This window comes from Diadema antillarum, unplaced genomic scaffold (assembly GCF_040938485.1).
Source record: "Diadema antillarum isolate AM-2024a unplaced genomic scaffold, OU_Dant_1.0 scf00000128, whole genome shotgun sequence".
NCBI classification, from domain to species: domain Eukaryota; kingdom Metazoa; phylum Echinodermata; class Echinoidea; order Diadematoida; family Diadematidae; genus Diadema; species Diadema antillarum.
Window position 1 is genome coordinate 4,677,322 of NW_027271017.1, and position 72,089 is coordinate 4,749,410.

At 38.2% G+C, this 72,089-nt stretch overlaps 3 protein-coding genes across 3 annotated transcripts; 2 read left to right on the forward strand and 1 right to left on the reverse strand.

The window, feature by feature from the left end:
• The first annotated feature begins 8,984 nt into the window (after positions 1-8,984).
• On the forward strand, positions 8,985-43,803 carry LOC139720499 (putative defense protein 3). Its single transcript, XM_071631852.1, has 7 exons — positions 8,985-9,228; positions 31,921-32,066; positions 32,854-32,942; positions 35,856-35,950; positions 41,333-41,383; positions 42,657-42,704; positions 43,715-43,803. The coding sequence occupies exons 1-7, from the start codon at positions 8,985-8,987 to the stop codon at positions 43,801-43,803; spliced, it is 762 nt and encodes a 253-aa protein (XP_071487953.1).
• Positions 43,804-47,778: 3,975 nt separating this feature from the next.
• Positions 47,779-48,207, forward strand: LOC139720540 (histone H2B.2, sperm-like). The gene has a single exon (XM_071631893.1). The coding sequence runs from the start codon at positions 47,779-47,781 to the stop codon at positions 48,205-48,207; it is 429 nt and encodes a 142-aa protein (XP_071487994.1).
• Positions 48,208-52,445: 4,238 nt separating this feature from the next.
• Positions 52,446-65,037, reverse strand: LOC139720539 (lysosomal-associated transmembrane protein 4B-like). Its single transcript, XM_071631892.1, has 6 exons — positions 64,790-65,037; positions 62,469-62,598; positions 59,071-59,285; positions 58,254-58,361; positions 56,583-56,678; positions 52,446-55,389 (listed from the first exon to the last, which is right to left on the reverse strand). The coding sequence occupies exons 1-6, from the start codon at positions 64,880-64,882 to the stop codon at positions 55,312-55,314; spliced, it is 720 nt and encodes a 239-aa protein (XP_071487993.1). The 5' UTR covers positions 64,883-65,037; the 3' UTR covers positions 52,446-55,311.
• Positions 65,038-72,089: the final 7,052 nt, after the last annotated feature.

Sequence of the window (72,089 nt, forward strand, 5' to 3'; positions counted from 1 at the left end):
TAATTGTATTCTAATTCGTTGGGCATTCGTTGGCTCGATACGCATCTGCGCTTAAGCCTTTTAGTGAGTGGGACCCGGTTCTGAGCAACTTTAGACGAAATAAAACATTGAACGAAAATCTATAGACAAAGAAAGAAATGCCAAAGCAATTTCTTTACAAAGCCCCCCCCCCCCCCCCCATACACTTAGCAAAAAAGCATACGAAAAATAAGATATTACGAACTATCTTTGGATCATAGTACGATATGATGATCCATTATTATGCAAGTTTTCTCTTCTCAAGTCAGTCACGGGCATTCGATTCCATGAACAAGAATGAAGGGATGATAGTGAAGTTGTAGTGTCATATTCTTTGATGACTCCTATATTCATCTACTGTTCAAGAAACCCGTCTGGCAGAGATTTCGACAGGTGGTTTTCATGCAAATACTTAGTATCACACTCTCCCCGCCTGTGAGTCAGGTTAGAATCACTGGAGTAGCGATGGTCGATTCTAGAGGGCGCCAACGACAGACGTGTTGACTTCTTGCTAAATCTCCGACCCTGGATAGTTTGGGAGCTTCTGATAGAATTTATGCCGCAGTTACTTGTAGACGATATGTTTGGCATGGTTGTACACTTTGGGGAAGGTTTGTTAGGCCATTCGCCACCTGCGTGGCGGCTTATATCGTTCTGAGGTGTAAAAGAAACGTCGATATTGGAGATTACTGGAAGCTCCCATGCCTTTTTCCGCTGAACTTTAATTCCATGATTTGACATCAAGAGCTCCGATCTGTAAGACTGTTTGATTGGAGGAAAATTGAAGGCATTTGCGAGTTTGGATCTCTTGCTATCCCATGCCCCTGCCTTGCGTCTTGGCAAAGAATCAGATTTCTTACAGTTTTTCGGAGTGCGCTCCTCGACAGCCGCGCGAGTCGTATTGTCATCCGTTCCTACGGTGACGTCAGCCTGTTTGTGGACTGATGGCGTCGCCTCTGATTCCGCAATATCTTGGATGTGGCTGGCTTTTCCCCCGCCGGAGAGCGAGAAATTTCTGACATAGCACTCCAGCAGCCACGGGCAGTCGGATTCGAGCGCGGTCCTCGTCTGCGTGTCCTGGACGACAATCACCGGCTGGTCGACGATGAGGCCTCGGCGGCAAGCCGGCACGTCGACGTACTTCGGCAGGGAACACGATATGACGGGGAACTGTACGTGACCCGCGGCCTTCATTTCTTCCCGGTTATGTCTTTCGTTGATGGTTGATGTACAGTCCTGGCAAATTCCTCGACGGCCAAATTTTTCGATGTCCTTGGAATCCATACTCTATTGACCAAAAAAAAAAAAAGAAAGAAAAAAAAAGAAAAACAGTTTGGATAACAAACAATCTAATCATGCTGGTAAACACCAATGTAGCATCTACTGGTAATTATAATGTATATGCCTCATATGAATACACATGAATAGATTGTTGATTACATTGTTCTTAATTATACGTCAAGACATATTCATGCCATTTTCTTGTATAACAACCTTAACACTGTTTAATGCTACAGCTGATGCGGCGGATGTATCAAAAGTTGTGATTTCCCTTCACATGGAAAATATAAATACGCACTGGAAGATGATATTCACTTTCGAGTTCATTAAAGTGTATAATGGGGTCTCGTCTACATGCAAGTAATCTTTGAACAATCATGTCACAGATACGACGTGTAAAAGATGCGGTTAATAGATACAGGGTCATCAAGGTTTATTTTTTCTCAGTCTCTCTCCCCCTCATGCCTTTGCAAATCAACCACATTTAAAAAATAAATACACTCAGCAAAAAAGAAAGTTTTTTTTTTTAAAGTTCATATATTTCATAGAAAATTTGTGGCTAAATATTAGTGTTTTATATGGCTACCAACCTGGCAGGTCAATCAAAAGGCAAACTTTACCAATAAGCGAACACATTCGTTTTTATCTTCCAAGCACAAAAGTAAAATTGGACAAGTTGACATTCCTTCGTACATCCGTACGTGCTCTTCCATGTAACAATGACAACAAAAGACAATTGAATAAAATAAAAAATACGAATCAAGTTTCAAAAATCACCCTACGATCTCTGTAATGCCTTGTTAGCCCGCAAAGATAAAGAAAGGTGAAAAATAAATAATAGAGAAAACTACGAATCTTCTATCAAATCCAAATTCAAACGGCATATAGTGATAATGAATAACATTTATATATAGCGCTTAATACTGATGTTTCTATAAGCTCATCAATCCGGAAAAAAAGGCAATCTTATGGAAGAGGCAATCTTATGGAAAATGGCAGAAAGTTCAAATGTCATTTCAAATCAAGAACTTTGAAAATGACATTTTTTTAATTTTTGTCCTGAATTTGTCTCATAAATTCTAAAATTCCTAAATCAAAAGAATGTGGATTATTCTTTCATTATAGTCGTAGGACACTCATTCAATATTGTTAGGCCTATACTATTCTATTTTGCCAATATTGCCTTCCTCCTCGCTACAAACACGTAGCCTGTACTAAAACGAACTCATGTGAGAGTTATAAGAAATCATTAAGGTATATTCATTTCAGTATATAGGTATATCGATTATCATACTGAACTTGCCTCACAGCAATATATACATTGCGTGAAGAATATCCACAGTATACTCAAAATCAAGCGGCTTGTTTAAAAATGTGGATAACGATAATAATAATATTATGATATAACATGATTTGATATGGTGATATAATACAACATTATATAATATCATGATAATTATTATATTATATCATAATTACTATAATCATGTATAGTAATATAATAATGACGACATAATAATACAGGATAGTATTATGACACACTATCAAACCTCGAGTAGGCCGATATTAACTAGCAATAAATCTAGGAATCTATAGTTTGCACGAAACGACATGGTTTTCAAACATACCCAGCTGCCTGTGTTAGGCGTCATATTGGAGTCCGGAAACAAATGCCGTTATTTTTCCTGGAAAAGAAAGTCCCTCTCGGTGTTATCATTGCACGTGAAATGGTATAGAAGCGGAGAAGAGAAAGACAAAACTCAGAATATTGTCGGGGGTATATCGAGAGTCACGCAGCGGCAAACGTGTCGATCTTCTCATGAGAAAAGCTATACGCAACCCTCTGGGTACAACCACCTCCAAGGCAATTTATATGCATGGATGAGGAGTACAGTAACTGGATAATGGCTGACGAGAACTGGTGATTAAGGCAACAACATTGCTTTATGGTTTCACTGCAATTAAGATAACCCTGTTTTGCTCGTGACGCACGCTGCTCGGAAGTCACGTCACGCCCACAAACTCGTCTTCTCAAGAACATGCTTGTCTTTCTTTTGCATTTTCATTTCTTCTGTGATAGCTCGCAAAACTTGATTTCTATCTTTCGTAAAAGTAAAGTTAAGTATAGGAGTATATATAGTAAAGTATAGTGATTAAATAAATGAAAACAAAGGAATTTCATCCAGGAAAAAACGGTGTACCAGGATAGTATGCCGGCCATTCGCCTGACTCAGTCTATTTCACTTAGGTCTAAGAATTGTTTGTTTGGTAGATACTTTATTTTCTGCAAATCAATACATACATAGATTGAATAATCGTGAACATGGGAAACATACAGAGTATATTTGAAACAGAGTCGTTTGACTTGCATAAACAACGATATAAAAGGAAATTAATGATATTACAGTATGCATGTCTGTGCAGCTGGGATTAAAATAACAATATTATATTTAAGAAGTTATAATGCAGAGGGCCGCCATTGTAAGCATTGCTTGAAAAGATGGCCGGCCCGAGGAAAAGGTAGGTAGGTAAATTGGTAAACAATACAAATTCTGCTGCGAAGATAGCAGTGGAAAATAAACTCTGATGTGTGATGGTGGTGAATGAGCGTGCGAGTGCTTGAGAGTGCACAGGGGCAGATAGGCTGGGATTTGGAATGATAAAATTGGTTTGCTGGAAGAGGGAATGACTTACGATGTTGCTACTATCGGGAGACCAACATAAGTCAAATAAATTATTCGTGCTTAATTCGTATTTGAAGTATACTGTGATAAAATATGCTTCTTTAAGTTTGCTTTGAATGAAAACAAGGAGGCACACTGTTTCAACTCCTCAGGAAGAGTGTTCCATGTATCCGGACCGTGATGTCTAATCGACTTTTGAGCAAGTAAAAGCTTTGGATTACTTAAATGAAAATCATGAGAACGACGGGTAGGGTATGAGTGAATGTGATCATTAGTTACTAGGGCATTATGGAAAAATGGTAATAAATTTCGAATGTGTTTATACATAAATATAGCAGTTAGGTATGAATGTATATCATGGGCCTTCTGAGTTTTTAGGCGATAAAATATGGGATCAGTGTGAGCCAAAAAATTTGAATTTGTGCATATACGAAGAGCCTTTTACTGAAGAAGAAAAATTGTATTCAATTTGGTTTTGCTACAGTTGCCCCATTAGAATATACATTACATATGGAATCGCAGGTCTCAGATCGGAATCCCGATGGAATGCCATTTCTTTGCTCATTTTACTTACCTTACTCCTTTGAATTTATCTATTTTCTTCTTATTAACTCGCTCTTTGGCATGTGTCCTGCCCCCCCCCCCCCCCCGCCGTGTTATTATAGGTTAAAGGGATAGTATACAGTATTGGTGGAGATGAGAATTGGGCTTTTGACTTTTTGCAAGATACCAAGAAAACACTTTTGAAATAGTACAGAGCATACCATTTTAAGAGGAATTCAAAGTTTACTTGATGAAAATCGGGTTTGAAATTGCTGAAACATCCAAAAACAAAGTAAAACAAAGTTATCGTAATAAAGTGTGGGTCCCACACTTATTAGAATTGCTCTGTTTTGGATATCTCATCCATTTCCAAACCAATTTTCATCAAATTAACATTGAATTCCTCATGAAATTACATGCTCTTTCATATTTCGTGACAGGTTTCTCATTATTTCATCAAAAAATGTTTGAAACCTGAAATTAGGTCTCAACCAAAACTATACGATCCCTTTAAGTATTGGCTTCCATACCCTTTGGCCTTTGCCACCTTTTATTCGCCTCCAGAAAACGGGTCCTCTGCGGCAACGAAGCCCCGATTCCAGTTATTGCCGCCCTTACTGAAACACTGACAGAACTCTTTAATTACATTTTATTACTCAGCACACAAAGAGTTCTGGGTTCTGAGCCCAAATATCTCTGAAACAACTCTCATTGAGATCAGTCACGTGGCCGAACCAACTAGCAGTATCTGCTACTTCTACTTTCGCCGTTAGAGGGCGTTGATGGGGGAGCCAATACTTAGTACGAGCAGTTGAATATGCCAGTTTTCTGATGGTCTGGAAGCAGGAGTATAGGATAGCTATATGCATTATACGCTCGTTATCTCTCTCTCTCGAGAAAGAGAAAGAGAGCCCCCCCCCCCCCCCCCCAATTCTCAGGTCTGCCCATAATGTCTGAAACCATCCCTACACCCCTTTACTGGCTTTTTGCAAAGGTTTTATACCATGGATACCCCTAAATCTGGAACGCTGCTCAATGGAAGTCCAAACAGACACGCCCCCCCCCCCCCCAGCCTTTATCTCAGGCAAACTGTTACGACCGTATATCGAAGGGCCTACATTATTAAGATTTCTTAATTTTAACTGTGGGATCCCCGAAATTAGATAAAGATAGAATATTCTGATGACATTAATGTTTGATCAACATTGCTCTGTTTTTCTAGACATTATCATTGTTAGTCCTATTATTCAAAGAAGTCTCAGGTTAAAAGAAAAAAAAAAGGATCTTTTTTGGTTACTTTATTATCCTTATCTTTTTTTTTTTTTCTTTTTTTTTTTACAGTAAATAAATTATCGGGCAGGACTTTGTCGCTAAGAAAAGTAACCCTTTACCGGAGATTTAGGGAACACCCGTCTGTCCCTCCGACGACAGATTGGCCGTGTGGACAGGGTCTCCATCTAGCTCATCCTGCTGTACCTTTCGTCCTTCTATGAAGCAAAATAGTACAGAGAGAATGATGGTCTGGAAGCCAGACTTTGAGAGTGACTTGGTTTGGAGACTAACATGGTGGCGACCACTGATCTCCAGGGATGGATACAGGAATTCTGAAAAGCCCCCATTTTTCTTTTTTTTTTAATGGTTCTTTTGTTTAAAAAAAAAATAAAAAAAAATGAATAAAGGGGGGCGGGGTGCCTGAATCTGCCACTGGATCTCTATGATGTTTCTAATTTTCTGATGATTTATATTTGACGTTTGCGTCTCAATCGCATATTCAGTATACTGGTGTGAGGTAATTTGATTTGATTTGATTTGATCTGATCTGATCTGATTTGATTTGATTTGATTTGATTTGATTTGATTTGATTTGATTTGATTTGATTTGATTTGATTTGATTTGATTTGATTTGATTTGATTTGATTTGATTTGATTTGATTTGATTTGATTTGATTTGATTTGATTTGATTTGATTTGATTTGATTTGATTTGATTTGATTTGATTTGATTGATAGCTGCGTCCATACGTACAAAGCTTCATCCGACTGTGGTACTAGGGCACCGTAATCGATGGTGCTTTAAAGATCCATTGACTTTTCTTGGGTTGATTTTATACGTTTTTACCACACTTCTCCCTGAGATATTTTATATGGGGCAAATACGTAAAGTGTATGGCAACGTGGGTGTGAACACATTGCATCCAAGGAGTATCGTTATTGTGTTAACAGTATTATAATTTCTTTTCAGAATAAGTTTTAAAGAATATTTGAGTGAGCTTTTCTTGACGTGATGGAGGATAATATTAGCAAATATGTGAAATCGAACATGAACTTGAATATTGTGTGCATGTCTGCTGTATCTTGTTGAATGAAACAGGTGGGAGATTGAATGATTGGATTGAATCAAATTTAAGTATGAAAAAAAATACTAAAAAAAAAAAACCTATAAAGACAAAAAAGGGTTACCAGGACTTCTAATAGTCTGTATAATAGGCACCTCACCAACCCATGCCCTTAGCAATGTGCAAGTAGGCCTGCATCTTCGTAATGTCTTTCAGTTTCTGCACTTTTTTTTTTCTGATACCCTAACGTTCTGCCAAAATAGTACCGATATTTTACTTCGAATTCTTTTACATTGTTGTCTAGAAGGCATCATTGCCAAAAACTGTGTGTATAAATAGCGTGATTGCGAATTGAGCTCGACATCACCCCTTAAAGGGGAAGGCTAGTAACTGATCAGTGGGAATCAGTGGAAATGCTGGGAGATGATTGTTCCAATCCTTATGGGATTCATTCAAGAGTTCATTGTATATCTATTGTTGTGTGAAAATGATTTGCTTCAGAATGGTCTCATATTCAAGTAATGTGCAGTTTAATGCTTCCAGGTTAGCGTCCCTGGTCAGTGACGGAGCATTAATCTGCACATTACTTGAATATGAGACCGTTCTGAAGCAAATCATTTTCACACAACAATAGATATACAATGAACTCTTGAATGAATCCCATAAGGATTGGAACAATCATCTCCCAGCATTTCCACTGATTCCCACTGATCAGTTACTAGCCTTCCCATTTAAACCTTTATTAGCCACTGAAGATTCTGTGCATAATGGCCTATGGTTCTCTGGGAAGGTACAGCAATATTGCTCTCATTTCGACAACGTTCTAAATGATGTGAAATAGCTCACTGCATGTTTTTTTTTTTTTGTCTATCATAATAATTATGTTTGCTTGGAAGCCTATCAAGACTTTAACAAGAGAATGGTGTGTCACAGAAGTAATTCTATGGCATACTTTTGTTGACCTTTGACTTTTGTAAAATTACATATTATTATACATCATAAAAAAAATGATAACGCACAAAACTATAAAAAAAAAAAACAGAGGGGCAGTTTCGGGCATTATAGTGACTATACTGGCTTAATCAAGGTAGGCCTGTATAATCCATCAGTCTGTAAAATCCTAGACCCTATTATTGTGCATCGATGATGCAAGCAGGTCATTTTGTGTGGAAAGTGCATGCATAAATAAATGACAAAAGGACAAATATAGGCCTACTAGTAGTCTGCTTTACTTTGTCACTTCCTATCTTGATTATTGTATAGTCTCCTTCTTCGTTCTGCTCTTATCTGTCTATTTCTCGTCTTTCACATATCCCCTTATCTTTTTGTTTTCTTCTTCCTCATCTCGTTTTATATATTCATTCTCTTTTTTTCTCCTTTTCGCCTTCATCTTCATCTCAAAATTCTTCTCTTTCTTCTTCCCATCTCTTCACTTTTTGCAACAGCGCCTACAAGGTATTTCTCTCTTTTTGTTATGCTTCGGAGGAGAGCATTCACAAACTATACGTTGCTCGGACCAACTGCCTGCTCGTCAAGAATGATAAGGAAGGTTGGGAGATAATTCACCATCCATTGACATCTCGTTACAAAAGATTTCGGTTCCCCCTTTGTGAAAGTTTGTATCACAATACCGTTGTTCACTCAGGCAAATTCCCTTTCAATAGCTCCGCTCTACCCAAACAATAACAGTCCACATGTGAGTGTCCATTATAGTGTGTTGACATCGTGCATAATATAGAACCTACGCCGCTGCTGTTGACTAAGCCAGGGAGGTGCTTTCTAACTGAACACGTAATATGAAAACAGCGCGGTTGATCGCCGCTGTTTGAAGGCATTTCGGGTGTCATCCCTCATTACACGACGTGATCTAGCGCGTCGAGCTGGAATGAGACGAGTTCTTGCCTCCCATAATATGATTGTGCCGAATTAGATCATCTTATTTTTTTCTCAGCCAGCTGCTGTAATCTGCGGTGTCCTCGCTGTTCCTCAGCCTACTTGGGACTGAACGACGGGCACGCGCCAGAGTGAGAACCCTGCGCATACACTCAGAACCCCTGCGAACAAGAATTCGACGACAAGGAGACTCACCTCACGCAATACAGATAAGACAGTCTGATTCATAATGATGCTCCATCCAGGTAACCACGGCACAGTGATGTCGTCGAGGACGAGTGCCTTGTCGATGACGGTGTTGATGACAGTGGCTGCGGTCTTGGTCGTTGTCGACGCTTACTCCTCCGGCCCACCGCTCACGAGTTGTAGCAGCATGCGACCCACTGGACATGGCACGAGCACGGTGACCGGTAGCGCCCCGTACACCATCACGACCAGCAAGTCCTCCTACGTTGCTGGCGACGAGATCGAGGGTAAGCATGTAGGCCTATATCCTGCGGAAAGAGATGCACGTGACCACCATGAAACGCTCCATTAATTTTGACTTCTGCAGTCCGAATTTTACAGTTCACATAATCTCGTTATTAAAGGGATGGTCTATGAGGATTGGGCTGTTAACTTTTTGCGAGATACAGGAAACCATCTATGAAACATAGTACAGAGGATGTCCATCCGATGAAAATCGGCTTTGGAGTTGCTGATAGACATCCAAAAACAAAGTGTAACAAAGCGATCTTAATAAAAGGTATAGGTCCCACCTTTTATTCGGATCACTCTATTTTGGATATCTCGGCCATTTCAAAACCAATTTTCATTAAATAAATGCTGAATTCCTCTTGAAATAAAACTTGCTCCTTTTTATTTCAAAGGAGGTTTTTCATTATCTCACCAGAAAAATTTTAGAAACCTGGCGTTAGGTCATGACTAAAATTATACGATCCCTTTAAACTCGAACGTCAACCTTTTATCAAAATCGTCATGTCCATTTTGTATGTGCGCATCCATGATAATCATACAAAATACTGATCAGTATCACATTAAATAATATATGCATGCCACGTATGAGTGAGAGAAAGATGTAGAGAGAGGGAGAGATGGGGGGGGGGGGGGGGGGGGGGGGGGGGGAGAATGATGTTTATTGGATTGTCCCCCCTTTCCCCAGAATAGTGATTGAGTAGTCCTGCGATAAAGTGTGCTATTGCTCGAGTGGGATGGAAATCTTGTTACTGCTCTTCCTGATATAGAAATTATGTACACGAAGTTCTATACTATTAGTAACAAGTAAAAAAATACACAAATAATGTAATTCGTTGTTGTGGAATACATCTGTGTTCCATTCGTTTGAACTGCATGAGGAATCAGAGATTATATCTGATAATGACTCTAGGAGTATATGTTCATGCATGTTGCCAAGATTACATCTGATAATGACTCTAGGAGTAATGTTCATGCATGTTGCCAACATTATTCTCGTATATTCATATCAATAATTTAGAATATGAACGATGACAACTTAATCATAACTAGTTTGTCATGGTCTGACTGCGGTCATGGTGCTCGGTATATGTCATCAAAACAAAACGATTAACTTGAACGAAATCAATTTCTCTGCACTCGACACACTAGCATCCCCATGTACACTTGTATGTTGCCATGGTTACTCCCCTTACATGAAGGTTTCATGATGCTTATTTAGAGTGGTATGCTTGCAGGAGCACAGAATCAGCATCTGAAGATGCAGCATCTATCAATACCATTGTCCCTTTTTTCAGATGAATGAGAGTGCCAATCACCGATGGTTGAACAGATCCAATTTTCGAGTTCGATTAATTTTCCTATGAAAACCATGAATAGTATATACATTGAGCAGAGGAAATATTTTGATCACTAATTGGCCGCGATGAGAGTAAAATTAAATGTGCAAGCTTTTGATATCAGTACTTTACTTTACAGGAACCATGCTGACGATCGGAATAAATGACATTTCAGATAGCACTAACCTAATGATAAATTGTCATTTTACTATGAGAACCATCATCATTCTTTATTTCTCTCTTATGCAATAAAAGGGGCCAGCACAATCCATTCAATTTCACGCCCGTGATTTGTATTTACCTCATGATAAGCGTAGGAGAGGGGTATATCAGTGTCTACAGTTAGTATCACTTTATGTTTGTTCTGAGTATTAGTAGCGGTACTGCCATCATAGTTGTAGTACAAGTCGCAGTGTTTACAATGTAGCATTACAACTACATCTCCCATGATTATTATTATCTGGTACATTATTATCTGTGATGTAGTTCTTCTCTTCGCTATTGAAAAAAATCTGCATTTCACTGCGGAGACAAAAGATCAATGTTGATAATGTTTTCTTGATATGGCTACCGATGTGTTGGCTCAGTGAGTAGAGCGGCTGCCCTCACAATCGGGAGGTCGTGGGTTCAAACCCCGGCCGCGTCATACCAAAAGACGATAAAAGATGGGAGTTGCTGCTACCTTGTTTGCCGTTCAACAGTTGAAAAGGTTAGAGCAACGTCGATCTGGCGCTGCTCAGTGGCTGCCGGGCCCACGATCATGATTGGGCAAAATGAATTTCCATTCTTGGACAATAAAATTTGGAGTTTATATCCAAAACAATTATTCAAAAATATAATCGTCTTCCATTCAGTAGGATATACCTGCGAAGTTCGTCAATGATTATCTTGTCAGTTACACACGAAACTTCACTAACTTTTTGCCCTTTGCATCCATCTAAGTGCCTTATGAGGCACAACGTAATATATTACCCTGAAGTTTAGTGTATTCACCTTGTCTGCTGCCATGAAAATGACGGGACGTTCATGACTAGTGTTTGACAAACAGTTCATTGTGTCAGGCGAAGGAAACAGACGAATAGAATTCCTCGTTCCGCAACTGTTCCTTCTCTTCCGTTTTCTGAACTGTCATCTGTTGAAATGCTCACCGTGGAGTCTGTGCCTGTGGGCTCTGCATGGGGGCGCCCCCCACGCGCCCCATCGGATATGCTGAAATTACACCAATTATTGTTGGGTCAGATGTCGAGTTTAAAGACCCCACTCCCTTCTTATATCTAGACATACAAAAGACGGTTAAGTAAATATAGTTCCCATATACACTACCATACATTTCATCTCAGGAGGGGGTCGCCTTTATAAAATTAAGGGGGGGGGGGGCACGCCCCTCCCCCTCGCCCCCCTCCATTTTTCGTTTTGTTTATTTTGTTTTAACACACACAAAAAAAAAATGATAAAGGGGGCGCGCCCCGTGCGACCCCCCCCCCCCCCCCCCAATCCGCCACTGATCTCATATCTGTGTGCTGCAATGATGATAACATACTCAGGGTTAACGCCATCCCATCTCGCTGATAGGCTCTTTTTTTCATTAGGGCCTATCATACCCTTCAAAGGTTTATACTTTTCTCAATAAGATCACTTCCGCTTTATTTTTATTTTTTGTTTTTGTCTTTCTTGACATTCTTTGCAAGTGAAAATAGTGCATGGTAGACCAGAAGAGACTCAACTTCACCCTTTATAGTCATTGTAATTTGTCATTTCTTTGTTTATATTTTGTTTGTTTGTTTGTTTGTTTGTTGGGTTCAGTCGCGAATAAAAGCCCGCATGATTTCAGCTTAGCTGATTTCCATCAAGACCGTGAACTTTAGTTTATAGAAAAGCGGCGGTATTCACAAAGGAAGTTACAATAGATAAAAGGTAATCCGAACGCAAACAAGTTAAGAGTAATATTGAAATGTATTTAAAATATAAGACAAGAACTGCACATAGATAGGTATACGGTATTTATACAAAAGTTAGAAAATATAAGTGAACAATGTTTCACAATGCAAATAAATTCAATAAAGTGGTGACGAACAATAATTGGGATACAGGGCATAGAACAAAATGAATGTAGACTATAGCTTGTCTATTTGAATTGTTTATTAAAAAAAAGAAATGACTTTCAAATGTACGTTTTTGAAATATGTATAAAACACTTTCTTAATTTCTGTTGTGAAGTATCCAATGCCCATGCAGTATTGTCCTATCATGTAAGTCTTATATGAAGTACGATATCAATATACATATCGAGATTGCGTTTATAGTGTGTTATTTTGTTGATAGCTTGGATAAGCTATTTTCGTAGTCTTTCATTGTTCATTGAAAAAAGAAAACTGCGGATCTGATACATACTGACATACAACTCTTTCTCAAGCATGTAAACACGTTCATACGCAAAGTGTACTATAGCAGGGCCGGCGGAGCGTTTTGAAAAGTGTGGGGGGCCCACTTCCGGGTTTCATGGGCTAACAAACAAACAAACAAACAAAAAATGGTCCTCAGCTCTTTCCCCTTCCATTTCCGCGTTTCTTAAGCTGACAAAAAAAAAAGTCCTCAGCTCCTCTCTCCCCATCCATATTCCGGGTTTTTTCAGCTGACAAGCAAAAAAAAAAAAAAAAAGGTCCTCAGTGAAAAAAACATAACCTTACCGCGCTCACACTTCAAGATCTCTATCTATTTCTATTTAGTGCCACTTACGTACTGTACTTCCGGGTTAAAAAAAGTGTGGGGGCCCAAAGTGATGACACCTTATGTATTCCTTTGTATGGTGCACAAAAACTGTGGGGGCCCGAGCCCCCACGGCCCCCACGGTTCCGCCGGCCATGTGTAGGTATACGACAGACAACGTTACCTTCGTTGCCAAAGTAACGCGATCGCTCATAGAGATGCACTATTTGGAACGAGCGTTATCCTCAGAAAAGAGATAATAATTATGTGCACGGTTGAAACCATACGCGATCATTCTAAGCTTCTCTTCTTACGGTCTTCTTCAGATCTTCCTCCCCGCCCCTTTCCGCCCTTTCCCAGAGAGAGAATCCGTTTGCATTTTCAAATTCACGTCATAGACAGATTATCGTCGTATTCTGCAAATTTCTCTTGAGGATACCGACATTATTTTCACTTGGATAAGTAGTTATAACAGACTTTCAAAGTTTACGTACATGTATATCACCCTTAGGCTATGTTATACCATTCCATCAGGGGTATATGAGCACAGATATTGCGTATTATAGTTGGTGAGATAGAAAAAGCCAGGATGTCACAGCTTATTTAAAAATGTTATCCTGATGATGTAATACTTGCAAATTAAACCCTCATGTATACAAAAACTAGATAATTTTCAAAAGGAATGCAACCTTTTAGACCCCATGAAAAAATAATGACAAAACCATGCAGTTTACCCAACACATATAAGGGCCTATCAGCCTAAATACCTCATTTGTTTCTTTTCAGTAAGTATGTGCATTGATTCAGATACCATTATGCTGATGACAATAAACATTCAGGATAATGTTCATAGCTATAGATATGTTCATATCTGGATATAGAACTCAAAATGTCTTGATTTTTGTACCTTTTAGCGCTCACTCTCAAACTATAATAGGTTTTGTTGTTGTTGTTTTGCTCTGTTTTATTTTTTGTCTAATAGCTCTGGCATGCTTCATTGATGCCCCCAACTATACACTTGTGTAATCTCATCAAAATTAATGGTTTCCGCCCTCGTATAAGCAAAGCTTTACGGTGCCACTTTTGTGTGTCTGATGAGGAAGAAAAAGGAGGAGGACTCAATCTCAAAGTCTTCCTTTACATTTTATCGGGTCAAACCGCATTGTACATATTGCAAGGCAGTATCTTTCCCTAGATATATCTTATAGCTTGCTTACATAATATGAATGAAATCCGTGCGTTGTGCAGTGTGAACATTGCCCCGCCGCAAGTTAATGATTGTCTCGAAAGTCAGTGACACATTCCATTTAACCTTGCTACCGGAAGTTATTGTCCCTGCACGTCTCCGGTTCCGGCAACACACAATGTTGTTAATCCTTTTCGTCTTTCCCCCTTTGAATGGTTGCTTAATAATGCTCCCTCTCGAGACTTCTTCAAGGCTCTTTCAAAAACAATTCTTTGTGTTTGTATGTTTGGGTTTTTTTTTCACGTCTGTGTATATTGTCTTCTTATATCACTATGAATCAGGTCAAGGAAAGAGGTGCAATTTCTGGTCACAACCTACACTCTTAAAACATCCGAGTCAGAACTGACACGGAACTGGGTCCGTTGGAGTCACACACCATTCAGAGTCAAAAATGACTTGGAATATGGTCATGAAGACCCCGAATGGGCTCACCCTGACCCGATTCACGACTCTGAATGGGTCATATCTGACCCCATTCCTTGTCATTTCTGACCCGAAACGGTGTGTGACCCCAACGGACCCAGTTCCGGGTCAGTTCTGACTCGGATGTTGCTATACAGACGTATTACTTCCTTTCTTTTTTCCCCTCTTTATCAATACTTGAGTTGAGCTGTATCTATCAACAACATTTTTACAAATTGTTTGCATGTGAATGTTTTAAAACGAAATAACATTATTAAAGATATATGACAACATGAAATGTTATGATAGGTTACGATGATTTGCAAGGTACTTACAGTTATATGCATGCATATTAAACATACTTATATTTATCCTACATAAGATTAGCAAAGAATGTTGTAGTTTGATTTTTTTTTATTATGACATGTTGATAATTGAAAAGACAAAAACATGAATAAGTATAGACATATCTATGCATGGACCAAGGTTCTGAAAACAGGAGAAATTCAATGGTGGCTAAGGGGAAAAACTAAAAGTTAGCATAAGCGCTATGAAATATAGTCGAGAATGGTTCGCCCTTCATAACCTTCATTTCATATGCTCATTGCGAGGTCTACCCTTCTAAAGTTATGTGTAACTACATGTATATTCTTTATAAGTAAATTGTACTAAACGTCGTATGACGCTCTTTATATCAATGTTCGTCATCAGCGTTTTAAACACAATTATCATTATCCCATCTACAATATCTCTATAGTTTTAGCAGCTGTATCATTATTATTGTTATAGTCACAATTATAATGATAATAATAATGATGATAATAAAAGTAATAATGATAATAATAATAATAATAATAATGATAATGTCAAAATGTTAATTATGTTTCTAAATATCATTCTGAGAATATTTATTGTAATGATACTATAAATCATGATTGTAAGTACTAATTACCATTATTATTGAATGTTACTAATTAGTATATTGGCCTATATGGTATTGTGGGCCGTTTGAAAAACAAATTATATACGAATAGTAATTTGCTTGTTTCTTTTGGAGTTTGGGGAGTCCTGCTGATGTTTGAGTTCATAAATCTGATCCCCAAATCACGAGATTGGTTACAAAATCATTTGTTACGAGGTGAACACACTTACTAAATAAACATAATTATTATGTATATGATGATAATAATAATAAAGATAATGTTGATTATAATGATAACAATAGGTATAGTAGTAGTAGTAATAATAATAATAATAGTAATGATAATAATGATATTATTATTATTATTATTATCAATATTATTATCATCATTATTATTATTATCATTATTATCATCATTATTTTCATCGTAATGATGACGGAGAGAACCAGTACGGGGGCAGACATACCAGCACTGCTCACTGCAATATTATTCAATTTCCCCTCGAGCTGCGTGTGTCTTATTAGTCCAAGTGAGAACGTCGCTGTGAGGAATTGGAGCGCCTGTTGCCTACGCTGTATTCTCTGTTGTCAACCGCAGTGCTGCTGCTGTCGTACCTTATAAAACGTCACAGTTACTGGAGTGTTGATGCAGAATATCGGCATTTTCTTTGTTGAAATCGTTCTGACGATAATTACGAGATACGCAGATTATTGCAAACAATGTTAAAGGACAGTAATAGTTTTGATTGAGATATAACTTCAGGTTTCTATACATTCTTGGTGGGATAATGAGAAACCAAGAAGATGTAACTCCATGGGAATTCAACGTTTACTTTATGAAAATGATTGGTTTTGAAATGGCTGAGATATCGATCTAGCACAGAGTGATCCTAATAAAAGGTGGGACCCACCTGTTATTACGATTACTTTGTTTTGACTTTCTTTTTGGATGTGTCAGCCATTGCAAAAACCGATTTTCCTCAAATAAACTTTAAATTCCTCTAAGATTGTTATCCTCTTTACTATTCTATACGTAATTGATATCTCACAAAAAAGTTGAAAGCCCAATCTTCATCTTCACCAGTACTATGCCATTCCTTGGACGTTGATTTTTTTCTCAAATACAATGAACTTAACACCGTGCGTTTGCATTCATAATACGTATGGATTTTCTATTCAGCTGAAGTAAATTGGGACTCCCATTTCCATTGTTAGACTATGAAGAGCAGTATAACCCGTCAGTCCCGTATAGTAAGTCGAGCGGCAACGATATCTCAACCTATGAATGTTTGAATAAATCTAAACAATCGCACTCTGTGATAATATTGCGTCACTTGTTTGTGTGTATGCAATTCTTCTAATCCGTCTTTATCGCAGGATTGCCACAGGGTATATTGTAACGGATATCTGCCCTTGAGAAACTTGATTGTCAGTGATTTGCGAGGAGAAATTGACATTATGTCTCAATTCGCAACAATCCAGTTATTTTGACATGTAAGCTTAAGCTTTAGCTTTATAGATCTTTCACAGAGTATACAAATTTTAACCATTACGTGGGGCAAAAGCAAAGACGAAGTAACCGAAAACGGCGAAACAGTCAGAGTATGACAGCATCATGATATACTACAGTGTTCTCCCGTTATAACGAAGTCTTTGGGACCCGCAGTTTTCTTTCGCTTTATCGATATTTCGTTATAACCGAACAACATAAACAATGAAAATACATAGAGTGGATAATATTGCTTCCTTAATTCTTGCTTCGTTGTAACCAAAATTTCGTTTATAACCTATTGTGCATTATAACGGGAGTACACTGTACAGTTTCTTCGTTTTCCATTTCTATTTCGTTTACCTACATTGATAATTATTTGTCTACGCACATTGTGTGTTTACATTATTACATATCCTCGTGCGTACATTGCTTTATCATACTTTTATATAAAACATCTGTACAATGTCATACACATGCATGCATAACTATTATTTGTGAGTGCAATGCTCGTGCATGTGTGTGATAAAGCTCTGTGGTGAAACTTCAGACAGATAATCGTGCGTTGCGTGTGTTGTAGCTCCTTGTCCACACATTGCGTTAAAAAAATGGTCTTAAAAAAAGACAAAACAAGATTAGTGTTAGAAGTGAACCGTCGCCAGGTCGTTGAAATGAGGCAGTGAGCTGCAAGAAAGAGATCCAGCTCCCTGGATGAGGTATACACAACTATCTCCTATACCTTATATGGAGATAAAAGACGGGCCGCTCTTCTTGAGAGGAATAGCGCTTGCATGCACGAGCCATATAGGGACTTCCGTGGATAGAGAATGGAAACATTATGGGATTGCAAACATTAATGTCAAAAAAAAAATCAACAAACAATACAATACAATGTAACGTGTTGTCTTTTCTACCTGTGCACGATAGCTACCACTGACGCCCATGCAAAATAGTCAAAGCGAAATAGACCAACGTAAACATGGTAATGGTGTCAAGTTCAAGTTCAAGTTCAAATTTATTCGGGTTTTTTTTTTTTCCACAATGTACAAACATAAAATTAATCTCACTTTCTTGAGTGACAGAAACAATGCATGCAAATGTACAGAGAAAACAGCAGTCATAGAAAAAAACAGTAGCGAACAGGTATATCGATGTTGTCAATATATGCACTGTGTGAAAAAAAAAAACGGAGGGACCCACTAAAAAGACAAAGCTTATGTGGGCCCCTCTTGTATTATAAAAGCCCGATGCAAAAATTGGATTAAAGACAACAATAAGTGGGTACAAAAACTTTGTCACAAAAAAGTTTGGCAGCCCACTTAGAGACAGACAGACAAACAGTTATACAAGAAACAACTACAAACAGAGCAATGAGCATAAAACAGGACTGAGAGGTTGAGGTTGCTCGTTTCGTATTCGCTCACGCCTCTTGACTTGACATCGGCCTTGTTATGCTTGTAACGTGACACAGATCTCTGTACACTCTAAAAAATGCGGGGTTAAAAGTGACCCCGAACGGGGTTGAAAATGACCCCGCATACTTGGTCAACTATGCACTAACCCCGTGCGGGGTCACTTTAACCCCGCATTGCGGGGTCACCCAAAATGACCCGGCAGCGGGGTTAAAATCTAACCCCGGCGGGGTTAGAATTCAACCCCGTCGCGGGGTCATTTCTGGATGACCCCGCATGATTGCGGGGTCATTTAAAAAATAACCCCGCATGACTTGCGGGGTCATTAATCCGACCTTTTATGGGAAGCCAAAAATGACGAATTATTTTCACAAATGTCAAATTTTCACATCAAATTTGATAAACAGATTTACATGAAGCTTATTTGTTTTTTCTACCCAGAGCAAAATGTAAAGTACATATCAACATGATACGGCATTCCATGATCATTGAAAAGAAAGAAAAGAAAACGAAAGCGTACATTTAGAGTCTAGCAAGCAGTCTTGAAGAATCATCGATCACTGGCGTAATTTGTATGCTTTGTAGTGATCAATACCAAAATATAAGAATCAGCTCTGCAATGATTCCCTCCTGCTTATGCAGATTTTGGAGAAAGTGGGCGTGTGTCAAAAGATGTTATGATTCTAGATATGACTTGTAATTGTAGATAATGATTATGAATAGATAAGTACATCAGTTTTCCTGGGATTAGAATAACGATTTTAACTTAGTGTAAAATGTAAAAATAATTTCAGTTTTATACAACTAACACAAAAGCACACAAATCACTGCAAAGTATTCGTTTCTCTCCCAATTTATTTAGCACTACAATTCTATCAGAAGAAATTCAACATTTGATCGTGATCATTTCATTTTATTCTTTGTTACAAGCATGCGTTTGTTTACAGTTGGATTTAAAAAATAAAGCTAACCAATTTACAATTGGACGAAAATCAAAGCAAACCGTTCAATAATAGGGTTCTATAGTGCCCGGGGCCAGAGTTGTCTATTTCTATAGCGAGAGACCGCCGATGTGTGATAAAACTAGAGAGTTAGTCTGAAAGTCTGCTAGTCCTTAGACTTTGATTCGAGAATGATAGAGCCAGGACGTCCAATACTAAGTAACTGAAACTCACTTACGTGATTAGGAGAGTTAAGCTGCGTCTGCGATAGGTTTAAAAAGTACATAGATGAGAAGATGATCCGTTCGATATAGCCTACATTTATAGAAATTTTGATTTATTCCATATTCCAAGTTGGTGGCGTTGATCAGAAGGATGATGGCCTGGAAAGGTGCCACGATGTCAGTGAATTCGTTCCAGCTTGGCTCAGTGAAGAGCTCGATCGGCGGCTAGACTAGATTTACATGTTCCTGATTTCCCTGGGCCTACCTGTTTACGACGACGATGATGACAAGATGTGTCCAGCCCTACCTCGACGATGACCTACATGTAATTTAAATTTCAGGCGCAAAGACAAACATCTCAGCAAAGTTCGATCTCGCGACGAAGAAACACCTACAAGAGCACGATGATTAAAATACACCTTCTGTTGCAACAAATCTAGAAGTAGAACTCTCTTTACTTTAGTTGAAGCTGACGATGTCGATGTCGATAAACAGTAACCGTGCTTGAAGTGGAAAACCGGCGGCGGCTCCAACTATACAGTAGCTTCCGTATCTGTACACTTTCGTCTGAAATGAGAACAGTGTATGGTTTACGTAGGTGTAGGATTCAAAATCAGAATAGGAGCCCAATAGTTCCGTAAAAACAAAGTTGAGTTATCTGCACGTTGTAGTAGAGCGGTTAAACCCTCAAAATCATGAGAATTGTGCAAAATTTGACTAAAGTATGAAACGTTCACCAGTGTTAGTACATACCATAAGATTCATTTTAAGATCAGGAGGTAAGTCTGATTTGACCTCTGATGACCTCCAGAGGTCAATGAACTTTAAATATCAGAATATTGATGTTTGGAGGCATTTGTGAATGATAGGCTTAGATCTTGGTTACGCTGCACTAAATATGCATTTGTACTACAAATCTTCTGATTCCACAGGGTATTGACAGGTTTCTACCTTTGACCTCTGATGACCTTTAGAGGTCAATGACCTCAAAATACCATAATATTGATCTGTGATGTTATTAGTTAATGATAAACATGGTTAAGATGTGCAAAACAAGCATATCTGTTTTGCAATGAAACTGTCTTCATATTCCAAAGAGCAAAGACAGGTTTCTAACTCTGACCTCTGGTGACCTTTTAGAGGTCAATGACCTCAAAATATCATAATATTGATCTGTAGTGTCATTAGTTAATGATAAACATGGTTAAGATGTACAAAACAAGCATACCTGTTTAACAAGAAATTGTCTTTACATTCCAAAGAGCACAGATAGGGCTCTACCTTTGACCTCTGGTGATCTTTAGAGGATGTACAAAACAAACACAATTGTAGCCCAGATGGCTACTAGCACATGTTTATAATAAAGAATAAAATAGAATAGAATAGAATAGGATAGAGAGTAAAAGAAAACAGAACACTGCGGTCGTTTTCCTAGACACCCTGTGAGGTCAATATATGCTCAGTCTTTTCTCCTTCTTGGAGTTTACGAAACCGTTTATCTTCCTTCCAGCTATTTCCTTTCTTTTTTTTTTCTTTTCTTTTTTTGGTCAAAACCACCTCTTCCAAGAAAATTCTATGGTCATAGGAATTTATGAGTTTGATGTTGGCTACTTTCCGCGCTAGTGGTCAGCACTCTCCATCCCAAAGCCCCGCGCCAAATTACGGGGAATGACGTGATGACATGTTTTTGCCCTCTGATCCCCAAACATAAATGACCCTCTGAGCTGGAAGGTGGCCCTCCTGCCAGAATTTATCCCTCTATTTTAGCATTTATTGTTTAGTGGAGTGGGTCAAACAGGAACTCCATAGACAAATTCAGGGGTAATGACCCAGAACAACGATGACGTTGGTTGCCATAGCCTAAGGACACTAATATTCATTTGGTTTATCATTTTGATATCCAAGAAACAATAAAGTCTTTACCAGTGGTTACAGAGAACAAGTGAATGAAGAAACTAAAAGAGAGTGGGCGAGTTAATCAGAATTAGAGATGAATCATAGAAAATTGAGTTTTCACAGAAACGAATAGGAGGAGCAAATTGAACATTTGACCAGTTAGGAATTAATTTCTAGTGAACGCCACACCCCATTATAAGATTGAGCCAATGAAATGCTTTAGGGAAAGGAAGTTTGTTAGTAAATTAGTTATAAAAAAACATGTCTCAGCCGAGAAATAAGTTAGAGTGGCAAGCACAGTGGGAGCGGCTTCACACTAAGTCTATGTAGTGAAGCAAAGGCAGCAGAGTATTTTGGAATTTTGAGGAACTTTGAGAATAGTTGGAGACTACAGAGATAAAGTCAGGAGTTCCCCTTTCTTGGTACATCATGCCCCCCCCCCCCCCCCCCCCTCCAAGTCAACCAACTAATCTTTAACGACGCTGAATGCACCATAGACCTACGCTGTGAATGTGATGAGGATCTGACTGTCATGACTGAACCGGCGAGCAGCAGGACATTAGGAAAAACTATGAGTCACGATAAGACAAAACTTTGGTTTACGCCAATTTGGAGTGCAATTACAAACTCCAAACAGTCAACTGGTGTCATCGGAGATGTTGAAGCGCCCTGTCAGACTGATACAAAGTGGAGAGTGATGGTGACGAAGAGAATACTGACAGCGTGACGGCAGACCGCTCAACGGACGGCCCAGTCACACTGAAGAGATCGACAATGACATGCAGACGAGGACCTCATTCGTCGACCGAGAGTAATCATTTAAGAGGAATGACTTTAATTTACGTTTGAAGACATTTCAAGAGATGTAGTAGTCTGATATGTTAAGGGGCAAATCATTCTACTGTTTGCAGGCCCCTATAAATCACTCTGTCGAGTAAATTATATATGAACCAAATGGCTTCTATTGAACATGTATTGTGTTGAAAAGTTCATGGTAATTCTTTTCCAGGCAAAATGTGTACATGAAAATTCCGATGTTAAAAGCATGTGATGGGAAATGTAAACAGTATGTGCGAATGCTTCTGTGTTTCCTGCTAAACTTGTTTGTTAGTGGGGAAAAGAAAAGAAAAGAGAAGAGAAGTCTCGCTCTACCACGTCTACATACCACAACGCCTACGGATATCTTTGTTTCACATTGTTTGTGGGGAAAAGAAAAGAAAAAAGAAGTCAAGCTTCATGAGAGATGTTCAGATCCCGCTAGACACCACAACGCCTACGGATGTCTAGGCTGAAGGTGGGTTTGAATGTCTTATAGGGCCGATAGAGCACCAACAGTAAGTGCAGATTAATTGGCACGCTATCTTTTGAAGAGAAACAATACTTTGTTTCACACAAGATGAAAAAGCAGAAAAACAACTGATAATCATCCGCTCATGTAAAATCAAGCAGAAGTTTTTCAAAACATTTCAAGAGGCATCTTGGTGAGTTACAGTCTGTTAAACATGCCAATATACTGTGAAAAACAAATTGAAGGCCACCTGCAATAGGCCACCTGCAATACAGCCTCGCATTTTCCGACATCACAAAAACTTTGATCAACACGTTCCATATATACTCGTGATGGAGAGGGAAAATAATAAACAACAACATTGCAAGATTAATGCATTTCTTCCAAGACAACAGACAGGAACTGATTCCACGTAAAATAATAAACATGTATTTTGATTTTTTCCATGCATTTTTCCCATATCATTACACACAATCATTACACACGTATACTTGATATGGTGTTCAGCTCACTGTGTGCAGACTGAGCACGACCCGATAATTCAGAACCTCTGCCTGAGAAAGGATTGTAGCCTATCCCGCGAGTCAAAAAGAAGCTTTCTTATCATCTCGTGCACCCTGTACTCTATGTGCAATGCACTCATCATAGAGACAAGCTTGCCTTCACCCAAACTGTTTAGATATTGTCATTGGAAGATTCTGATGATCGCATACAGTGGCTGTGCACCTATAAGAACGCTGGTCTGACCTCAGGATGTCTATCCAGTTTAGTCGTGGAGGAGATTTGTGTGCCGATCTGTGCAATGTACGTAGGCTCAATCGCGTGCTTCACTGAAGACGCAGATGCTGCCCTGTCTTGAAAGAGATCGAGGGTATAGATCTAGACCAATTTCAGCAGGTTACACTAAATCATCACTTGCTGGCAGAGAGTCTTAACCGGATCATGCAGGTGATATTACCCGCTGCCAGCGTACCCTGATTCACACATTGGATGCAAACCGGATGGCGGCCATTAGTGGAAACAACCAATATTTGGGCATGGGGGCACAACTCTTGGCCAGGCCCAAGTGTTAAGGAGTATCGAGCATAAAGAAGACAATTAGAGTAAATAGTAGTTCCACTCCTATTTGGAATTGAGGTTCCTAAACAGGTCATTGAAAAAATGCCCAAAATTGCCTGACGTAATGACCCAAACTTAATTGGATGACAATAGCAAGTTGCAAGACACAGGGTTGCTTCATGTGGAATGCATGTTATGCCTCACAGTATGTCGCTTTCCAGATGGTCCATGACGTCACTGTATGCTTCAGGACCATGAGTCATTCACCGGAACCATACAGCCCACGAGCTTGACACTGACCAACACAGGCCCGCCAGCTCGAAACTAGGTAGCATTGCCCATGAGCTTGACACTTAGGCAAACCAGGCCCATAAGAGTCCGACACATGGGGGGAGGGGGAGGTCCACAAAGACCTCAACTGAATGGATTAAGCTTTCTGATGTAATACATATATTAATCTCGTGGGCCTTGTTTTCCTCGAGTGTCGAGCTCGCGGACCGCACAGCTTGTGGGCCTATTATATTTGATGTCGAGCTCATTGACCTTGTTCATCTAGTGTTTAGGTCACGGGATGTATGACTCGTGGGCTGCGTAACTCATGGGCTGTACGACTCGGGTTGTTTGACTCGTGACGTACATCTGATCTGATGAGGTGGGCCTGTTGTTTTCTGGTTAGCATCTGTCACCCTTTCATCCAGTTCAAGGGACTTTGCCATATGCCTGTTCACAAACTATTAAGCATCAACCCAAAATATGGTACTCCCCTCCCCACCTTCCATGTTTAAGCGTACAAATTTTGTCCAGTGCAAATTGGATAATGTTGCACATAATTTCATGCAAGCTAGTCTGCATAACTAACCCAAACATAAATATTATATCTGAGGTCACTGCCATCACTGAAGACACGTAAGCTTCATTTCTGAAGTAATTGACCGCTCACATTCCTGAGACTTGTTACTATGAACCAATGCTTTGTGGAATGTGGATACATACTTTGATTATAACGTCAAGGCGTGATTTGTACATGATTAAACATTTAGGATTAAACCATTGAAGCCAAACATCAATATTTGCAATCCTACACAAATTTTTAGTGATATTCTAAAAGTCTGACCTCACATTGTCCTTAGAGGTCAAAGTTGGATATACACAGGGTAATGACCAATGTTCTGTGGAATGAGAAGACACTTCTTGTAGTATAAATGCTAATAGCATAATGCATGATTGCACACCAGGTATACAGTTAACCACTGAATATACATCAAATATCAATATTTTGATATTTTGAGGTCATTGACCTGTCACAGTCCTCAGAGGTCAAAGGCAGAGACGTGTAAATAATTTCCCTTGATCTGAGGAATAGGAAAACGATTCAGTTGTAACACAAATGAATTTTTAGGACATCGTTATGTTTATCATCAACAAATTGCACCAAATATCAAAATTCTGATAATTTGAGGTCATTGACCTCTGGAGATCATTAGAGGTCAAAGGTAGAAACCTGTCAAGGATCTATGGAACATGAAGACAATTCCACTGTAACAAAAATGAGTTTTTAGTACATCATTACCATATTTAACATTAATCAATGATGCAAAATATCAATTTTTATCAAATTTTGAGGTCATTGACCTCTGGAGGTCATCAGAGGTCAAAGGTAGAAACCTGTCAGGGTTCTATGGAACATGAATACAATTCCACTGTAACAAAAATGAGTTTTTAGTACATCATTACCATATTTAACATTAATCAATGACGCAAAATATCAATTTTTATCAAATTTTGAGGTCATTGACCTTTGGAGGTCATCAGAGGTCAATTCAGACTTACCTCCCGATCTTAAAATGAATCTTATAACATGTACTAACACTGGTGAAAGTTTCATGCTTTAGTCAAATTTTGCACAATTTTTCGGCTTATCTGTTCTACTATTGTAAATAGATCTGTGTCATGATTTTCTAGTATCTAGAAAGATGTAACGTTAATGTTAGAACTCTCATTCTTTTTTTAAGCACCCATTCTCATTCACGGATTCCAGCACTGGAACTACTAGTAGGCCTAGGCACTAATAGAATTAGAAATGCGCATTCCACAGCGCAATGCGAATGTAGGCCCCTAGGCCCTGCCTGGCTATAAAACGGAGGGAATTTTTGCTACGTTGTGTATAGATAGTTTCTAGGCCCACCTAGTTAGAGAGTTTCTAATTTTTATTTCTTTTCGTAGGCCTAACATGTTAGATTTATTCTACATCTGAACTTTTGCAGTGTTGGTCTGACTGGCTGGGACCAAAAATGAATACAAACAAAATATAGAAAGCACCACTGTCTGCTTATTTGCCGGGGCATAGGCCTACCGGTAATTTGTTATTGTTAAGGTACCGTATCGTCCGTAGTGAAACAATGAAATAAAATCTTAGGAGACAAAATACATTTGTAACAATAAACATCCGAACTTTCACATGAGTTATTATTTATTAAGACTAAAATTTGAGATCTGCATTCCGTTTTTTCTAGTGGGCTAGATCACGAAACTGTTTATCTAACTTTAACATGTTCGGCCTAACGTTAGACAGCTTGATCCTACGTAGTATAGGCCTAACTACATTAGGACCTACTTGCATATTACAAGTCATTTATGTAGGCTACATTGAACAAATAACAAAGGTCATTGTTCTATCTCAAATTCAGGGTTCTCTAACAATAACATGTTAGAGTCAGTCACATTAGGGGGGTAATACCCCCAGTATTCGGTCATTTATTAAAGGGTGTGTCTTAACAGTTCTGATTGAGGTTAACTATACAAAGCCCAGTCGCTGTAGGTAGCGACTGCACAGCGTACAGTACTTACAGCGTCTGGTCGGGCTAGATTGAGGCGAGGATTTAGCTTTTAACGTTTTGCGAGATATTTACAGAGACCACTCTATGTATGACTAGCGCTTCTATGAGATGTCAAAGAGCATGCAATTGTAAGGAGTAGGCCCCTATCAAAAGTTTATTTGAAGATAATCGGTTTTGAAATGGCCGAGATTTCCAAAAACAAGGAGAAACAAAGAGATTAAAAAAAGGCGTGGCCTTCGTTTTTCTTGTCATCACTTTTTTTGGATATCTCAGCCGTTTGAAAACCAATTTTCATCAAATAAACGTTGAATCCTTCTTAAAATTACGTGCTGTTTCATATTTCATAAGCGGTTTCTCATTATCTCACTTTATGAATATGAATCTTATAAACGTGAATCCCCACCTCGACCAGTAACATAGCCATAGGGCCACTGTATTGGCAACAACAAGGTCCTACAATCCTTAAACCTTAAGCTTTTCTGCAATATTTTATGAACTAAAATAATACATACATACATCATATCTACAGCAACGTATGTGAAATATATCAAATTTCTTTAATCTCAATTTTCATATTGTTAATATCTCAATCCCAAAAGATATCATTTTGAAAATCCCCCAGAATACGGTCACCGCGATCAGAATTCGGTCACGAGATATGCTTGAGTAGGGTCTAGAATAGGCCCTACCATTGTATTAATGATATTACGGTTTCATACTCTTATAGAGTCTTAATAGCCTGGAATTACCAACGTTGCAAAAATGATAATGTAATATAGACAGGGGGTCTATGCATTATACGCCAGTTAATGTGAATGAATGACATAGAAAGAGATATAAGAGGAAAATAGTACCGATAATTGCTTTTCTAAACACATAGTAGTCATTAAAAAACCGAAAGATTCGCTCCAGGCTTACCTTTCGCTTTGCACTTCTTATCACACATCGGTAATCATGTAGAAATGCACACCTACCGTTCGCTTCGCCGTTTGTCAATCAAATTTTGTGCAGCTATTGGAGATGCTAAATTGAACCATATCAGAGAGCTTTCATGGAATTAGAAAGCCGAAAAGGTAAGAAAAATGAGAAATCGGAGTTGAAAAGTACGTTGGTCGCGAACATAGTCTCCGACGTATAGTAGTGCACCGATTTCTCAGAGAACGATGTCAACTATTATAATCGATTCTGGTAGTCTCTAATTAGCCGCTTACTACAATATCGAACTTGACTCGTGCGATACGTGTAGCTCCTACTTTCTTTTTCATATTTTTTTCTTATTGTTAGCTCACCTGAGTTGAAGGCTCAAGTGAGCTATTGTGATAGTTCTTTGTTTTCATTGCCACTATCATGATTATCACTTACTATTCAAATTATTGATACAGATTATTCATACCAGGATTTAGACATCGATCCTTTCTTTAAAAATTGAGGCAAGTATTGATTTTATCATGACAAAGTTGATAATAATAATTTGAGTAGTGTTGAAAGGAATAGAATGAGGTTGAAGGAAAAGTGGAAGAAAAAGGTTAGGCTATTTAGGAGGGAGAGAGAAAGAGAGAGAAAAGAAGATGAGCAGGAAGTTAAATTCAAAGGGGATTTGTTTCTAGTAATCTACGTAATTTATAGGCCTAATTTAATAAATTTAAGAGAATAGTATTACAAAAAGTGTATGTTTACATTGTGGACTTCTCATAAAGTGCTCATTTTACCTAAAAAGAAACAGAATATTGAAATTAAAATGGTAATATGTTTTTAATTGATAAGTTCATCTTAGGGATAGTAGAAAGTAATTGTTTTCATGATAGTATTTATTTTTCCATTTCATTTTTTTAATTATGTACACAAAAACTGCAACCCCAGTATTTGCTTTTGTTTTGTAGTAAAAATCCATTTTATTGTGCAATATTCATGATGGATAATTCCCATTTTTTCATATATCTTTTACTGTTTTGTACACATATTACCTGTCCATCAAAAACTGCAACCCCAGTATTTGCTTTTGTTTTGTAGTAAAAATCTATTTTATTGTGCAATATTCATGATGGATAATTCCCATTTTTTCATATATCTTTTACTGTTTTGTACACATATTACCTGTCCATCATTTAGTCAGCAAAAAAATGTTGACAGATATACATTCACATGCAGGAGAAAATTAACTAAAACGATAAAAAACAGACGCATCAAGATCACTTTCTTTCTTCCACATTCTACTGTCGAGCCGACGTAATTATTGTGGTTAAACACAGACTACAACGATCGATTATCATCGTTATATCGCTCTTCCACATAATCGATCATCCATCATGCTACACTGACACAGCCGTCGATCGGCGTACTTTTGAGTCAAAATTAGCTACTTTTCTTCTGTAATTGACTATGAAATTTCATGAAACCGTCAGATAAGGTCCATCTTGACATTTCTGATAGCCACAAGAAGTTTTCATTGACAAATTAAGGAAGGAAATGGTAGGTGTGCATGGTGTGCATTTGTACATGATTACCTTAAATGGCCCGCCCAAAGCTGTCCGTGCCCGGCGGCGTGTTTTTTTTAGACGGCACAGATTGGGGAAACTAAAAATCTATCGGGGACCCTATCCCTAAACCTAACCCTAATCCTAATCCTAACCCTAACCATCAAACCCTAACCCTAACCCTAACCCTAACCCTAACCCCAACCCTAACCCTAACCCTAACCCTAACCATAACCAAAAACCCTAACCCAACGTTTTTCCCATAGGTTTAACACGCGCCATGCCCCAATCTGTGCCGTCTTAAAAAAAAAAAAAAACGCTGCCCGGCGCCCCATCTACCCGGCCGGTGTAGCGGCAGATAGCGTTCCGCGGCGTTTTTTGTTCTAAAACAGTAGCCGGTGTAGCGGCAGATAGCGTTCCGCGGCGTTTTTTGTTCTAAAACAGTATCCGCCGGCAGATCGTGTCCTAACACTGGCGGATACTGTTCTGAAGCGCAGGTATCGTTAATATCGTTGCTTCTCACTGTGGTTTCTTCTTTTCGCTGCTTCTGCCAATGCGCCCCTGCTTGTTCGCTGCTTCCATTTCGAGTTTCACGTACAATACCTCTATATTTGCTGCTTCCGCCCCTCGCTGCTGCTGTTTCGCTGCCTCCACTTACACTCCAGACCGGTATTCCGTGGTTACAGCAGCTAGCTCTGGTTCGCACGTATCTTTTTTTTTCGTAGCCATGCGAGAAATTATCTTATAAATATTCATCACGCAAGCAGGAAAAGCCTCGATTTTCGTCGAATACGTCTAGTTCTGCGCCGTATCCCTGTGTGTGTGTGTGTGTGTGTGTACGCGTGTACAAATCATTTGGCACTGTAGCTGTCTGCACCAACCGCGTGCAGCACACATACATTAGGGAGCTTTAGATTTTAGACGCGCGGACGTTCAAAGGAAAAAAAACATGATCTGAGCTTGCGCAGTAGCGCGCGTAAAGTCAATCTATTTTTAGCTTGCGTCGCCTGAGTTGTTTACTACGCGTACTGGGCCCTGTTTCATAAAGCTGTTCGTAAAGTTACGAACAGCTTACAAGCGACTGGTGATCAGTTCTGACGTGCTATACACTATTGTACTTATCAGAATTTCCATAATTCAGCACAAGAACTGATCACCAGTCGCTCGTAAGTTGTTCGTAACTTTACGAGCAGCTTTATGAAACACCCCCCAGGGCTATTTTCACGTCCGCACAGTTTGCGACGTAGAGAGCTTCTTCATGCACTGATCATATGGGGGCGTGATTTTATTTTTTATACGTTGCGTCCCAGCGTAATCTAAAGCTACTTTTCCACACGACGCAGGGAGAGGAGAACGTCCAGCGCAAGCGTCGGCTCAAACGTCCGCGCGTCAAAATCTAAAGCTCCCTATTATGTATCACCGCGCGCTGCATATAGAATTCCATGACTAACGCGAAATTAAATAGTCCCAAGAAAAATCATAATTTTGACATATTGCTTCTCTGAATTACTGAATGAAACAATCGCTTTATTTTGTACTTTTTATTATCTTGTTACTTTCTAATTGCAATTAGATTCGCAAGCATTGTGACCCTGTTTATTAATATCCGAATATTCGACCAGAGAATATCCGTCTTTTCTGGTCACCAGTGAATCGATCGAAAATTTATCAGACGAAACAACCCCGAAAGGGGTCAAATTATTTTGACCCCGCAAAATCCAACCCCGCAATTTTTAGAGTGTACGAATAACAAGCTCAATTTGTCTCGCAATCGCTGTCAGAAATTGAGACTTTCGCTATTAGAATCAAGCACGATATTTAAAAAAAAAAACACTCTACCGTGTACTTTGTAACGAAGTAAACAAAACACTTGTATATGTATTATATAATACATTATAGATACATAAATGTATATTTATGTTTAAAATTATGTATATCATATGCATGTGATGTGATTATGTGTTTCAGAATACTAAACCATCAACCATTCGTTCCATTATACACAATTCATATCGTATAGGAACCCTACATTTTCTTTCTTTTTTAAAGAAACCCAATCATTGCTATATACTGTCAGTGCTTGTAATGCAGATGTTGAATATGCTGTTGAATATGATATGAGTGAAAACTGTCTTATTACACACACACACACACACACACACACACACACACACACACACACATACACACACACATTATACACACAACATATGAAACATAATAATAACCGCAGACTTTTTGTTTGCCCTTATAATAGTGTAATCATAGTACATAATAATGTAGGTGTAAGTTTGTGTGTGCTCGAAAATGTTTCAGGAGAAACCATGCATCTATAATGATCATAAAAAAGTGCCATAATAAATGGCTCTGCACAACGGAAAGACGTTGAAATCAAAGACTGATATACAGCTACATAAGTGTTATTTTTCTTGTACTTGTCTTTCCATCACCACAGTCACCATCTCTGGAGGGAACTTCATCGGATTCTTCTTGCAAGCACGCCGGAGGGACAGCGGCGCCGACAGCTCCACAGCGGTGGGCTCATTTAGCTCAATAGACACCACCAGAACCAAAGTGATCGCCTGTGGTGGAAACGCGTTGGTGAGACATGTGTTTTATAAATTCGTTCATTTAAAAAACACCTATTAAATTTGTTGTATTGTTTCCGGTGTGTGTTTGTGTGTATTTGTGTACGCGCGCGCGCGCGTGTGTGTGTGTGTGTGTGTGTGTGTGTGTGATGTGTGATTTGTGTGTATGTTTTCCTGTAGATTTCTTCTCTGCTTTAATCTTATCCTGGCCTAATGAGATTCGAAAGGTTGATTTCCTTTTATGATATTTCGAATCTTTGAATTATTATACAGAACATTATTTACGAAAATATGTAAGCAGCAACCCCACCCCCCCCCCCAAAAAAAAAGAGAAATATAGATTCGGTGCGAGAGTGCCTTGGACTCTCCCCATACTGATGGACGCTTTTAGGAAGAAATCGAAAAATAGTTCAGCTTGTAAACTTGCGTCTTCAAGTTTTGGAAACATGTATTTTAAGGAAGAGAACTCTACGTATAATCTTAGGATTAAGAAGTGAGATTTAGGATCACGAAACAAAAAGTGATGCTGACTGTATAATCCTTTCACAGTATTTGTACAATTTACAAATTTCCGTAGATATTCAAACAGTAATAATTACCAATGTTTGAAGATCTGTACTGAAATGACGGGATTATTGAAGACGACAAAATCAAGAAGCAAACTATGATGAGAAGAATATAACATACATTATCATCTGATATTAGTCACGACTGATCACTCTGGTGTAAAGTTATAATACTGTTACAAAATGATATTCGGTCGTTTATCTTGGATGATTTTTTTTTCTTCGATTTGACAGAGCGCGTGGTCACACAGGAGCAACGCCTTAAAATCCAGCGTTACAGCAACCTGGACAACTCCTGACGATGAGGGCACCATTGCTTTCAGGTACGATAGTTAACTGTTGGGGGCCTTATACTGTTCTTGTTGCCTATATTTTTTATCTTCTTTTATATGCCTCCACGACGAAGTGTCGCCAGACTAACTGAGACATACATTTTCGGCTTGTCCGTCTTTCGTTCCGTCCGTCATCGATTTCGTGGACAGCGTAACCTAAGAACCGGTTTCAGGTATCCAAAAATGAAACTTGGCATATTGTATGTGTGTGAACGAAGTTGTGGCTATCAAATTTGGGTGCACCCAATCAGGGTCAAAGGTCAAGGTCAAATTCTGAAATTAGCATTATTATTACCAAGTTATTTTCATGAAACTCAGTTGCTTTCTACTTTTACCTGACATGTATTTCCATGTAAAGATTCTCTAGGGGAGGGTTTTGGGCCATGAGGTCAAGTAAAAATGCTTTAAGTGTCAAGCTACTTTCTCAATATCTCGGAAATGGCTCCAATAATCTTTCTATTATTAGGTATGCACTGCCTGACAATGATTCTCTTGATAATTTTGATGTCATGGGTTCAAAGTTCAAGTGATGATGTTAAAGGGTGTGTACAGTTCTGGTCAAGATGAGGATTTAGCTTTTAACGTTTTGCGAGATATTCAGAAAGCACTCTATTTTTGAGATGTCAAAGAGCATGCAATTCTAAGGGGTATCAAAAGTTTATTTGATGAAAATCGGTTTTGAAATGGCTGAGATATAAAAAAAAGGTGAAACAAAAAGATCCTAATAAAAGGCGTGACCTGTAGTCTTTTATTATTATCACTTTTTTTTTTGGGATATCTCAGTCATTTGAAAACCAATTTTCATTAAATAAACATTGAATCCTAATTCTTAGAATTACATGCTCTTTCATATTTCATAAGAAGTTTCTCATTATCTCACTCAGAAATGTTCAAAACATGAATCCCCACCTAAACCAGTACTGTACAGTCCCTTTAAAGTGTCACTATTTTCCCATACTGTAGTTTGGAAATAGCTCAAAGTATTGTTGTGAATATTGGATGTATGCCAGTTAGAGATAATTTGAAGAAAGTTGTGGCAATGGGGTCAAAGGGCACGCGTCAAAAGTCAAGTAAAAAATGCTGAAATTCCCGAATATTTGCTCTCTGAAACAATACGATTCAACCATCCATATGAAAATTGGATCAAGGATTGCACTTACACTCAGCACATTCGGGGATGTGCTATCAAACTTTCAAATATGTCATTTCAATTTCTCTCCAGTCATGAAACTGTCGCCTTACAGTGTCAAGAGGCCCGGGATGTATTCTGCTGCAAAGCCTTATTGGGAAAATAATGCGATATCATGGCGGAAGTTTACACCGGTCTTCATACCGACGTTTCCAGCAATCATTGTACATTTTGGTTTCTGTGTTTCATCTTCATGCTTTTGTTATGTAGATTTTGCACGGACCATTTTAAACAATAAAATAGTTCAACATCCATCAAGCAGTTGAGAATGAAACAAATTCAAAATAACACTGTCACGTATATATAGGCAAAATAAAATAAAAGCAGCATGGATTAAAATAAACAGCTGGTATAGTTTTAGTAATTTCAGCCGGAGACTTCTAACAGATAATGAGGTTGAGAAATGAAACAAACGGCTGTTATATACAGTAGGCCTACTTCATCTGTCAGTCTGTGTTTAAGATCATAAGCGTAATGAATGCGTTGTACACTAATGCATTATTTTGTAAATGTATCATAGTTTGTTTTATTATAAAACCATTGTCCAAATTGTTACATGATTATGTCCTTCTTTCATGTTTTTTTTTTTTGTCCCCGCCGAACGAGTTCGAGCAGGGGACTATGAAACGGGCTCCGTACGTGTGTGTGTCCGTCTGTCCGTCTGTCCGTCCGTCCGTCTGTCTGTGCGTCCGTGTGTGATCAAAATGTTCAATTTGCTACTTCTCTGTCATTTATGAGCCAATTTTGATTCTGTTTGCTTTATATGATAGCACTACATGGGAGCTTTGAAACTTCTACACAGAATTTCAGTTGTGACCTTTGACCTTGACCTTTGACCTATATTGTACATTTTGCTTCAAAATGCTACTCCTTCGCCATTTCTAACCCGATTTCGATTCCGTTTGCTTTATGTGATGGCACTAGATGAGGGCTTCAAAACTTCTACACAGAATTTTGACCTTTGACTTCTTTGACCTTTGACCTTGATTTTTGACCTATATTGTACATTGGCTACAAAATGCTACTCCTTCGCCATTTCTAACCCGATTTCGATTCCGTTTGCTTTATGTGATGGCACTAGGTGAGGGCTTCAAAACTTCTACACAGAATTTTGACCTTTGACTTTTTTGACCTTTGACCTTAATTTTTTACCTATATTGTACATTTTGCTACAAAATGCTACTCCTTCGCCATTTCTAACCCGATTTCGATTCCGTTTGCTTTATGTGATGGCACTAGGTGAGGGCTTCAAAACTTCTACACAGAATTTTGACTTTTGACTTCTTTGACCTTTGACCTTGATTTTTGACTGCATTGTACATTTTGCTACAAAATGCTACTCCTTCGCCATTTCTAACCCGATTTCACTTCCGTTTGCTTTATGTGATGGCACTAGGTGAGGGCTTCAAAACCTTTACGCAGAATTTTGACCCTTGACTTCTTTGACCTTTGACCTTGATTTTTGACCTTATATTGTACATTGGCTACAAAATGCTACTCCTTCGCCATTTCTAACCCGATTTTGATTCCGTTTTCTTTATGTGATGGCTCTAGGTGAGGGCTTCAAAACTTCTACACAGAATTTTGACCTTTGACTTCTTTGACCTTTGACCTTGATTATTTACCGATATTGTACATTTTGCTACTAAATGCTACTTCCGGCGGGGACATATTTTACGCACCGCGTAATTTCTACTTTTCCTTGTTTTCTTTAGAGCTACGATAGTACAAGGGCCAAGTAGCGACAAATACTGGACAGATCTCTATTCCGATGAGATTTCATCCGGCTCCGCGGGTGGTAACACAACAGGTAATATATGTATCGTATTAATGGGACATAGGCTGGATTTGAGCATTAAAGGGAACGACTAAAGAGCAATGTGGATTGAGTGAAAGCAGCAACATTAGTAGAACATTTCAGTGAAAGTTTGAGGAAAATCGGACAATCGATGCAGAAGTTATGAATTTTTAAGTTTTGATGTTGGAACCGCTAGATGAGGAGACTACTAGAGGTTATGACGTATGAGTGGACAACAACATAAAGAAAATATAAAAACAAATTCCACAAAAATTCATTTTTCATGAAAATTACAAATTCCATCAACTTGAATGGTAGCAATTATCCCCATTGCTTTTTAAAAGCGGTTAGTCAAGTGCTCTTTCATAATGCTAGAAAAGTGAATTTTTGTTGAATTTTCTTTATATTTTCTTTTTGTTGTTGTCCGCTCATACGTTATAACCTCTAGTAGTCTCCTCATCCAGCTGTTCCAGCACCAAAATGTCAAAAAATCATAACTTTTGCATCGATCGTCCGATTTTCCTCAAACTTTCACCGGCGTGTTCTACTGATGTTGCTGCTTTCACTCAATCCACATTGCTGTTTGGGTTTACGTACCCTTTAAGAGTTTGTTATCATGGCTTTTCTGTACCGTTGAAAAGGATCATCCTGATACTCATAACTCGTTGAAGTAAGGTGCAAGTTACCTGCTGTCATGGTCATCAAGTTTTCTCTATTAATTTGCTGCCCGACGATAGCTCCGACATTATCGAGATAACTGTATGCAGCAGTACAATCATTGTTAAACACAATAAGAGAAAGCATTCGCAAAGGAGAATCATAGACGAAATATTCGTGATTATGGACAGACAAATTTCTTGTGCACATTGCACTGTGGAGAGTGTAATGTGAATGATTAGAGCAGTTTATTGTTTCATTGATGTATTGTATGACACCAGCTCCATACAGAGTTATTCGCCACATTATGTCAATTGTCGTGGTCTTGCTGGTGAAATTGTCCATTCCCAAATTCTGGTTTTATTGAATTCTGTGATGATTTTGGCATTTGTAGAAAAACCTATTTCCATCATGATATAATATGCCTTGAGAGTTGATGATTTCAATTTGACAAATAGAAAACCAGCGAAAGAAGAAAAAGGGGAAAACAAAACCTGACAAAAATCAGTGCCCTGCAAAGCTGTCCAAAGAATGATTTTGATGACACACATGCATGTTCATATTCATTTTCTCCCACATCACCGCTATGTAACCTTCTTTTCACCTTCTTTATAATCATTTCTCTCTCTTTCTTTCTCTCTCTTTATCTCTTTCTCTTCCGTATCTCATTTTCCCCTTTCTATCCTCTCTTCTCTTTCCTTCATGGTAGAGTATATTCTTCATGCGCTCGCTTTATACTCAAACAGTTCCCATGGTCTCATGTGTGTTATTAACATCCATCAGAGTATAGTGATTTTATCCCAAGATGAACTTTTGAACTAACTGCCGAGTCTTCGCCTGTAGCACTTACTTGCAAAAAGGAAGAAAGATAACTTTATTAATGCCTGTCTCAAGTAGCTACTAAATTGCTACTTCTCTTAATAGCCGGTCACGGATGATAGTGCAAACAAAAAACTGCCATATATCGGTGTGGATTAACTATACCTGAACAACGCAGACGGCAGAAGCAAGCCCTATAATATAGGCCTAAAAAGATATTATTCTACCCAAGGCTTCACTGTACTGTCTTTATGGTCAATAAACTTTGAGTGCACCATGGTTGTCGATCGCTTATGTGTTGCCTTTTAATGCGACATGATTTGGAAATAATTACTGACTTAATCGTTTCCATGGCAACAGTACAGTCCATAAGTGGTTGCACTATCACACTTGCTGTTGCGTTTTATAGAGACACACCAGGTTGTGGGAAATTTATATATTATATAATATATTATATATCCCTATGAAAATTCTCAAAATTATTTCATTGGAAATGTTATCAATCAAGGAAATGTTATCAAAGATACGTTACATCAGAAACCTTCTCCGTGATGATTACGTAAAAGACTATTGTGAAGTGATGATAATACAGACTGTATACATTTATGAAAACAGATATAATCTTAATCAAATTGAATGTATAAAGACCGAGGAACTTCATAATCATAATCATCATCATCATCATCATCACCATCATCAATATAATAATAATTATGATAATGTATAATAACAACAATGGTAATAATAATAATAATAATAATGATAATAATAATAATAATAATTATGATAATTTATAATAACAACAATGGTAATAACAATGATAATAATAATAATAATAATAATAATAATAATAATGATAATGATAATAATAATAACATAAACAATATCAAAACAATTAGCCCTTTCAGAATACCTCTTCGATTATACATAATTTGAATGATATAGTCTATAGTAGGGCACTGGTGGAGGATATAACTACTGATGCCAAAAACAATAATAATAATAACAACAACAACAACAACAACGACAGCTTGATTCTCAGAAGTTTCAAAAGAATGGAACCAAAAGGTTTAATGAGAAAGGCATAATGTTCTCTCTGTCCTTCTTGAAATTATACAAGCGTATACTGTACATTTCTTTTTAACAAAACTTGACGGGAATCTCCGCCAGGGTATTGGGGTTTGTTTCACTGAGTATATCACGAGTCAGTCGTATCCATATCCCCCCAAAAGAAAAGAAAAGAAAACAAAAACAAACAAACAGCCATAAAGTAGTCTAGATGTGAGTGCATGAATGGCGGATCACGAGGAGGATGGCTATCGTATCTATATCATTGTTACAGACAATGAAAAGAAAGAAATTGTCGCTCTTTGTCATCATATGTAAGCAGCTAGGGGTTATTGCTGTTGTTATTACTCTTTTTTCTTGCTATAACTATTGTTTTTTTTTTTTTTACCATACCATAATCTGATGTTCCGCGATCATCGATAGACATAATAGACACGCAGTTACCTTCCGACGCTCTGTACCTATATACACACACCAAAGTCACAGTTGGACCTCGATTATCTGGCCATGTCGGGGACCGGCGCTCATCCGGATAAGCGAATTGGCCGGATATTGGAGACACAATGTTAATGTACAATGTATATGTAGCTGCCGTCCAAGCTGCCGTCCCAGTGCACTGGCAGCTGCTAGGCAGGTATATAGCGTACCCGCAATGGTGGTGTAATCCATGCTAGCCTGCGCAAAATTGTAGTCCCTTCTTCACAAAAATAAAGTATATCTTTATCCGAGAAAATCATATACATGTTTTACCTCATTGAGAACCTATCATACACATCTTATGAAATTAGTGAAGTAGATCCATGAAAAGATGTTAAAGTCAGTGTTTTTTTCTCAATTTTTGGATGAAAAAAAAAATGTTCTTCACTGCGTGAACGCGTCCGGATAATAGAGATTTCTGGATAAAAGGAGGCCGGATAATCGAGGTCGAACTGTACATCATTCTGTCAATATCTGCATGTCCATCTACATACCATCGGATGATGTCATCTGTAGTATCTTTGCGTCTAACTGGATATAATCGAATAATGATAAGGACTTCCCCTTTTCTTATATGATCCACTGGCAGATATGATTCAGACTCAGACAGCAACACCACCGTCGACCACAGATAGTGGTGGGTACTCTGTCATTCTTGGCTTTGCTCAGTCGAAATCGCGACACACGTGCCAAAAATTTAAAGAAACAAACAATTAGCAGTTATACTGTGTAGTATTTTCTGGCGACATGCCATCATGATAATATTAACCCTATTAAGCCCAAGCTATTTTGACCCCTGGCAGGCCCAAGGTTGGGAGAGGGGGGGGGGGGGGGGGGCACATTGTGCCCCCCTCCCCCATATAACTTTTTCTTAATTATTTGATATATCATCGTCATATTTGGCACATGGGTAGATTAACTCATACTCTACATGACCGTACAATTGAATTTTCTCAAGCGCTATTTACCAAAATATAAAGAAATACATAGGAAATGTGCTTAAAACATGATTTTCTGTATAATTTCTTTGTCCCCATTATATATGTCTTATTATAGATCAATCATTTTCATATTTGCCACAAATGATAAGCAAGTGGAATCTTTTTATTTGTTATGATTGAAATTTCTCAAGGTCACCACATGGGGGCGCTATTCATATCAACATAAAGAAATACATAATGAGACCTGAGATGAAATGTTTGGGATTGGTACGCGTATAGTTATGACAATTTCATATTTGCATAATAGTGGAACTTTGAGATTGCAAATTGATAATATGATAAACTAATGATATTAGAGGCATAACTTGGGTGAAGGAATCAATATAACACGAAATAGAAGGGCAATCTTGAGAAAATATTATTGTTTTCAGTTATCTCTATTATATCTATTGTTTTATGCTTTTGTCACATAAAAACAAAGGAAATAATAAGAAAAACTTTCCAGGACCATAATTACTTATAATTTTGCTCCTTCAGCAAATTTCAGCCAAGAAATACCCATTTCATACACTGTAATGCTGTTAAATGAAACGGGAACAGAAAAAAGATGCAAAATCTGACTGACATGTTTGTCAGTTTGTGGTTGCCATGGCAACCAGCAACATCAAATATAACTAAATTATATATCAAAATGTTTGCAATAAGATTCTAGGAAAAGTCACCAAATTTGTTGAAATTGGATTAAGGGCGAAGGAGTGGTAAAGGAAAAATAGGGGGCACAATGTGCCCCCCCCCCCCTCTTATGGCCTATAGGGTTAATACCACGTCCGTACATTATAGTATTGACTGTTTTCCTATGTCAACAACACCAACAACACCAACAACACCAACAAAACAAAGAAATAAACAAAATCGTTGAGTGGTCTATAAGATATAGTGTATGACAGAGTATGGCAACGATGCCTTCGGGTAACGGTTAGTGTCTATATGTAAATAATGAAACGAGACAAAATTATTGTCATTCTTTGTGTCAGTCTAAATAGGGCAACAGAGGACATGGAGGAGGAGGATGGTTAGTGTCTATCTACACAGACAATGAGAAGTGACCAATTGTCATTCCTTGTAGCCCTAGATTCAGGGATTGCTGTTGTTCTTGCTATATTTCTTGCTGTCACAATTGTTTTTGTTTTGTTTTGTTTTGATCATACCATGAACTGATTATCTGCAATCCCTGATAGACACATTTTCACAAATTCATCTTTTGATGCTTTCATACCACCAAAGTTCCATGTTTCTATCAATACATATAATTTTTTGTCGGTCCATCCAATCTTCTACATGTTTCCTATAACTGGACGGCTATCCATCATAGCATAGTTTTGTTTTCAACGAATAGTTACGAAGACTCTCTCTTTTCCTATGATCCATGCAGTGACAGATATGACACAGACTCAGACAGCGAAACCGTCGACCACAGAGAGTGGTGGGTACTCTGTCATCGTACAACTCGGCTTCACTCAGACGAAATCGTGACACGCTTTGCCAAAAAAAGAAATAAACAAACAAACAATAGACAATGATACTGCGTAGCATTTTCTGGTGACATATCGTAAGAATGACCACGTCCATTGATATCATATGTATCGGCTGTCTTTCACGTCAAATGCAGGGGTTTAAAAAGAGAAACAGAGAGTGGTCTAGAGGCTATATCTTTGGAGGATGGGTATAGTTTCGGGTGCACGTCACGATCACGAGTTAGATACCTATACGAATCATACGATCATACAGCCCTTGAGCTATGGACAAAACTAACTAGGTAAACAAGGCCCGCGTGTCCCACACTATATACTCAAAACAGAGTCATGAGTCCGATACTATTGCAGGCAAACAAGTTCCACGAGTTTGACACACATCGAGTCATCACCACAGAAATTACAAATTATGATATAACTATATGGATCAAGCTTAGGGGAGATATTTTATTTCACCGTATGCTCAGAATTGGCTTTATCAAGGAAAGACACAAGACTTTAAGAAAACAATATGTGTCCCCTTATAGCGTTTTGAAAAATATCATATCCCATATAATCACATGCAAGCTTTACTGCTGACATTATACTTATCTACACAATGTCTCCCTAAAGCTGGATCCAGAGTTATATAAACACAAATTAACTGTTTGTGAAGGGAACTGCGAAACCGTCGACCACAGGCAGTGGTATAGGTACTGTGTGATCCAACTCGGGCTTCAGCGAAGAAATGGTGACTCACTTTGGGAAAAAAAAAAATGAACACCCCATCCCCCCTCCCCCCCCCCCCCAAAAAAAAAAAAAAATCATACACATTATTTTTCTGCCAACATAGCGTCAGAATTACCACGTCCAAGAACCACGTGGTAGTCATATTGGCTCCTCTTGTTTCAAGTGTATCCTAGAGACTGGTATAGTTGCAGATTTTTTTTTCCTTCTTAATCTAATGTTCCCGCCATCAACAAAACAGAGACTGCTTCGTGTACGACTGCAATCTATAATCTAGAACGCTATATAACACCCTTAACATCTCTCAAAGCTGACGTATTGTCTATTAGTTTTCTGTTTATATCTATAAGCATCTGTTTATCTGTCCATCTACTCTACTTCGCGTACATTTTTTTTTTTTTTGGGGGGGGGGTCTATATCTGTCTACTATTGGAATTTGTATTCTGAGAATAAACATGATCAATCATGAATATTCCCTTTTGCTCTTTCCAATGACAGGTGTAATGCAGACCCAGACAGAGAGACCGGCGACCACAGATGCTGGTGGTAAGTATAGGCCTACGTGCTCCAACTCGACTTCATGCAGGGGAAATTGTTGAACGATGTCTGCAGAATCATTCGAGTTGCGAATGTTCGCCTTGTACAGATACGCGTCCGTTGATGATAGAACGTACAAAGTTCTTTCGTTTCTTGTGTTGATTTTGATAGACGTTGTATTGGGTCATTTCGAAGGTTTTCCCTTCCTTTTCTTTTCACCATGATTCTTGTCATCATGCTGTAGTGTTTCGTATTTAAGGTATAAAGAGAAGACAATTATTGTCTTTAATGTAAATCCCCTTTTCGGTTGCAGAATTTCAAAAGCCACGTAAATTTCACTAATGATTGCTCGTTCTTAAATTGGCATTACATTTCAGAAGACAAATCTCTTGCTTTCATTTTTGTCCATGGGCAAATTATATAGAAATGATTTCTGAGTTTGTGCAAATGTGAATTCACCAAGATCAATCTAATGTTTCTTTGATTTAGGAGGTGCCAACTTAATGATAATGAAATGAAGATTTCTTTACAGCGAGATTTTGATAGGCTGATAACGTAATGATTATAATCGACTCGGCATTCATACTCTAAACTATATATACAGGTTTTTAACCGCTGTTCAAACAATCAGTATAACAAGCATTGCTAGAAAAATTGTACAAAATGCCAAATTAGAATGTAGTAACGTTTCTGTCTAAGTCTAACGTTTTTATCTTTATGAATAATTATGTATATTTTTCAATTGTTATAAAATTTGCTATCAAAAACATTAACCGGCACTGAAGGCCCATCACAAGAATTGAGCGCTTGTGGTCCCATCAATCACAAAGCTATTACTATCCCCTTCAGGATATAGTATTCAAATATATGTATAATAATATTCCATTGTCATTAGAAATAAAGCACACTACTAAGTAAACGTTCCTAGATAATTCTGCTCTGGTTCACATGCACTTTAGAGTAATTAAATTCCCAAATTCAATCGAATTTTTTTTTCTCCCACCTTGTTCCAATTGCAGACGCCATCAACTCTTCGGCAACGTTAATTGTGACGTCACTCTGTGGTGCAATACTTTTGAGAATGCTTATGAATAATTTCTTCTGGTGACCACATGCATAGCAGCGCTATAGAAAAAAAAAGTTGCAATTGAAGAGTTTGTTCGCAAAAACCGATAAGTCCATTTTTGAAGATTTTGAAGTACGGTCTCTGTCGTAAAGTACAAAATAATACCTTTTAAATAATATATTGGTCACTACATATAATGGTACATATTTGAAGTTATGGTCAAAAGAAGCAAAAAAAAACTTATTATTCTCCTTATTTTTCTTGACCTTTAATCGCAAATATCTCCATTTGGCAAATATGGAATTATCGGTTTTTGCGAACAAACTCTTCAATTTGTATCAGGATACGCATCACTGTACGCAGGAGTTAAAATTATTGATGAACATGCTAACAGTACCGTTTTTCGTCTCTTTACAATGTAGTGTAGAGACAAAATCGCATAAACAGATGATAATTTATATTGGAAATATGATTATAATACAGAAACATTTTATAAAGTTTTTCGTGGCCAAGAGTGGCCTCTTCTATCATGTTTTGTAACATAATAATCATTTCGCTATACCAATGCATATTAAATCTTTGATTACTTAATTTTGTAATTAGAAACCTTACCATTGTGGCAAAACAATAAGAAGAATATAGAGTATACTGATACACGCAAAATGATTGTCTCCTCCAAATGAAACAAACAAAGTACCCATGAGATAAAAAAAAAAACACTCCAAAGCACAAATATTCTCAAAAATGTTCTGCTGTGGAACTAAAAGAAAAATAGAAAATGAAAAATAAAGAATAAATAGATTGTTAAATAAGTACAATATAAGTAGATATTCAATTTCTTTATAAGCCTTTCATGATAGTAATTCCAATTCAAGAGCAGCATTTCACAGCTTTCTTTCCACACACTATCAGAAACTCTAGGAGCATGATATACAATCATGCGGGCCAAATAGCAAACTACAAAATGTTGATAAACAGTGCCTGTGAATAGCAATGACGGATGATTGTCTTTCATACGGCAAACTGGGGTGTGAGGGGAAGTTGGCAACCGCCTGTAGCAATAATAACAAAGAAAATGCAATACTGTATCTTTCATTAGAAGCGAGTTACGATTTTACAATGTTTGGCATGAATAAAGCAAAGAATGATGTTATAAAGTGGCATTGTTTTGTCCGGTTGTTTAGAATAAACAGGCGACGCATGTGGCCCATTGCTCTTCATAATACGGTGTCATGATCTCAGTCTGACTGTATTGAGCTCATTTTGTTGCTGAACCCGGTGAAGTCGACCCGCCTCACATCCAACTGGACCTCATGGAAGACCAGCTAAATCTGCGCAGCTGAATATGGGCTCCCCTTTATCATCTTCTCAGATGGAAAAAAAAAGAAGAATATGTACCATTGATCTAATGGAGGCCCTTTTGCTATTCATGGAAATACGGAGGGTTTTTAAAAGGGGATAAATCTTGCCAAAGAGCTTGAAGGTATAATCCAATGTATTTGCAAAATGCTGTCACAAAGCAAAGCTTTGTACCGTCATTCTATGAAATGTAATCCCAATTTTATCATTTTTAACAAAACAATTATGACATCACAAAGTAATTCTGACATCGCGAACTGCGCCGTACCGTGTCTCGCGGTGAACAATTGTGACGCCACAAAGCAATTTTGACATTGCGCACTGCTTTGTATCGTCGCTCTGTGAAATGTAACGGTAGAGTTTCTTACAAAACAATTGTGACGTCACAAAGCAGTTTTGACATCGTGCGCTGGGTCCCTTCACAACATCACACGACTTCTCGCCTCCCATTTTCCCATTTCCCCTTCTTTTGTTTAAATTTTTGATCCAAAATATAAAACAAATATATTTTGCCTAATTTCGATTTTCTTGATAAACTAATAGGTCCTAGGCCTCGGTGCCTCCAAAAGAACTACTTATATTCAGTACGTGAGGGGCTGCGCCCCTCAGTGAATAGTTCTTTTGGAATCACCTCTGCAAAGTTTTAACCAGAAACTATCAGAACAAAGTGTATTGTGTACTAGTATTGTACAGGGGAAAACCCGTTATAACGAGATCGTCGTTTCCGGGTGATTTTTCTCGTTATATCCGGATTTTCGTTATATATCCGAACACTTGTGGAAAGTACACTTTATATAAACATGCTCTATTAAAATCGGGTTACATGCATCGCATAATATGACGACTTCATTTTGAAGAACAGAAAAACAGGAAATGCGATTGGAAAATGAGAGAGCGTTCTCGCGATAAAGGAGTACAATTACCTTTTTTTTCCCCTCGATGCTTGTTATCAAATGTTTCAGATTTGACAAATGTTAGGTCAGCTATAATCATGTAGATGGGCCTGTTTGTTTGTTTGTTTGTTTGTTTGTTTTTGTTATCCGCATGCTAGTCATTCTGCACATCTAAGAAGAGAGAGATGAAGAAAAAAAATATTCAACTGCAATGTATTGGTAGGGTCATCGCGCTATCAACGCTGCGTTTAGCGTAACTCGCGTGGATGAAAACTGTGACTAACAAAGTCCGAATTTAGCTTTCATTCTATGACAAATTATTGATATAAATCACGTATGTCATGGTGAATGTTTACATCACAATTTATACTCTCATTTTTTATTTCCTTCAAGGATACCGTGCCCAACATCCTATTTTTCTGTCGCTATCATTGTAGGCCTAAAGTGCGGTGCGCGAAACGCGTGATGACTTTTACCGCCAGAGCGCCATGTGCTTCCAGCTTGTTGCGAAGCACCAGGGGGTGTTTCATCAACGTTTGTCTTGTCAGCGCTGACAATTTCAGCAAAATCCTTGGTTGTGATTGGCTGAGATGCTCTGGTCACTGACTGTTACTATGGTGATTCAAGTTGTCAGCGCTGACAAACGTTGATGAAACACCCCCAGGTTGAATGCGTGCTAGCACGCATTCAACCTCGCATCTGTTTTTCTGTTCTTCAAAATGAAGTCGTCATATTATTCGATGCATGTAACCCGATTTTAATAGAGCTAATCCTTCAGTTCAACAGTTACCGGGTACTGGTGATTCAAGTTGTCAGCGCTGACAAACGTTGATGAAACACCCCCACGCATTCAACCTGGGGGTGTTTCATCAACGTTTGTCAGCGCTGACAACTTGAATCACCAGTACCCGGTAACTGTTGAACTGAAGGATTAGCTAGGGTTAAGTTAATTCAAATTTTAGCTTACGACCTCATCATATTTTATTATTTTGACATCTAATTCAATTTCTTTCATAATCAAAGTTGCGTAAATGGGGTATAATTTAACTGAGCGAGACAGATTGGTCTGGGGACCGTTTCATGAAACTTTTTGTCAGTGATTTACACTGACAACTGTTAAAAGCTACTGAAATCCTTGCGTCTGATTGGCTGATAGCAAATTCGTCGGTGAAAACCTCCGACGAACTCGTTGATGAAACACCCTCCTGATCGACTGGTGTCCCAGAGTTTACAATACGTGTATTGAAGTGCAACGTTTTACAAGTACACGGCACACTGCCAGTCATTATACTGTAATAGCTGTTATTTTCGCAAGGGTTTAATTTTCGCAAATTTCGCGAACCACAGTTGAATAGCGAATTTAACAACACGCGAAAATGTCGTCATGCGCCAGGGGTGAATTCACGAAAACAACTTCCTCTCGAAAATGTGACCTTTTCATTCGCGTAAATATCTGCACGCGAAAATAACAGCTTACTATCCTCGTGGATGAAATGGTGTGTACGATTCAAATTTGCATAATGTTGCCGCCAACAGTTGTGTGCCTGAACATTTGCATATGTCTCTTCTTGGTTAACGGCGCTGATTGGCTCAAAGTAGAGATCATGTCTCTGATTGGATAATGCGATAAATACCTTCGTGCAATCGGATACCTCATTTGCATACGCTCTGTAATAAATATGAGTCGTCGCGACATGTGTGTTCACAATTCTTGCTGATCAACTGCCAGAACTAGCTGCACGTACATCAACGTACAACGATCACGATGCCCAAGAGTCCGTCAAAAGGAAGTCCGAGGAAAGGTAGCCCTCGCAAGGCTAGCCCGGTGAAGAGGGGTGGAAAGGGAGCAAAGCGAGCAGGAAAGGGTGGTGGTCGCCGCCAGCGGGGCCGTGTTGCCAAGCGACACCGTCGACGTCGCGAGAGCTACGGAATCTACGTCTACAAGGTGCTGAAGCAAGTGCACCCTGACACGGGAATTTCCAGCCGCGCCATGTCTATCATGAACAGCTTTGTCAACGATGTCTTCGAACGCATTGCGTCAGAAGCCTCCCGCCTGTCCCACGCTAACCGGAGGAAGACCATCAGTAGCCGTGAGATCCAGACAGCTGTGCGCCTTCTCCTCCCTGGAGAGCTGGCCAAGCACGCTGTGTCTGAGGGAACCAAAGCGGTGACGAAATACACCACGTCCCGTTAACCTGAAGCTCTCATTCTCACTCTCACTCTAAGTCTCAGTTTTCACATCCTCTGAGACGAGAGACGAGAGACGAGAGGCACTGCCAAACACAATCAACGGCTCTTTTCAGAGCCACCACATGCACAAGAAAGAACTCTGCATGAGATATTTCTCTCAAGTTTTTCTGATGAATTCTGATAGTAACATCCGAGTTGAGGTCCCAACAGAAACTGCTTTAACGTTAATAGACAATCTAAGTTAGATCTAGACAGGTCTAGACACCTAGCGTTAGAACTCTATTTCTTTTTTTCTTTTTTTTAAAAGTCGATCTTTCTAGTATAGAAGTAGGCCTAACGTTAGTTCTAAACGTTAACAACAAGTTCTTAGAGAGGTCTACTCTAAGTTAGCGGATAGATACCTAGGCGCCTGTCCTAACGTTTCACGTTAGATAGAAGTCTAACGTTAATTTGGCCTAGAACCTCTATTCACGTTAACTAATGTAATACAACCTGTGGTGGTTTTATTATACTATGTAGTGTATCGTTTTTAGTCATAATGGATAGCCCTGCTCTAAGCTAGTAGTACGTAGTACCTTCGTAGTGTTCTACAAAAACTAGACAAAATGCAGTCCCCTCCATTTCCAACAACTTCGATTCGGTGTTTGTCATCATTATTTTTATTGTAGAGATATTTGTTTGAATAGCAAAACAAAGCTAATTTTTATTAAAATTCACAGTATTTTTCTCAATGTTTTCACTTCCTATTCATTGTAGAAACTAGCAACAGTTAATGGTTAATTTATAAATAAAAGTTAGCGTTAGATCTCATAGTCTAAACGTTAACGTGTACGTGTTAGGATTCTAGAGTTTTAGAGCAAGCTAGCTTCTGTTACGTTTAGTTCTAACAAGATTTCCTGCCATATCATTTAGACCCTACTGTACTTGCAAGTTTAATTGATTGATTGATTGATTGATTTTCCGTGTAAAAACAACAACGGCTGGATGGCCCATATATCATTCAGCGATATCAACATGGCATCGCTGGTCTTCCATGGGGTCCAGAACATGGAAGGTACATTGTATATACAATGTGAAATTATGAAATACATACTCTTTTTTAACAATGTAGATATTTGAAATACATTTGTCTCCTGGATCCGTATTGTTTATGTTAGAGTCTAACGTTAACCCCTAGCGTTAACTGTTTAAAATCGTTAGATATCTCAAGTCCTAACGTTACGTTCTGATCTACATAGGCTAGATGGTCTAGACCGAGACGCGACGTCTGGTCAGACCTATAAACGTTTAGTTCTACCGTTTAAACGTTATAGTGGTTAGATTCTAATATTTTGTAGTATGCTTACCCTACTAGCATTTCATCTAAAAATAGTTCTCTAGAAACCCTTGTTACTTCTAGACCCTAGTCTATACTCAGTACTATTAGATTACACGTAAAGGCCTAAATCTAAAGTATTATGTGAAAAAAATGACAGAAAAAGACAAATTGAGAAAGTTAGGGTGCACACCGCCACACGAACACTCGAACAGTCACACATCTGACGCTAGAACATAGAATTTAAGGCCTAGAATTCCAGATTGTCTAACTCTATTTGTTGTTTTTTTTTTAAATTCACGTAACTTTAACTGAGATCAAAGATTCTACGTTTAACGCAGGTAACGTAAGATCTAACGCTAACTTGTTATAGAATCTTTGGTTAGATCTTGATCTTAAGTACGGTAACAGTTATACGGTTTGCAAAGAGTAGGCCTACAGGGCTGCTGGCTTCTAGATAGATACTAGTAGATTACTCTGTCTTCTATTTTTATGTCTTTCTTTCTTTCTTTTCTTTTTTTTTTGGGGGGGGGGGTGGGGGGGGGGGGGCATTTTTGCACCGCGCTAAAAGGAAACTTTTTTGTTTTCCCCCAAAGTGGAGTGAACGGACTTCTTCGGACTCGGGGAAGTGGGCCAAAGCGTAAGCGCTCGCGCTAGCTAAAGAGGAGACTTTCGCATAATAGTGTACATAGGAATAGGGCTACATACCAGGGTCTAACCATTTGCCCTCACCCCCCCTCCACACACACACACACACACACACACACACACATATACACATCTGCACACAAACCTTTTTTTCTTTTTTTTAAACCCCGGAAGTGGTGCCAGAAAAATGTAGTTGATTTTTCTGTTTTTACTTTTTTTTTTCGTTAGCTGATGAAACCCGGAAATGGAAAGGCCTAATACTCCTCGCAATTTGAAGTTGTGACCCTGCATCACATAACGAACAAAAAGTCGCCAGATATGGATTTTTTTTGTTGAGGGCAGATTCTTAAAGAGAAGACTCTAAGCTTTAAAATGATGTATAACTCAATTCAAATGGACCCCCTAACCCATCTAAATACGGGTAAGCAAGCACACACTCTGGAAAAGTGGGAACTGAGAAAAGAGGCTCCGAAGTACACATCTATCAAGCGCTTTTAAATCCTTACAAGCCGTGCTAGCTGTGAGGTGAAAGGGACAAAACACAGGGTGTAAACCACCGGAGCAACAGCAATGAAGGGATTATCAGATTAAGCTAAAATTGAGTATGTTCTATTGACACATTATGTTCATGATTAATGCCAACTTTCAAAGCAGTAGCTTTATCCTATCACAAGTTATTAGACTTGAAAGTGAAGAGTGTGCAAAGGTTTTTACGAAATGAAAAGGGGCCTCTAAGACATACCTGATCATTCTACTCCCCCCCCCCCCCCAAAAAAAAAAGGGTTGTAAAAAAACTGCTGAAAACACACTTTCCCATTTCATGTTATGATCCCAAACTTAAGAATAATGTAGAAGGATAGCTCTTTCAGAAAATCTGAAAACCTCAGGATTGACTTGGTTGACCCATTTCACCTTTTTTGAGTCCTCACATAAAATCAAGGGGTGCGACTTTTTGTTCGTTTTGTGATGCACGGTCACAATTACACAATCTCTAGAGACAGTGAGGCAATGATGCGCCAAATATCACTGACCAAAATTATTGACCTTTGATTTTCAAATCAAAATTTGATTTGTAAAAATTTAACTGGAACAGCATATTAAGATACAGTAGTTTAACCATGGTTGGTCAAGTTTGTATATGGTACTCTACTGTATCGTCATTTTCAACTTTCGCATGAAGAGTGCAGTAGCGGCCTACATGATAAGTCTCAGCACCTTCTATTGCTGGGAAATGAAATTGTATGTACATATAATATGCATAGGGACCTACTGTGCACATCAGGTGCACTTATAGCACGTACTAGTAAAACATACCAGAGCAAAATCTCGGCTGAAATTCATCCAATCAGATATTTCATCACACATCACAAGTTCAAATTAAAGGGTAAAAAACACACAGTAACACATGATGTTCTTAAGTTGGTTAGATTGCTATTAAAGCCTTTATTTGCAGGTGCTAAGTCAATCTCCATTTGCCAAAATCCCAGAGGACAGCTCATGATTTTACATTGTATTTCCAATAAAACTTAAAAGCTCCCTCAGTGACTAAAACTGATAAAACTTGATACTAAAGCTGTACTGAGAGAGCACACAGGGCGAGTCATTATGCAGGGGTCTCTAACATAACTTGTGCCTTGGTCAACAACAGTGGATGGTGGCTGGGGGGGGGGGGGGGAGCTACAGCTAAAAAACAAACAAACAAAAACGAAATTTTAGGTCACATACATATACATACATGATACTGACTGATGAAGATGATGGGGAAAGATCTTATTAGAGATTTATCTAGCCTTTTAATGGACTGCAAGCTATATCAAGACACACACAAAAAAAAGGTCATCAATGACATACAGTTATCTTCTCTCGTAAACCTTTGCTACAGTATCATCCATTATACAACTGTATTTGAGATTTCAATATCTAACATTTTAAGATCGCTTATAGGCTGGCTAGGCAGGATTGTCTATTTTTTTTTTAAATTCCTTACAATATACATCCCACATACAAATGACATTTTCATTGCTAAATATTACCATCTTTTCATTTATTTAATATTTATTCATTCATTCATTCAGTTATTTATTCATTCATTTATTTATCTAACTATTCATCTATCTATGTATTTTGATTTTGCTTTTTGCATGGAAAAAGGTAAGTTTCATATTCGTGTCCTCATCAAATGATCATGATCGAAGGGCTGGCTTCCCCTGACAACTGTTAATACACTGTAGGATTACCCTACCCCCATCACCCACCCCCCCCCCCACCCCCAACTGGGGATATGTTAGATACACGTAGTAAAACAAAGGGTTTGTACTCCATACTATTAAAGGGAACTGATGGCAGAAGCTAAGTACACTTTAGGCATCTCATACTTTTCTACATATCAAGTGCATACAAGTGTGCACACATGGTGGCCAAAGCGAGAGGTTTCTATAAACATTGTGTATGTACTTGCTGGCCATGGTCGCGTTTGAACTTTTGTCTGGAGACTGTGCATTGATCATAACACCCCACACGCTTCATCACAGCAAAGTGCGATATATCACTCTTGGATAAGCAAGGTGTGGCAACAAATGCAGCCCAGTATCATAAAGAGAAAGATGAAAAAACAACAACAACCTACAAACCATCACATAGCACGATGTGCTACACAAAGAAATGCTGACTGTACAGTGTGACATCAGTTTACCATTAGGGATGCAACTGGCATACATATGTAGTTTTTTGTGTAAAATTTTTGAATTACTTGAACAGTTTGATTGAAGACAATTATTGAATTCTCTAAAAGTGGATTACTTGGGAACATTCTTCGAAGAATTTCTGAGAGCCCTTTGAACATGTTTGTATGGTTTCACTGTAATGTTAACAACTAGAAATATCAATAAATTTACAGTACCTTTAACTACTCATGTTTTGCAATAGTGGTTCAACTTTGTTGACTTCACAGAAAAAAAAAGAGAATCAGTTTACTCTAAACTACAATATCAATAGAAATACATGCATCTCCTTCAAAATATTTGATTAGATTTCAAAAGCTTCCTCTATATGATTGCATTTGACCATCATTTCTTTTTCTTTAATTCCCTCTATACATCATGTTCAATATATCATACTATAGCTCAGTTGACATAAACAATATAAATTCCTTTTAATGTTGTAACAATGAAAAAGGATGTAACATACTTGAAATGTACCTAAAATTGTACACATGCAGTGTATTTCTTTTGGCTGTATAGAGTGCCCTACTATGCACACAAAGTAAAGAAAATGTTCAAAGCTTCAAGAAACTAGTTTGCAATGATCACAACAAAACTCCTCATAGCTCTCCTATTGACTGGAAGTATGAAATGATATGTACAGTAATTGAATTGCTGCGATGTAGAGGGCACAAGCATGTCTGCTCCTTATATACATGTATCTTAGAAAGAGGATATAACCCATGAGACTGCCCTGGTAAAGAAGCAGTATTATCACTATCATTATCTTTCAAAATCAAACAGCGCACAGCCAATTCATGAACACTAACTTTTGAAATCCTCTGGATGAAAAGGGGAAAATCAGACTGGCATAACAGCATTTCATTTTAGCAAATGTCATTACTATGAGCATTATTCTCATTGCTTGAACTTTTCATATTAATTTACCACTCATATCTCCTTATTTTGACATGAAAATGCACACACCACAAAAGTCACTCATTCAGAGGCAAGTATCACAGACCTCAGATCATTTCACTTGACTTTGCTAAGATTTGTATGCAAGAAAATCTTGTATGACTTCACATAGCATACATCTAACATATTGACATGGAAAATAAAGGGAAGGGAGAGAAAGGATGAAAGACAGTGAAAACATGGAGAAGAAGGAGATGCTCAGATTGATCATTTTAAAGCAAGCATCATGTCTGATGAAACCTGAAAAATATGTTAACCTGTTGTGAGAAATTGAGCTACCTAAACACAAAACCAACCTCCGACTTCTGACAGTGAGGGATTTCACTGAAACAGTTATCACCCCCCGTAATGCATCGCCTTTGGAGCACATCTAATGAAAACTGGATTAATGCTATTTTCAGTGCATGCGTAAAGGAACAGTTCTGCACAGATAGACAGAGAAATGGTAAAGAGCAAAAATTAACTAAATTAATCGATTAATTAAAAAAAATTATAATAAAATAAAATGAAATAAAAAAAATACATAATAAAGTTAATATGAAAGAATACAAGAAAAGACCTTCCCCAGTATTGCACTTCCAGTCAAAATAATAGTTATGTGGCTGCAGATTTAAGCACTCCTTACTATTTGGGAGCGTATAGCAATGCTGCAATTAAAATTTAGAATGAATACAGGTGAAATAATATACTACATGTACATATGTTAAGCTACCACCTTCATGGAATAAGCTGCAAGCCAATGTACAAGTGTATATGTAATCATGGTAGAAGACGTGAGTAATGAAGGTAAATGTTGTGGTTTATATCATAGCAACATATGGAAAAAGGTTGCTAAAAGTAATCAAACTAATCTATACTCACACACTACTAATTCAAGTCATTTAGATTCTCCTCACTTGTAACCTATATTAAATTGACAAGGATACAATGTATTTCATCTAAAATGATAAATAACACCAGCAATAACCAATTAAAATTATCTCTAAGAGCGTGATTGCTCTTCTTTTGCACACATGATAAAAAAACCCCAAAACATTTAAGTCTTTGAATGTTTTGATCCCATCAATTACATGAATGGAATTACAGCCAACCAGCAAACACAGTATGTAGGTAAATATTAGATGTATGTCTTGCACATGATATGAAATGCAAGGAAAGGATAAGTGTAGACAATCATTTAAATGACATACTGTATTCACTTTTTCAAATTACGATTTCTCTGTTATTTTGTAGTTATATCTGTGACAAGAGCTATTTCACATGCAATGATAAATGCATTTTCTATTACACCCAAATCTTTAGATTTAAATCTCCATCCTGATCGTAATTCAAAGTGTTTCTGCCTGTTATTAATATGCTCCTGATAGACAAAGAACCTTGGGCTGCTTAGAATTAACAAAAACTATGATACATTTTTGTTGATCTTATCACAGTTGCTGTGTAAGCTGTAGCAACCAGTTGCAGTTGTTCACTCCATGTATGCTGGTGGTGGAGGAGGTTTGTCAATCTTGACTTTGATGGCTTCATCGTAGGATGGTAACAGTGCCTGTAAAATTGACAACATGAAACATCAAAATTGCAATGAATACACTTCAATATATTAAAGTACTTTTCTCTATTAAAAGGAGTTCAGGTTTATTTTGAGTTCTCTGAAAGCTCTGAAAGTTTGCCAGCTGAGATGACCTCTATCCTTCATAACATCTTAATATTGGATTTACATCGGAATGTTGAGAATTAATAAGAGTAATCATTGAAAATGTTTTGCTATAACCTTTGATTTTTCACCCTCTATCTTTTCTAGCAACTCATTGTTTACTAGTTTCTATACTTCCTTCCTGATCATATCAAAACTGGACATTCCTAGCTAAAGCTGTGGCACAAAAGGACATCTTTACCATCCAGTAATGCGGTATTTGACCTGCGGCCTACTACCAATTTCATGTTAATGCAAATAATCATCATAAATATATTTCTTAATGTGCACCAACTTTCGGCACCATCAGTTATTCTTGGCTGAATTGCTGGAAGTAACATTGTTTTGGCATACTGAGTGCAGTAATCTTTGACTACTCTGATATTGACTTTTCACAATGCATGTACATAATTTGTATTTTCCACCCTTTCCACCAAATCATACTACTGGACATTCCTTGATTAAGATACAGCCAAAGTTGAATGAACTTTGACAACTCATTTTGAGGGATCAATATCAGCACTGCATTCCCAACTGTATAGAATACCTGAGCCAGGTGTCAAGGAAATGCACCAAACATACTGTATGCAGAGATTTACCAGATCTGGGACAGACAGCCATACAGCGGTTAACCCTAAGACTCCAGATGATGCATAAAACTGTAGATTTCACTCATACTGTAAAAGAGGATATATTCGTAACTTAATTTTTGAGTTCAGCCAGGTCAGAAGAGTTTCGAATGTTTATAATTCCGCAGAATCAAGACATCGACTACTGAAACATATGGCAAGCAAAAATATTTGCAAGGTTCTATTTCAGCGCTAGTTTCTGGTTATGCGAAATGCGCACAAATTTCAACTCCGCAGAAATTTCCACTTTTACAGTATCCTACACTGGATTGTCCTCTAGGCTCATGCAAATTTTGATCTCTCCCTCGCATTCTCTTTGCCGTGAAACATAAATCAGCCTCCTCAGAGGCTTGGGGAGTTATGTCTTTCTGACTTTCAATCGTCCTCAATCAAAACGAGGGTGTCCTCAAATCTTACCTCTGTGTCTCCTTGGCCACTGGAATTGGTTATTTCCCGGAGCTCCAGATTTGCGATGTGCTTGTAGCAAGCCCAGATGCACGCAATGCAGTAGAACTGGAAAGGAAATTGTGCATTGACAACTCTCTGTTATAACTCGGACACTGAGGTCATACCACTAAACTGGAATCATGTGCGGCACTGTACACCGGGAAGGGTCTCTAAGACCCCGTTTACAGTGCGAGGCCGTGCCCAGCCCCGCTTCAGTGTAAACGCGCAAAAGGCCAAATGCGAGGCCAAAATTGGCCTCGCATTTGGCCTCGCTCTGGAGGTGGTCTCGGCCGCGGCCCGGCCTTTTCTTGGTGTAAACGCACACTGGGCCAAATGCGCGGCCAATTGCGCGGCCAATTTTAGTCTGGCTTCCAAACCCTCTGCCTGTATCTTTCGCTATTCAGGATATTAACCCCCTCAACGTCGAAAACTAGTATAGTTTAAGGTGGTTTTGTCCTGCAAAGGATTCTTTCCTTCGGCAAAGGCCTTTGCCCGAACGGCGACTTCGTCGCCACGGAATTCATTTGGCAAAGGGTCTAAAAACCAGACAACAAGCAGAGCGCCACTACGACAAAATATTGAAAGGTTTGAATCAAAAGCGCGGCCGAGCCCAGCAGTGTAAATGGACAAAATTGCGAGGCTCGGCCGCGCAATTGAGGCCGGGCTTGGCCGCGGCCGAGCCGCGGCCGAGCCCGGCCCCGCACTGTAAACGGGGTCTTAGCTGAAGTGCAATATTCTAGCATAGTTGTCAAATGAAGTTTACTTCCATATTTGTTAAATGCATTTCCTAGGTCCATCTTGTGGAGACCTTTACAATAAACTTGGTCATCATTGCATTTTAATACAAGAAACAATGATCACTCTTGAATATGACTTGTCACTGCGACTGCACCTATCTTAAAGGGACATTCCAGACGATTTTCATAATTTCACATCATGTAGTACATAAATCGACAAGTCCATGTATAGATTTGTGGAATTTATTATGTTTCTTGAGCTGAGAAACAATACTTTGTAAAAACATTAAACAAATTACACTGAACAAGGATGATGACATAGGAGGGTCACATATTTTAGAAATGTAGCAGTGTAATTCCATTACAATACCGTTTGCTTGCGAGTTCACCTGTGTATAATCTATGCATGCCTTCTTCTTTTGTTCTGCTTCCTTGAGCCCCAACTCATGCATTCTTATGGTGACTCTGCCATGTCATCATCCTTGTTCATTGCAATTTGTTCTAAATTTGAAAAATATTCTTATTCTTCATCCCAATTATCACAATATTCTAAAGCTCTGTCCTCAGCATAATTAATTCACAGTTGTTCAAATCTAAAAATCTGAAAATCATCTGGAGGTCTCCTTTAATCTATTGACCAAAGTCATAAGCTTTCTTTTTTTTGTACACCGACACACCATTTATCTCTGCATTTGGTTAGAAAGAACAAAACAAAACAAAACAAAACAAAAAATCATGTCCGATCATTTATGAAGTTGAGCACTTCAAGTTGTAGATTACTCTCAAGCTCCAATTGAGTGAACATACAGAGTTGTATCATGGGAAGTTTACTGGACTCCACTGAGGATAATAAGCTCTTCCCTCCACTGGTATGTTAATGGTATTGTGTACTTCAAAAGGTTACCTTGAAGAGCATGATGCCCAGGAAGAGAGCCAGTGCCACAAACGTAAACCACGGTGATTCGATGTCAAACCTGTTTACTGGCAAGAGTTCCTTCCAGTGCATGAACTCCTGCAAGCATTAGAGATGGACAGCGAAAGTTAGCTACGTGTACGTATGTGCAGATACTACATATGTACATTTAAATACACTACGTATTAGGGCAAGATGTTGGGCCTCATTGTCACACATCTACAAGTGTACATTACCCCTAAAGCAGTACTTGTACTTTGAGGCAAGTACCATATTTCTCACTTACATGCACTTTTAATAAAAGGCCCAAGAGGAAGTCTCACACAGTTCAGCCCACTTTGTGCCAGCCCTTAGACTCTTCAAGAGGTTGACAAAAGTCACCAATTTACTCCTACAACAAGCTATTCAAGCATGTACACACAGTGCTTGTACCAAAATCAGTGCATTGTTGATTCAGAGTATGCAACATTTTATTCTTTATGTTTTTTAGTGACCCAATTTTCACTGCTCTGTTTATGTCTTTAACCCTATACAATTGTAGCTTGGGTTATTTTAAATGGGGGGGGGGGGGGGGGGGGGTGGGGCTTAAAGTGGCTTTAAATTCTGTTCAAATTGGGTGCAATTTGTGTGTTCTTCAATCTTTGCTTCATATTGGGCACAAAGTTTGTGAAAATTGTCACGTCATGAAATCTATTACATGTATACAGTGCTTGGGTCACATGTATAGATATTTATATCAATATTTGAAATTGGAATGTAAAACATACAATTCAATATCATTTTATTCAGATTATATTGTGCATTGTACCTGGTTGTAGGGGAACTTGGGACTGTCTTCATAGTCAAAGTCAGGGTAGTAAGACATGACACCAATGCAGGTGAGGAATGTGATGAAAAAGTCAAAGAGCTGCAGACAGAAGAAGGGGAGGAGGTAACCGGAGCGATACTGGATGATGCCTTTTATCATCATGGTGGTGATGAGGAGAAAGCAGAAGATGATGACCAATCCCACACAGTAGTCCGCTGCAGTCAAGCAAAAATACAATGCAAGGAAAGAATGTATAGATGTACATTGTACAATATGCATAAACCTACATCCAACACGTTTCAATGACATTTTGCACTGCAGTGCCAGTGTACCAGTCTTTTTTTTTTTTTTTTTTGGGGGGGGGGGGGGATATTTACACAATAGAGGACAGATGGTGGAAAACAACACCTCCTGCAAAATGAAGACATTAAACAACACTGACTGTAAAATGCACATCTACACACACAGACACACATGTATGCATAATATTCCCTCTCTTTTACCTTTACACACATTGTGCAATGTACGTACATCATATATACAATGTATGTGCAGTGTACATACTTCAGTACAGTACTGTACAGGCTGTACAAACATATGTCGCAATTGACAATACCCCCTACAGTGCATATATATTAACACAAATGAGAGCATGCATACACAGGTACACAATGTACGTTGTACATACTGTACACTGTACAGTATGTGCACCTGCGTATCATGCCTCCTCCTCCACCCCCCCCCCCCCCCCCCCCCTTTACAAGTGTACTACGTGTAGACATACAGTGTACATGTACAAAAAATGTACAGGAACAGATGGTGCAACAGTTGTGGTGATCAGATAAACAAGCTATTCATAATTGTGACAAGCAGGCAGTTTATGCAGGCTGCATACAGTACAAAGTGCATGCTCAGAACTGTTCATCCATGCTTCCCTAACACTAAGGCAGGGTGGAAATGCACTTGCAGCCATTCAGTGTACCCACGGAAACCAAACATAAACTATAGTAAGTAAATAAAATTAAAAAAGGTATGCTCCATGTAAGTTCATCATCTCTGAAGCATGATATCTTGACAGATTCTTGTGTCATGCAGGTACCGTAGCTGTACACAATTTACACTTGCAAGGCCATGATGACACAATACACACAACATTCATATTGACTTGACTTGTAAAATATCATCTGCTTATGTACAATGTACAGGCACTACAAAATGTACATTTTATGTACCTAAACACACACACTGTACAATTATATTGTACATACAGGATCCTGTAACAGTTTAATTGTTTCATGTGTGATAGTCTTGTATCAACACAGGTGTACAACTCTTGTGTTGACATTGCAAAATCAGCCAAAAACAGTTCAAAGGGGGTGGGATTGGAAAAACAATAGCCTGCAACAGTTGTATTGTAGTCGTACATTGTACATTGTACTATTATGTATCTACTCCCTGCAGTAAAATATTAAGTGCTTGTGTGTTCAAATGTACTCTTTGTATGTAAAATCTGTATAGGGGACCAGGTCACCATGGTGTATACACTGCACATTCCTTCTTTTATTTGTTGGGAAATGGGCTGTGACATATGTACACTCGTACACGTACAATGCAAGCATTTCTCTCTCAATGGCAAAACCTCACCGTATGTGTATTCATAGTTTTGAAAATTTCCACATAGAATGTAAAGCATGAATAATTACCATTTTGTACGGCATTAGAGAAAATTGCCACGGGGAGAAACAAAACATGTATGCAGACTATCTACAAATGTACAGTATGTAAAACTACCAGGTATGTAATGCACATTGCTGTAAGATAAAATGTACAATACTGTAACTATACAATGTGTTAAGGAAATTATGCAGAATTATGCTTTAAAACTGCGAACTTGTGTTCAACTTCCTTGACTCATTACACTAAATCTCTTGTTGTATACAAATGAGTCAGATGACGCAAAGAATGATTGTTTTATTGCTGAAATCCTCTCATGCTGTTTAAGAACCCAAGGTACCGCAGTGTATGGCGCAATCTCATGTTAGAAAGATGTGTAGTACTAGTATACAGTGCAATGCGATCATCAGGGTGGTCCACAAGGGGATTTCTGCATGTCGCTGCAACATGCTCAAATTCTTGTGCAACATCTTCAACTCTTGTGCAACAGGCTCAAAAAAAAAAAAATTGTATTCAAACATGTGGAAAACATATGCAAAACAGAAAACATCAAACTACCTGGTACGTTTGTGTGCAAAACATGAGAGAGAACATTGAATGTAAGCAGCACAAAGAGAGATACTGTATTAAGCTGCGAAATATTCTCACTACACTACGTGATTGTGATTTGCCTCCACACACATACAAATTTGGCAATATATGCTAAGATTCCGAGCTTGCAACATTCTCAAATTTCAAGTTGTGGACCACCCTGGATCATGGCAACCAAAATTTAGCACCCTGGGATAATGATCACAATTTTAATTCAGCCCTGGTGGAAATGGAGTTTTAATGTATAATACATTTTGTGAATTAGAATGATACTGCCAATAATTCAATCCCAACAATAGTTTTGATGAACGTGTTTTGAAAAAATGTTATGGGAACAATTTTGAACAGCAATGCAGAATGAAATCATTTTAATTCATGAGCCTGCCCTACCATTACTTACATTATAATGTATATTTTGTAACATCTTTTGTGGCTTGGTAATGAATAGTGAGTACAGTGTAGCTGTGTGTGACACTGAGATCAGTGGTGTAGTTCTGTGATGAGCACCGCTGATGTGACGATGCTGCTGCACTGCCGAGATCATTGTAGTAACAAACATTTTTCCATAAAGCACTAAAAAGTGCTTTCACCCAATATTGGTGCCTCCCCAGGGTGCAGCGCTAGAATTTATTTTTTTTTTTATTTTTATATTTTTTAAGAAAATGGCAGATTTCTATTTGGTACAAGTGTATAACAGTACACTGAACAGACAGGGTATCAAGAACCATTTCATACATTGTACAATGTACAACATTGTACAATGTACGTTGTTCTACTGTAAAAGTGGTTTCTTTCGCGTACAGAAACTTTCGCGGTTTCCATCGGTGCCGACTTTTTCGCGTGTGTTTAAATTCGCGGTCGGTAATGATAGCGTTGTAACAAGCGACGAGTTCAAAACATTTTCGCGTGATGTTAAATTCGCGGTTCAACCTCAAAGCGCGAAAAGCGCGAAAATAAAACCACCGCGAAAGAAACCACTTTTACAGCAGTACATTGTACACATTGTATGTACTTATCCAAAATATTGAATTTATAATATATCAAATTCATCATATAACAGCTTCTCTATAAACCAATGCAAAAAAAGAAAGAAAAAAAAAAGACACTACAAAGTACAGTTTGTGATCACTTACAGGCATCATGCTGATAGTTGAGAGGAGCCTCTGGTGGGTCGTCAAAGTCAATAGCGCTACCGGTGAGATTTGGGTCGCCACCACGCATGATCATGGATGCAATAAGGACCATGGCACACAGTTGACCCAACTGCAAGGGAACATTTGCACGTACTTATATGCATTACAAGAGGACGAGAATATTTCACAAGTACAATCTCAGTATTTATACTGTTATAAATGCACTTCAATGGTTACACAGTACAACACAGCATTCAGAGTTACTATGACAGCAGCTTGAATAACGTAGTGCGAGAGAATGGACATGACAATACCTTTATTATACAAATGTATACATGTATGTACAAGTACTTGTAAAAGTGTACCACTCAGCATTTGATGCGATATTTTAACCACGGCTATGTGACTATGGGTGTCAATATCAGACAAAAATACATTATCAATTTACATCGCTAATTCAAAACACACACCCTTTTTAAAGCAAATATGTCACAAAAGCATTACAATGATTAAAATACAGGTTGTACATTTGTATGTCTTTAATGTGTGTTGTGTACATAATGTATTGTAGTATGCACTTTTGTATGACTGCCAATAGCAATGCTTGCTACAAATTATGGCAATGCCTGGCAATGGCAGTGCAATGAGTGTTTGAACTAAAAGCTAAATTCCAAAAGGAAAGGTTGCTATCACATAAACAGTTTTGACTTTTGAAATATATGTTGCTAGAATTCAATAAATATAGAAAGGCAGCTACATGTCCTGTACTCCATCTCTATGGATTGAGTGAATGCAGCAACATCTGTACATTGTGTAGAGCACATTGACGATCAGTAGAAACGTGAAGAAAATTGGATGAGTTCAAACGTTATGAATTTTTGAAGTTTCATTGCCACCATTGCTGGATCTATAAGGAGACAGCCACAGCTTGTGATGTCACAGGAGTACTATAAGAGTACATTTTAAGAACGAAAAAGAAAATTTAACATATTTTCACTTGTACTGTATGTACATTAACAAAAAGAGCACTTGACTTGCCTGTTTCAGAAGGCAGGGAGAATAATTTTACCCTTAACATACATGCACGTGTTGCCAGTAAAAAGTGTGGGGAATGTGTTTTTGTTTTTTGGTTTTCAAAAGAAAAAATGAAATTTTGTAGAATTCTCTGTTTTCCTTATATTGTTCTACACATGCATGTACACATCACAAACTGTTAGTTTTCAGACTCTTCTCATCCAGCTGTGACTGCACAGAAACTGAAAAGATAGCTATTCATACAGGTCAGTATACAATTGTATATTTTAAACTCTTTTTTTTTTAATACAATGTAAAGGTAGTCTGATTTTCCTCAAACTTTCACTGATGTCAGTGATGTGTTTTATTGATATTTCTGCATTCATCCAATTTACACATGTTCTAATTAAAGTCAAAGATCATGAACATGTCCTTTAATAATTACCTTGTACCGGGTTACCACACAGTAGGCTAAAACGGATTAAAAATGTCACTTTGTCATCAAGAATTCTGTGCATAGTACAGGTAATTAATGTACAATTGTATGTTCTATTTCTACATTGTAATTTGTACGATGTGACTACAACAATACCAACGAGTCAACAATCTGAGCCTGTGGATGTGCTGTGGTGGCTGTGTTGTAGTATTTTCAGCCATAGTTAAATGAAATTTACAGATATGTAGTGTATTGTAGGTATTAAAAACAAAGGAATATTTTCTAGCTAAAAAAGTTAAGATATGGCCATGGGGTAGAATCTACAACGTTAGGGGTACACGATGTATATAGAATTCTATAAATTAATCAAAAAGCGGTCGACTTGTAGAGCCAGTCCAACCCCACTGACAAGTTTACTCATTACTGTAAACAAGGCAACATTTTTTTGACACGATACATCCATAGCCTGGCCCTGCTGGTGCCTAGGCCTCCATCATGTCGATGTCGTCATGTCTATCATCATGCATCACCATGTGGCATTGCATCACTGATCATGATGATGTACAGTAGCGTAGGCTACATGTGCATGTATACAGTACAATGTACAAACTGGTACAATTGTAGCTGAAAGAGCTCTGTCCCTGTGACTGTAATGTAAATTTAGTTTTGAGTGATTATCGTCGATATTCTTCAACCTACACGTATACACTCAGTGTGCTATAAGTAGCGAGATTATGCATGCCTCGAGTACAGGAGAAGAGTAGAATTAAATAGACACGCAAAGCATAACGATTCGATTAATATCCTACTACTAGTATATGGCACATAAGATTGTCAGCTTTCTTTCGAAATTCAATCAATACTAACTTACCAAGTGCCATATTGCAATCAACATGGATCCCTTCCTAACATCCAAACAAAAACAACAGGCAGGGGCACTCGGCACGTCCCAGTGGGTCCTCATTTTCGTTGTTAATCTTCTTCTTTACCGCGCTAGAATTTATATTTGCCCTCCTTATAAAATGTTGAGGGTAACTTTATGACAGACCGCAGGATCTGACTAAAATAATGTCGAATTTCCCTATGTTTTTTCACACCAGTTTCGCACTTCCTCGTCTGCCGGCCTGTTGCCTAACACACTTTATGCATTGAAACCAGCTACGTCGTACGTATTTACATGATGTGCGCATACTCAGTCTCACATTATTGTGCATGCGCTATGCATGCTACGCATAGCTAATGTATAGCATGCATACAGCGCAGTGCCGTGGTGACAGTGAGTCTTCCTCATAGGATATATACTAAGAACAAAGTATACATCTCAGTCTTCCTCCTCGCACGTCCAGTATATTTCTTGCGCACGTCAAACGCGCGCGCCCGCACTACAGTTAGGATTCTGCCATTTTCCCCAGTGAATGACACCATTGTAGAGTCCGCCCTCCAGTGGTGGGGAGGAGAAAAATCTCTTTGGATTCTGCATGTAAGCATGACATCGTATAGTCGTGTTCTAATCATTTTCTGACACAGTTTTACACTTATCTTATTTTCTTGTCAAAATATGTAAACCATTCATGTTGGAATCATAAGAAATATTTACACCTAGTTCCCCACTACGCGTACGTAAACATACGTACACGCCATGGACATACATTGTAATGGCGGAACGATTTTTCTGTTGTTATTAACTGTATAACATCGACGGGAATAAAAACTAGGTGTAAATATTTCTTATGATTCCTACATGGTTTAGATATTTTGACAAGAAAATAAAATAAGTGTAAAATTGTATCTGAAAATGATTAGAACACGTATGATTTCAACTACAGTGTACTGCAATGTATACTGTACTGTACGGGAAGGGGCGGGGAACGCGGGGGTCAATAACTTTATTACAAAAATGTTGTAGTGTTGACATACCGGTGACTTGATCGTGCAGAAAGGGATCGCATAGTTTGGGTTGAGACTTAACTTCAGGTTTTTATCATTTTTTGGTGAGATAGTGAGAAACCTCTTATAAAATATGAAAGAGCATGTAATTCCATGAGGATTTCAACGTTTATTTGATGAAAATTGATTTTGAAATGGCTGAAATATCGAAAACAGAGCCATCCTAATAAAGTGTGGGACCCACATTTTTATTACGATCGTTTTGTTTTACTTTGTTTTTGGATGTTTTAGCTTTTCCAAACCCGACTTCCATCGAATAAACTTTGAATTCCTCGTAAGATGGTATGCTCTGTACTATTTCATAAGTGTTTTCTTGGTATCTCGCAAAAAAGTTAAAGCCCAATTTTCATCTCCACCACTAAGTATAGGCCTATACCATCCCTTTATCAATGTACACATACTTGTGTATATGTATTCGACAACACCGAATTTTTTACACAGTGATGTACATTGTCCACTATATAAACATTTTTTTTTCTTTTAAAGAGAGATGTAAATGTTGCCTTGGCATCCATTGCATGCGAAAGTGATATTTTCCGCAAAGGAGCGCGGGGAGATTAAATACAGTCAAACCATGAGGGAGGTTCTCTTCCCACCTCCCTGGTCAAACCTGTCTCAACGATCACCTGTCTATAGCGGTCACCTGCCAAAGTAACACATAGCGGCAACTGAAAATTCCCCCGCACGAAATAGCTGTGTAATAGACCCTTTAATAATATAGCGGTCATCTGCATAACCTGGCCTGCACAGCCACTATTTTTTTTTATTCTTCAATAACCCCGTAATGAAAACATTAGCTGAACCGTTAAATCAGTCATGTATGTGTGTGTGTGTGTGTGTGTGTGTGTGTGTGTGGATGTGTGTGCGTGTGTGTGTTTTGTGCGCATTTGTGTGTATGTTACTCCATAATGTGTAAAAAGCGAATGGTTGCAGGAGATTATGAAATAACTAAGAAATCACAACAGAAAAGATATGAGACGAATTTGAAAGAAAATTTGACGCTATTATAATGATCACTAAAAGACGAAATTGTTTTTGCTGTTATGTGTGCAGCGAGAGTGACGGACGAATTTGAATAGTAAAAGACGAGAATGTGTGACAATTAAATGACTAAAATTAATTGAACAGACCTTGTTCAAAAATGATCGACAAAAGACGAATTTGAAACTATAGATTATTATAGGGTTGGCGTATTCCAGATTTTTCGGAACGAATTGAACTATTCCTAACAAATCTCTTAAACTGAGTGAAAAAAAGGTCTGAAAATGAACGGGAAAACCTTTGATGTATACATTCATGTATAATTCATATGGACGATTCTTTGTTGTTGTTGTTTTTGTCTAAGTTGTTGTTGTTGTTGTTGTTGTTGTTGTGTTGTGTTGTTGTTAGATCATAATAACAATAATAACAAGTCTACTGTCATGACTATGTTCTTTGTCCGTATGTGATTATATACCGTTCGCCGGTAAACGGTTAGGCCGATTATATTGATGTGATGTGCTACTTTCACGTGTATATAGACCATTCAACAAACTGCTAATTGACCGTGGGGAAAAAGTCTTAGGAGTTTATTGAATATCAGCCTAGAACTTTTTTGATGACATAAAATATCCATAGCCTCTCAAAGGAAAACCTCATATTAACATTACTTTGCTTTGCATAAAAAAGAAAATCAGACATAGAGAAGATAGATCAATAAAGATTCTGGGGAAAATCAGAGTGAAAGAGAAAAAAGTATTGTTTCCAAAAGTTTAGACAGTAAGACAAGATAATAATAATTATTGGCAACTCTAAGTTTGTGATCTGGTCTTGAGCAGCTCTCGGTTTGTGTACCCCCTCCAAAAAAAAAAAGACAAGGAAAAATGACCACATGTAAATATAGTTACGTTTCCTTTGAGAAAAATTAAGATTAATGATCTTTTTTTTTCAGAAAACAAATGGAGAGCTGCTCATCACCTTTAAATCACAAGAGCTGTCCGTCTATGTACTCTCTAAAAAAATTCGAGTGAATAATTCACTCCTCGGAAGGAGTGAATAAAATTTCACTCAATTAAGAGTGACTTTCACTAGTTGTCGAGTGAATTTCACTCTTGTAACGAGTGAAATTTGTGTGAAACCCATTCGCCGAGTGAATTCCGAGTGAAAATTAAGCCGAGTGAATTTTGAGTGAATACATAATTAAACGCATTTGGCTAGGCCAATAGAAATTGAGAATTCCCCTGTCATGTGTTTACTCTAAGCCAATCACCAGCCGCAATTTCCCCTGGCTTGGGCGCGGGCAGGTTTACCTGAAGAAGAGCGACGCGTCGCCTGTGCGTGGACTGTGTGCAATTGCGTGCTGTGTGCTAACTGTGCGTGTATTATGCATGGGATCACAGATTTACGTGCGTGTAAGTGCAATCGTGAGAATCTGAGCCTGGATGTCGTGATGGACGGGAGAAAATGTCTGTCTTCAAATTGAGTGGGGCGGAGATATTATTCACATTTTTGAAGGTAAGCAAACCATAGATCGATCTAGTTATACCTCTCCGTAAACGACCATAAGTAAGTTACCTTTAGGCCAGGGTTCTATACGAATAACCCCGGGCCCGTACTGGCGCTCCTTCGAACAATTAATGTACAATGGTTTGTACACAGTTAGCTATGGGGCTGGTCATACTATAGAACACCTTACCAACAGCTAGAATCCGAGGCCGAAACTCAGCTGATGGTACACGCTAGGTGTTGGGATCTAATAATACGTTGAGTCTTCTGAGACAACACTTTAATTGTACACGTTGGGATCTAGGGCTTGAACTACGAGTACCAGTATTAAAAAAAAAATGAGTGATGAATGAAACGTTGGTCGTTAGTCATTGAATTGACATTCGTAAGCATATCATCACACAGAGATTACTGTGGTCGAGTGTTGAGATCGAACTTATACTATAGGGTCCTAACTGTTACTAAGCTGTGCTAATTAAAGCAATACATTAGAAGCGCCTAGCGCCAGACACATACTCTACATTGCTATTGTTGAGTTGACAGCCGAATCACTGACACTGGTCTGTGTTGCCAGATGAGATGGTGATCTCGATCAGTACGGTAATAAAGAATGGTGAAATTTGGTGATTTATGATTATTGTTCATTATATACACTGTACCGGTATGTAGTAAAAAGGACTTTTATTTGCCGCTACATTTGATTTTGAGCATCCAAACAGCTGAGAGAATACCACGTACACTAGCTCCCACGTCATGTGTCGTGATCATCTACTACTGTACTAGGTAAGAAGTATGATGCGTGTACTGTTCGTGTTAAGTGTTGGTCCACTGTGACGATCACACTTCTAAAAACGTTAGCTGAAGATCAGCGTGCTCACACATCATGGAGATCGATCCCCCTTGTAGCAGACGATGACTGGTACTATTTTCAACATTGTTTTTTATGAAAGTTACAGGTGACCTTAGGTATTGAAATTTGGCAGAGATCATCTTTGGGTCTTTAATTCTAACATTAAATATGCTGATGTAGCTAAAAAAGTAATTAGGCCTACTGGTACTAGCTTTTGTATTGGTGCTCACTTAGTATTTGTGTGGACAAAACAACTGCATATTGTCTTGTGGAAATGAGTTCTAAATCCATTTCTGAACCTTGTGTTTTCATACTTTCCTCCAGATAAGGACGCGTAGACATGACAGCTCTTCGGGAGTGATGGTGATTTAAAGGAACTCGGTGTAGGGGTCATCATTTGGAGAACAAAGACAGATATTGATAGCTGTACAGTCTCTGTCACACGAAGAGGGTGCAAATCACCAGATTGCAAAGTACCAGATGTGGTCATACAACGACTAGCCATTGAATTCAGGGTTGACGAATGCTGGAAACACCGGGCCAACATCAGCGAAGGAGCCTCTGAGATATGGACTTCCGTTGCATTAACCCTGCTGTAAGCTATTCTGTTGTTTTCCACAATGATTAATGAAGGGAGACTACTTTGAAATTGATTTACATTTATTTTACATTCTAGAGTCTTAGTAATTACATAAGAGGCTACATGTACATCAAGAGACTGAATGCTTGGTTGGTTTTTATTTTGTTTGAAGAAATGATTTTCAAGATACTTCATGGAGCAGTTTTGGAGCTGTCCTTCCCTCTTACAATGAATGTCTTGACAGGTTAGTACTTGTATTTAAGAAAAATGTGTACCGTGTAGTACTTGTCGTATCGACAGAAGTGAAAACCATGTTATGGTCAGTCTTGAGTTGTGTAAGTAGAGCTGTTGCTTATGTCAAATATGTATGTTAAATGATTTTGCTCTTCAAGTTTATAATGTAAACTGGAGGAACCTACTATCCTCATGCCATTTGTATTATTCATAAAACCATTAAATTTTACTTATTTGCCCAGGAATTCAACACACACATCACTTCAAGGGGGAAGAGATACTTCCAAGCAGAGGGAAGGAGTTCTGACTGTTCCGAGGAGACATCTGCACATCCAGATCATTGCAGCATATTTGTTGTTGAAAATGGAAGCAGAAAACTGTACAGCGTAAGTTCAATTATTTAAAATATTATTATTATTCATATATTATCATTATAATTTGAAAATTGGTCTGGAATACCAGTTTCCCATTGTCATGTCATGTACTGCAATGTACATTTCCGTCCAATATATAACCATGTAATTTGCCTGTTCATTTGTTGTTGTTGTGTGTTTTTTTTTGTCTTCTCAAGTATAGAGAAAAGCAGACTAAAATTTGCCCCCCCCCCCCCCCCCCCCAAAAAAAAAAAAAAAAAGGGGGGGGGGGAAGAAAGTAGAAGGGACCAGTAAGTATAACATTGTTAATGAAGTGATGGTTATAGATTTAAAAATAAAGACTGGTATACTTGTATGAAACATGTAAACAGAGTGTACGTACAAGACTCCACGCTGACCTATTTTCGTGGTAGCCCCATCGGGCCACATGTATATTGATTTGATAATAGTCCTAATACTTATGATTTAATCATCACAATGATTAATAAAAAAGTGGGAGTTGATGTGCCATGAAGTTCAATGGATAATCACATCTTGTATAATTTTTTCTACTAACTGTGCACATTCACACTTAACCTATCTGCATGAAATTTTCATATGTATTAACTGATATCTGGCTCAAGTAGCACTAAATGTACTTGAAACAGTGGTACTGAATAGCAATAGAAATTAATGCCAAGAAAAAAAAAACATAAAAATAGTTCAGCCCCTTAAAAGATTAAAATGAGGGCCAAATTTTTGATGTTTGCGTCGTAGAATATGATTAACATTTTTCTTGCTTTCTTTTTAAATTCAGGTACCAAGTCGTGAGCAAAGGATGTTGTAACCAAGGCAGTTGCGATGCAGTACCCCACTTTGTGAGACACCACACAAGGTGCAAAAGGACATGTAAGTTTATACTTGTAAGTTTATGTGATCTACAACTTTTTTTAGCCCTCTTTAGCAGAAAGATTAAGTGACATACATGGTATCTTATTCATCTAGCTTGCAAAAACTTCAACATTTTCAACTTTTCTCAAGAGCTAGTGGACAGAATTAAGCAACCAAACGAGGAGTTGATCATCCTTGTTTAGTTAGGGGGCAAGGACCCAAAGTTTTTTCAGATTATGGGCATGACCCCCCCCCCCCCCCCCCCCCCCCCCCCCCCCCCCCCCAAAAAAAAAAAAAAAAAATGGCCTTTACAGGGAAATTGCATCTATTTCTTAATTAACTCATTGTGCAAATATACAGGCAATGTGGGGATTGTGATGTACCTTCTCATAGATGTCTAATAAAGTTGTGTGCAGATTGGCCTGATTCCATGACTTAGGTTCGATGAACGTTAACTTCAACGTAACGTAATGTAACTTAAGTTCCAACATGCCAGTTGTGCCGTTCATTTATAATAAACCTATTCTCATTTTCTTCCATAAGAATGCCACTACAGGTACATGTATTTCTACTGCTATCAGATCTTCATCAGTTATAGTCAACTCTGTGCCAAAGTCAAATTTGTTGAGACTCAAGAAAAAGCTTTGACTTACAATGTATTCTTATATTTCAGGAGTATACCTGTATGGCAAGGATCATGGATTCATTGAGTATTGTTTGAAGACCTTGAGGAGCTATGACACCACACATCACCTCAGGCAGAGAGAGAGAGAGTAGTTGCAGCTCCCACCAAGCCCCTGACCGAGCACCATTCCAACGTTAGATTAGAAGC

Bases quoted from the DNA above. Each gene is read 5' to 3' on its own strand.
- LOC139720499 (XM_071631852.1), top strand. From the start codon at position 8,985: ATGATGCTCCATCCAGGTAACCACGGCACAGTGATGTCGTCGAGGACG. The intron at 9,229-31,920 runs GTAAGCATGTAG...CCATCACCACAG, and splicing joins TGCTGGCGACGAGATCGAGG to TCACCATCTCTGGAGGGAAC. The intron at 42,705-43,714 runs GTAAGTATAGGC...TTCCAATTGCAG, and splicing joins GGCGACCACAGATGCTGGTG to ACGCCATCAACTCTTCGGCA.
- LOC139720540 (XM_071631893.1), top strand. From the start codon at position 47,779: ATGCCCAAGAGTCCGTCAAAAGGAAGTCCGAGGAAAGGTAGCCCTCGC.
- LOC139720539 (XM_071631892.1), bottom strand. From the start codon at position 64,882: ATGAGGACCCACTGGGACGTGCCGAGTGCCCCTGCCTGTTGTTTTTGT. The intron at 59,286-62,468 runs GTAAGTGATCAC...GCTTGACTGCAG, and splicing joins CAACTATCAGCATGATGCCT to CGGACTACTGTGTGGGATTG. The intron at 55,390-56,582 runs GTAAGATTTGAG...TCAATTTTACAG, and splicing joins GTGGCCAAGGAGACACAGAG to GCACTGTTACCATCCTACGA.